We start from the raw sequence: 72089 nt of genomic DNA on the forward strand, positions 1-72089 counted from the left end.
TATAAATGGGAGCTAAATAATGTGTACATATGGATGTATAGTGTGGAATGATAGACAATTGATACATGCAAGAGTAAAGAAGTGGGATGGGGTGGTGGATGATGAGAAATTACTTAATAAGTACAATGTATGTTATTCGGGTGATGTATACCCTAAAAGCTCTGACTTTACTACTACACAATCTATAGATGTAACAAATGGTACTTGTACCCCATAAATTTATACAAGTAAAAAGGAGAAAATTATATATATATATATATTTAATGAATAAACCATGCCAAGTGTTAGCAGGGATATGGAGGGACTGGAACTCCCATATGCTGTTGGTAGAAATGTAAAATGGTACAACCACTTTGGAAAACAGTGTGGAAGTTTCTTAGAGAGTTAAAAATAAGCCTACCCTATAGCTGTCAAGTTATTTTATTTCTAGTTATTTACCAAGAAAAAGAAAGCATATGTCCACACAAAATCTTACATATGAATCCCCGTAGATGGTTTGTTTGTAACAGCTAGAAATTAGAAACCATAAAAATATTTATCAGCAGGGGGATGCATAAACACATTGTGACATGTCTACACAATGGAATACTACTTAACACAAAAGAATGAAATATTGATAACACATGATATGAGTGTTTCTCTATAATTGTGCTGAATTAAAGACACAGGTTAAAAATAGCATATAGCACATACTATATGACTCTATTTATAGAAACCTCTAGAAAACAAAAACTTATCTGTAATGACAAAATACAGATCAGTGGTGCGTGGTGGTGGGGCTGAAAGAGGTGAGAGGCAGAGGGTATAAAAGGACAAAAAAGGACAAAAGGACATTTTGAGGGATGATAGGGATACTTGTTATCTCCACTGTAGTGATGGTATCTTGGATGTCTGCCTATGTCAAAACTTATCCTATTCTATACTTTAAATGTGCTGTTTAGTATATGTTAATTATACTTCTAAAAGCTATTTTTAAAAACATCTTTAAAGCTGAATGTTTTAAATCTAATCCAGTGGCCCTGTCTTTTGAAGGGTGAAGTGGTAGAACACTAAGTGGTTTAAAAGGAGCTCATGTACTTGATTCTGAAGCTGCTGTCTAGTTTTCTTGGACTTTGCCTATCCAGCTTTTCCAAGTTCTTCAGGTCCCAACCCCATTCCCTACCTTTGTAAAGCTCTCTCTGCCTACTTTACATATACCTGCCTGATATTGTGCCACTTATGTAGTGTGAACTCAGATACTTGTGACAATTGCTTTGTAGGAACAGAGCTATCTTTGTCTTTATCATTTGGTTTCCATTTCCTTGTGGAATGTCTCATATACACTAGGTGGTTAATAAATGTTGCTTACTATGTTAATTATATCATAGTACACATACATAGACTCATGTAATACTCTCAAATGCAGACACATGCACACACACATAGATATGCCACGAGGTGCTTACAATGTACTTTCATATGTCTTTTATAATCTTTCATTGATTTCATTTGCCTGTTGATAATTATAGTCACTATATATTTAGATTATTAAAATAACTTTGAAATCAACAAAGGGAATCATCTATTTCAACTGCTTAATTTTAGCAACACTATTTTAAAATCAAATGAACAGATTTTCCACTTAGTGATTATCTGGCCATAGGCAAATTCATAAACCTCTCTTAACTTCAATTTCCCTGCATCCAAAATGAATTTATTAATGTCTACCTTATGGGGTTGTGGCAAGGTCTAAATGATCCCGTATGTGAAAAGCATATCCAAGTAACTTTATATATGACAAGACCTCACTGTATGAAGGCCATAAAATAATACCTATATCTGAAGAACATTTCACCTTCTCCCATATACTCCTCCCTAAGCTGATCTTGTATTACTGCAGTAGGTGGTTCTTCAGTGTCTACATAGCTCTCTGCAGTGAATGTTTCCCTATATTGATATGATAAATACTCCATTTGCTCTCTAAGTAGCCTTAATCAACCCTCTTCCTTAAGATGAGTCACTTTTTATAGCTTCCTCCTCTTAAATAGCTAGATACAAGGATGAATATATAGTTAGCATCTATCACATTCCAACCATTTGATGTCGCTTATTGTACTAATCTTCAAAATAAGTTTCAAGTAAGTAATATCTCTGTTTGTAAGTAAAGATGCCGAGACTCAACTCAGTAAGGTTAAGTAATTCATCAAAGATCACACAGCTTGTAAATGATGAAGGTGGATGTTGAGTTCAATTGTCTGAGTCTGAAATTCACATTTCTTTCTACTACATAGTGCTACTCAGTCATCCTACAAAGCCAACTTCTAAGAAAATCACCTTTTGCAAAACCAGCCCCTGTTTTTATTCAGTGCAGTATCTTGTGAGTTATAGTTTAATAGACAAAAGCCTATGCCACTGCCACTTTGCCTGAATCAAGTTTATTAAAGCCCTTAAGCTGAAGCTGCCTGGATGCCCTACCACTTTGTACCATCAGAGGTCAGGAGCATTTAGACATGAAGTAAACACAGGTGATAAGCAAAATTAACCAATTTGATATTTCCAAGCAGATACCTTTATAAGAGTAAATTACCTCTTATCCATCCATGAAGGTGACTCAGCTCCCCTCTAGGTTAGGAACTTGCATTCATAATTTCATAGCTTCTGTTCTTTCTTCTTCTTCTTCTTTTTAAAATTTATTTGTATCTTTGAAGAAATGCTCTCAGCATTTGCTTTTTAATCAAAAGATGTATAGAAAAATAAATAAGCTTTTACAAGTGGTTCAGAGAGTTGGCAACCTTGTTACTTTAGCAGAATTTAGAGAAAGCTTGCCTTATTTTTAAGTAATAAAAATAATAACAATAAATGATATAATGCTAAACACAAGGGGATAACAGAAATAAAAGGTTCCAAAAATATTTGGTGACACTATTAGAGAAATAAATATTCAAGGTGGTACATCTGACATATTGACACTATATAGTGAAATCAAGATACTAGCATAACAACATAGTCGTAAACACATTTGCAGCAATTTTGAATACTGCAGACCTAGGTCATGGAAAGGTAGAGGAGTTAATAACATATGTACACATTTTATGTGAAAGAAGCAGGGGTTATAATCAAAACTGTGAACAATCAGCATTATAGGCACACTGACCACTCAGAAATGCTCTTGGTCATAAACATCAGGATTTTGGTTGTTTATCAGAGGAATTTTCATGCATTAATTTAGGCATTAATCCAGCATTCAAAGGGCCCATATTATATATCAGACTGTACCAGTTTTAAGGAATGTAGTAATGCAAAGGACATTGTTGCTAAAATCGAAGAAGTCATAGTCTGGAGGAGAAGATGTGAATTGTACCAATTGGGATTTAAGTGCTACATTCAAGTTAGGCCTTAAAAAAATCAAGAAAGCCTTTACAGGGAGGGGAAAAAAAGACAATTAAGATGACTTTTGGATGATTAAGAGTTTACCAAGCAGGGCATTATGGAAGTAGGCCAATCATATGGTGAAAGAATATGGTACTAATATTACTCCAATGATAGAGCTCAGTTGTCCCTGAATGATCTGGACTGAAGCTAGAAATAGTCATTATTGGAGCCCTGGGAATTAACTCTGAGTATTTCTTCAACTGGGTCCTAACTTGGCTGAGACTTAACTCTTGTGTGACTTCTTAGAGACACAGGGGACAGGAAACTGAAGACCTAAAACATAAGGTAGTGGGTATTAGACTTATATAGCTCTTGCTTTACTTTCAGAGATTCTGATGATTTGTGCCTGGAGTGGGGTGGATGGCTCATTTGTAACAAGCTCATGAAGTCATAAGAACTTTATCAACAGACCAAACTTTGCAAAAGTCTGTAGTAAACACCATGGGTTAAGAGCTAGTAAATTATTTCGAAGAGTTTTTAAAGCACCAACGCCCACATCTGGCCCCCAAGCAGCCACACTAAATAAATAAGAATACAGTACTTCAACTTCAGTTGTTTCTTATACCACTTACCCTGTGTGTTTAGAAAGCTACTTTTTATTTCTATGGTTTTTGTTGTTGTTGTTTTACTGTAAATTTACTCTCCTTGGGACAAAGATTATGATTTATTCATCTCTGCTTCCCCTACAGTCCTTAAGGCTTAACACATCATCAGTGATCAATAAACATTTAGTAAAGGAAAGTTATGTTTTACATCTGGCCTGATGATTCATCAAAAGAACGTGAGGCAATGGGCTAAGCTGGCAACACTTGAACCAATCAACATGGCCTGCACAAGGGGCTAGCTATCCCCCATTGGCTGTGCTATACATCAGTCAAGTGTGCTCAGCTGTGCTGAGCCTTGAATGCAAGCCAAGAATGGGTATGGGGAGGGAGGAGGAGCAAAGGAGGCAGGTTATTAAAGTAAGTGTTAGCATTTGCTTCTGGTTTGTCAGGACCAAAGGTTGCAGATTATCAGACAGTACCTAGGATCAGGAGAATGGAAAAGCTATTAGAAACAATAGGTTTAAATGATAGCTAAGGGCAGAAGGGTATCAGGTTTGCAGTGGGCAAATACTTAGGAGGGCAGATAGTCTCCAAAAAGGAGCAGAAATGACCATCTGGGTGAAGGACACACTTGTAACTTTGACTCAAACTGTACAAAAGCAAATTATGTAGCCATAATGTATGTATTTCTGTAATATTGTGAAATTATAAAAAAGAACAAACCAAGTGAAATATGGAAAAATGCAGTAGAATACTCACGCCTTTGGCAACATGCCCAAAAATGCTTTCTTGATTTTCAACCACTTATTGCTGTGAATCTACATTCTCCTACCTAACCCAAACAAGATGGCCTTAGGGTCACAAATGACTGACGCCCATCTAGACGATCAGCTGAAACTGTGAACCCCATGCTGCAAATGCTTTCCAACAAAAAGCAAAAACAACGAAGTCATTAAAATATTAACTTTAAAATTAATAAATAGTATTCATTTTTCAAAAGTATTAAATACATAGTAGATTTTTACAAAAAATGTATAGCTTTAGGCATATATAACTGAAATTTCTAGAGTGCAGTCTTATTTGATTACAGCTAAATTAATTCGCCCTCCAATGTGAAAGGGTTCCTGTGCTATAGGGAACCCTGTGCTATAAGTTTCAAGCACCAGGGATAGAACAACAGAGGTAGTATAATTTAGCTAAGTAAAGTAGCTTCTCTGGCCTGCTAAGATGAAACTCCTTCTTCTACTACTTGTGTCATTCTCTATATCTATAAAATGAGGATCAGAGTAGCCCTACTCCGTTATGGATTTGTAGAGGGAATTAAATGAGATAATGAATGCTGGTGCTTGGAGCTGGGTTAAGTGCTTTGCAGTTATTCTGTCATTTAATCATCAACTATCTGATATAGGAACTGCTGTTATTCCCATTTTAAAGATGTGAAAGCCGAGGCTCAAAGTGCTTTTGCAAGTTTCCCAGTCACACATATCTAATAACCAGCAGGATTCAAACCAAAGTCTGCCTTATTCCAAATAAGCCCTGTGTTTATAACAATGACCTTGGGTTGCCTCCAGATGCTAGGGCAGATGGGGCCTTGGGGGAAAGTCAGCTGTTTTAGTTCCCTCTTGTTACCTATCTGGAAACAGGATCATACTGACACATGGTCAGGCAGTAAATTGAGGAGCTGCCACCTCACAGCAGGCCAAGCACTAGATCTAGGTCTGCTTGCCCAATAATCTGCATAAGGTGAATGATAATACTTTCTTCAGTAGTGGCCATTTCAAGAGAAGTTCAGGATTTCCTGTCCTTAGAAACACAGCTCGCCATGGCATCCCGAATCACTTGCATGACAGGTGCTCCAGGCCACTCATTCCATGAGTGCCTATTAGAACTGTGTATTTTTTAAACACTTGATTCAAGTGTCAATATCTGAAAATAGGTGCTGTAAAAGGATAGGAGCTCGTTTTTGTAACTGTCAACACTAGAGGGCTATTGCTCGATCCAACTACAAGTAGAGAGTCTTTAAGGAACAGAGAAGGAATTTTTTACATGCACAGGGGTTGTGTAATCCTGTTTGATGTCCCTAACATGTTAGCCACACAGGAACCCAGAGGCTCTCCCTTGCTCTATCATATTTGGGGCCTGGTTATTCAGTAAGGCTTGATGGTTAATAATGTGAGATTTAGAGCAAGATTTTTAGATTTAAATCTCAGATTCCTTACTTAAGAGCTTGTGTCAATATGAGCAAGATGTTTAACCTTTCTGTGACTTAATATCCTCATCTAAAAAATCAGCTAGTTACTGGTACCAATATCATACTACTATGTTAAGAACACAGTAGTTAATATACACAAAGTGCACACCAGAGTGCCTGGCATGTAGCAAATACTGAATAAACATTGACTATGATTAGTAAGTTTGTGCAATCCTAGAATATATTAATTTTATGTATTTGCTGATATACAAACATTAAAATATAAATATTAAAATACATACACTATGCAAACATTTTATATTTAGACACCAGGCATGTTGAAAAACAGAGGTGGCTTTCCAATGATTTACATTTGAACAGGAAAGACAGATAAATAAATAAATATGTATCACAACATACTTCCCCTGAGAGATTCAACAGAATGTTCTTGGGGGTGAAGGAGAAACAGCAAACTCTTTGAGGGTGTTAAGAAAGTACTCCTGGAGGTTGTACCAGATGAGCTAAGTGTGCCAGAAAAGAGAAACAAACAGAAAGGCAATCTAAGAAAAACAAAGGCAAAAAGACATGACAAATCTGGCAATTTCAGTGAATGTACATTTGATATGATTAGAGGATTGGGATGTGGGGTTGGGTATAGTAAATATGGGTGACAGAAGTTGTCTGGGGCCTGAGTGAGATCTAGGCCTCACCATAAATGTATATCATCTCTCAAGATGTTTGTTTGAGGTGCAGAGGAAGAGCTCTTAGTGGCAGTACCCTGGTGTCTCTCTATAGAGCTAGGTAAACTTGTTCTTGAACCCTTGCTCTGCCACTTCCCAGGTACGGGTACATTTCATACTCTTTTGGTCTCAACACTCTCATCTGTAAAATGGGGATGATGGTAATGTACCTAAAGTAAAAGATTTTGTGAGAATTAATGACAAAATAATTTTTGTAAATCCTGGGACCTTGTATTCTTGCCTGTCAGTGATTTTGAATTCCAGTATTACCAGTGACAAAACCAATGACACATAACTGTCAAGTAAAGTCAGATTAGAGCCAAGAGCCAATGTCTAAGTTTATGGAATTTGTTTTTTGGGTTTTTTTTTGGCATAAGCTGTACTTTTTATAAAATATGTGCTTTGTGGATTTTATTTACTTATTTTTCCCCCAAATGAATGGACATTAACCTTTCTTCAGAGCCTGGCAGGGAATCTGATTATTTTTCCTCCAGAGCAATTTCTAGTGCTATCCTGATCCATTCAGTGAATAGCATTTGCCCACTTCAGAAGCATTTTCCCACTTCCATGTAAATGGTATGATTAGATGTGAAAGGTAATCTTGAGTGCTGCCATGTTATGACATTAAAATAGTAATTCAATTGTTAGCAGCCCTTCACAAATAACTATTCAATCCACTTGTGTTTAATACCTCCGCGTCCTTGCATGCCTTTCCTTTTTGAAACACAAAGCAGTATTGATTTCTCTTCATAACCAACTAAAAAGTGCTTTGAGCACTTTTATCATTTTATTATCCAGCAGTAAATAAGAAAAATAATCGGAAAAGGGGGAAAACAAGTCGATGGGTCCCTTTTGTCCTTCTCCCTGCAAAACTCCAATATAGACAAGAGTGACTTTTTGATAGGTTCAAATGTCTTTATGTTTGAAGACATCTTGGCAATCATCTTGAATCATCTTGAAAGGTGGCTTGTTTTAGTGAAAACCTCCCAGAGTAGAAACGGAAGCCTCATTGTGTAAGTCTGCTTGGGTTGCCGTAACAGAATACCACAGACTGGGTGGCTTAAACAATAGAAATTTATTTTCTCAGTTCTGGAGGCTGAAGTCCACAATCAAGGTGTCCACAGGATGGGTTTCTGGTGAGGCTTCTCTCCTTTCCTTGCAGACTACTGCCTTCTCACTGTGTCCTCACAGAGTCTTTCCTCTGTAGTTCCATTGAATGTAGAGGAGCTTCAACACATGGATTTGGGGAGACACAATTCAGTTCATAACACCGAGTTTGAGAACGAGCTATGCCACTTGCTGGCCATGCAATCTTTAGAAAAATATTGGCCTCTTTCTTTGGAAATCTTATTTTTCAACTCTAAAGAAAGGAGGCAGACTACAGCTGTGATCTGCAGACTTTTTGAAAGCCCCATATATGAATCTTGGGAAGAAATGTAGTGTATGTATAAGTGTATGTATTTATGTGTATAAAACAGAGGAGCATTTCCTACTGAAGTGAATTCTAAGGAGTTCTGAAACATGGCTCTTACCCTCCTTTCCCCTCCAGGGAACCAGTCATTCTGTGAAACAGAGTAGGCAACCTCTGGGTGTGATCTGAGAAGCTTCTGTAATTGTTGCCTTCAAGGATTCTATGAGGACGTTCTTTATTAGTCCATTATGACGTGGATGAAAAACTCACATTTTGACTTCATCTTAGCCTCTTGGCCATGACTTAAGTTGTATCTTCTAACTGAAATGCCCTCATATAACTGATTTTCATTAATTATCTGATTCTCAACACAGATTTCCCTCTCATACACTTTCTAGAGATCTCCACTAAGAACCCTTCTGTCTTTTCTCTGTGCTGTTGTGCTTTTTGTTGCTTGATTTGTGATAAAGACATGTAAATAGGTCATTTTATGCATTAGATTTAAGCCAGTAGAGGGCAAATAGAGTCCACATTCAGCTTTGAATCCAAATTGCAGACCTCAGTGTGTTAACACACAGTGTCCCAAGAGTGTGAGTTGAGGTGGGCTGGTGAGAACATATTAAAAGGGACAGTGACCACCAAGAAACCATTTATTTTTCCTGTTGTGAGAGAAAGAAGTAGTATCAAATGTTACTAGCTCTTTTTAAAGAAATATCCCTCAATAGTGGGACAAGATCCTTGACTGTGCTTTTAAGACCACAGGAAATATTTTTGCATGCTGCTCCTGTGATTTCTCCCTACTTACAAACTAACTAGTGAACCTGCCACTGTTTCGTGGAGCCTAGCAGAAGACACATGATTCCTGGGTCAGGGTCAAAGACCCTTATTATCCATAGCACAGCAGGCTATATCAGCTTCATGTTCGTGTTAGTTCCCCTTGTCCCACATGTCCCATGCAGGTGATATGAGTGGTCCCAGTAGATGTTGCTCACACAGTGGGCTTGTGTCATACCCTAGAAAACTCAAGCTTTAGAAACCCCCAATCTTGTAAGGGGACTGATCATTAACCTGTCCACATTTTGGCCTAGAGAAAGACACTATTTTTATTTTCCTGATCAGGAAAAAAATTTGCCTTCTGCCCTGGTGTCTTCCAAGGTTGTTTGCTATCCAAATCTCCTTGAAAAGTTAGCCCAAGACAAAAAATGTCACAAGATGTGACAATTTACACTGTGACAGAAACATAATATAGATCATCCCTGACCCTCCACCCATGTCTTAGGGAATTCCTCCAGATTTGCTTCTTGCTCAGTTCTTGAGACAAACCCCATACAACTATTCCCTTCTGATGTCTTACTGGTCTCCCTTTGTTTCTGCACAGTGATGACCAGTTGGCATGAACTGCATGGCTCTTTCTTTACTTTCTTCTTTGTTTTTAAATGCTTTCTATCTCCCTGTAGGAATCTTCTCAGATTGTTTCCCTGTGCTGCTCAGACTTAGGTTCTGGAGATGTTTCTCCAGCCAGAGTTGTTCTAAGAAGGTACTTTTTCTAGAAGAGTGGAAATCAAACAGATTAATAAATATTTGCCAGAATCCACTGTGAAAGGGAGAAAGGTCTTTGATATAACCCAATCAATCAGATTAACTTATTGAAAGAGATAGATGTGATAGTTATGAAAAGAACATACAAATGACTAATCAGCATACAGGAAATGCAGGAGGATTGATGACGCATATTCTACTACTTATATAGAATAGGATTTAGAAGGCACATTATCCCTGCAAATTCTTTAAGCCTCCACTTCCTGAACATGGAGCATTAAGCTATTTTTTATTTCCTTACCTACTGCTAGATTGTTGTGGCTATGAAAATGAACAGATGTTAATGAAAAACTCCCTTGAAATGTAAATCTTGGTACTAGCTAAGCACCCCATGTAGACTAAGCATTTAATTATATCCTTGTCCAATATCTGTGTCTGCATCCTAGGGTAATTGCCTGTATTATTGACTTAAATTTTTGTGAGAATTAAAAGGGGAATCATACATGCCATTTCCAGGGGCCAAATTTGAAAGCCAAAAGAGACCAAGCAGAACATATAAACAAATAAGTGTGCTGGGAATAATAGAGAGTGGACAACTTCACAAAGTAAGCCTCACTGAAAGTTGTACAACATAATCATCTCCAACTGAACACGGTTACATAAGAATATTAGCTTGATGTTGGAAGATCTTCTGAACTTTTGAGAAACTGGATTCTGGGAATTTTAAGTGAAATGCAAATTTGAGTTTGGCACCTAATTCAGTATTTGAAAATTTTGGGAGAACCAAGGAACATGTCTATCTTAGTTAGTATGCCTTCATAACAAACTGACCTTAAATTTAGTGTTTTTCAACAGTAAGGTTTATTTTGTTTATGAAACAGTCATTCAGGTAAAGATCAGTGGGGTCAGCTTCTTGCTGTTCTATTCAGGTTCACTGGGGTAATCAGGAAACTTGGGGCTACATTTATGTCTAGTGCTTGGGCTGGAAGACTCAAACAGCTGAAGACTCTTACAACATGGACTCTTCAAGGCCTCTGTCTATTTCTGTGTGGTCTGCCGACATGGTTTCACAGGCAAGGTGGCTCCTGGGCAGCCACCCTGCTCATATATCAGCTTGGGGATGTTTAGTGTACGTGTCTCAAGAAGGACTAGCAAGCTGTAACCTTTTATGAACTAGCCTCAGAAGTCACTTGGCATCACTTCTGCTATTTTCCATTGGCAGAGGCAGATACAAAGATCTACCAAATTCAAGGAAGAAAAAATATAGTCCCGATCTCTCAATAAAGGAGTTGTTCAAGAAATCTTGGTGTGTTCTGAGAAGTTTTGGTGTATTTGAGGGAGTAGTGCTAAGCCTCCTCCAGTGGTATCTAAAAATTTCCTTTTCCTCCTACAACCTGATTTTGCTGAAAAGCGTGGCCAACCTAGGTATGTTCAACCATATGCCTCCTTCCTGGAAGAAAATATGGACAGTCCTAGTAGGGCCCCAAAAGTCTAGGTGGATGCTGTAATTAGTCTTGGGTACTGTGCTGGAGCAGATCAGGGAGTTGTTTTAGACAGTTAGAGGTATTATAGAAGGATAACTAGGACAGTTACTGAAATATTTCTCAAAGTGAAGTAGGTCAAACTGGAAAATATAATTATCTTCTTAGGTCCAAGTGAATGAGGCAGGTTCTAGGCCAGGAGCGGGAGGTAAAAGCAAAATATCAAGAGACAAGGTGGCAATGACAACAAATACCCGATGGGATACTTAATGTGACTGGCATTGTGAAGAAGCAAAGACAGTAAGAAGTTAAGATAAGGCCTCTTTGTGGGAGCTTTAAAAGAAAGTTGAGAATTCTTTTTGTAATCAACACCAGGGTATCTGACTCTGCATCTTACTGTGTAGCCCAGCTGCATGCTGTGAGCGAATGACATTATAGGTATTCTTGCTCATGAAAGCAGACAGCAATCAGGTGGATTTTCGGAGGTTCCTGAAATACAAAAGTTTCAAATCAGAGTCAAATGTTAATGGAGCTCATGTGCCCACATTATAGAAGAATTACAATGGGTTCCTGATGCAATTTATGAACCCTGCAGAAATGAAATTCCTATTCTGAATATCTATTGCTCTCCCTGTGCATTATAGGTACATAGATATACATAGATATTATTTCTTCATAAATATTTATCTAGTTCTCAAAGGCAATGCAACTAATCACTACACTTTCCTTTAAATTAAAATAAAAATATATATCAAGGCTTACCAGAGAGAAATCATTTATGAATCTCAGGAGGAAAATCTTTAAGAAATATTCATGCAAATTGCCTTATCTTATTGCTGTGTTGATATTTTTTTTCAGTGGGTATGTTTGCTGTTAACATTTTTATTCCCGATTCACTTCTTTGTTGTGCTTTGCTGTGGAAGAAGAGACTGTTTTATTATATCATGCTCTTTTTTTGGGAGAAATCCACCATATTGTGTTAGTAAAAATTATATAACAGAAGAGATTCATTTTAAAACTGGTTCTTATTGAAAACACAGAAATGATGCTTACTTTTATACCCAGCCTTTGTCTATGGGATGGTGAAACCTACTTCAAATTTTCTTTCTTAATTGCCTCTACCTTTGTCGATGAGTGTATTAATATGGCATAGAAGTAAACAATAATCCAAAAATCAGAAATCTTTGGTTCAGTGCACTTTATGTGATGCTTATTAGCAGAGTTTTATTATTTTTAGCCTCAGTTTCCCAAATTTCAAAGTGAAACAGATGGGTCGTAATTGTCTCCAAAATCTGTTATTTCTAACAAGCCTTTTTATATATCATTAAATCAGAAGGTTCCAGGATTTCTTGCCATCATAAAAATAATCAACTTCATGGACATCCTCCTTTAATACCTCAAATTTAGTTTTCATAAAAGGTCAAGAAAGAAAAGCAAACATTTGCTATGGCAAAAGGGAAAAAGAAGACCAAAAATGATACTAAAAGGTGCCAAGATGCATTAATGCCATTAATTACAAAGAGGGACACTCAAACCCTGATCTTTCCATTTATGATGGAGCTGTCTCCCCAGAGTTGGACCATGCTATGGTCTGAATGTTTGTGTCTCCCTAAAAATAATATGTTGAAACCTAGTCACCAATGCAATAATATCAAGAGGTGGAGTCTTTAGGAAGTGATTAGGTCATGAGGGTAGAGCCCTCTTATAAGGAGGCTTGAGAGAGTTAGTTCAACCCTTCTACCATTTGAGGATGCATAGAAGACATTATCTATGAGAAATAGGTCCTAACTAGGCACCAGATGTGCTGTCAGCTTGATCTTGGACTTCCCTACCTCCAGAACTATGAGCACTAAATTTCTACTGTTTAAAAATTACCCAGTCTAAAGTTTTGTTAAAGTAGCCTGAACGGACTAAAATAGGCCACTTCTATGTGTTTCACTCCAGAAAACTATCTCAGGAGAGCTACAGTGCTAAAGAATATTTCTGCAGAGTTCCCTCAAGATTTGTGACAAATCTATTTTCTGCAGTAAAATGCAAAGGTTAATTATGACCTTCTGAATCACAGTGGCATCACAGTGGTGATTTCTCATATTCTGCCCACTTTTCTGACAAAATTCAATGCAGATTGATAATCTGTGACTATGTACACTCACATGATTATACAGATATATAAAATGCTATGCTTGCTCCCTTCTAAATGTTAGATTCTTTGGAAAATAAAATGGTGCTGGATTCAAAATATCATAGATGGGTTGAGGAAGCAGAGTTAAAATAAACTGTTTCTTACTTAAACTCTTCATAGCATAAGCTCAACAATCATTAGGCCATTTACTTAAAGTTTGACTGGAAATCTTTAGATACATTCAACCAAGCAGAAAGGACGGAGAGGAAATGCAACTGAGGTTATGATGTGGGAGGGAAATAGAAGGTAGAATTAATGGTTGTTCTTGTATGATTTCATCCCTAGGCCAGCATTTCTCTTACCAAACTGATTTTTTAACTGGTGAAATTTAAATTGTTTATCCATATCTCTGGAAAATAAATAAGGGCATTTAAGAGACATTGTACTGAGAGACCCACAGGTTTCTGACGTACATGTGCATGTTTGTGTATGTAAGTTTTTTGCATTGATACATAAAACATTCAGTAGTATCAAAAGGCAGTTTTTAGGATAGCAAACACAGAATTTCTACATTACATTAATTTTGAGCCTACACATTGAAGAAATGGCAGAATGAAAATATGCCAACTAAAAATATGTAAGGAACAGAGAGTCTTACCAGAAAATGGGCGATGGAGGGAGAGGGAGCAGGCAGTCAGGAATGATATTTTCTGATATTGAGATTACTAGTAAGAGGAACATAGAGAAATAATTTAAAAGAGAAAAGCTTTGCAATATATTAAAATACAATATCTCTGAGAATATTGGTAGTGTTTGAAACAGTTGACTAGGCTAGACATGTTCAAGAGGTGATGGGACCCATTTTAAGACACTCAGAGTTTCTCTTTAAAACAAAAACAAAATAACAACAACAAAAACAAAAACAAAAAAGAATTTAGCAGAACCAAAGTAAATGTGATTTCACTAAGGAAAAAAAAAAGGTAGAAGCAAAGAAAGGAAAGGGAGGAGGCCTTTACCCTAATACTGACCTGTTTCTCCCAATTGTCACTCTCCAAACTAATTTCAAAAGTGAATGACTTTTTTTCCTTTATATATTCTGTATATTTAAGACATCTCTGTATTAGAGTTACAGCATGCATTATACTCTTTCTATTAACTGTTCCAAATAAAACATTCCTAAATTCCTAAATTAAGCCTGTATTTTATCCAACAGTGGCTGTCAATATATTAGCATCTAGTATCTCAGAGATGCCAAGAATACGGAAGGTAAGGAAACATTTGCAAATTAATCTAAAGGGCTTAATTGCATTATGGATGTCTCAGTGGACAATTAGGATCAGAACATGGAGTAAACAACCAAAACACATTACCAAAGATCTGACATTGAAATCCAAATCTTTATATAACAAGACTGAGCAATGCACCAAATTTGGACATATCCCAAAAAGGTCATTAGGAGAATAAGGGTTTTTATTTATTTGTATTTTCATTTGCACAATTTACTCCTGAGGAAGTTTTTATTTCCTAAGGATAGCCACAGGATTCAGGCATCATTTTGCTACTTCTTATTCATGACATTGAACAAAATCCATGATGCTTTAACCATATGATTCTTAGTACCTAAAGATATTTTAGGAATAACCTGTAAAGAACCATTTTTTTAGGAGATGGGCTTGTTCAAGGGGACGCTCTGTGGTTACATAGCTGTGGCATTGAGATATATTAAAAAGCTTCCAGTGGAAAAAGCAATATATCTACTTCTCTGCCTTAGCAGGAGAGCAGTGATCAATACTTAGAAATACAAGAAAAAAAGATTCTCAGGGCAGGCGCTGACCACCTTCAGAGCTGGAGGATTAAAAGCAAATGACGAATTAAAAATTGGGCAGCTTTAACAGTTTAATAATTTGTTTATGGGAGGCCAGAGAAAGGAAGCTTTGATATCCCAGGTGGAAGCTGAAATTCTGTAGGCTGGAGCCACAAACAAACTTGTCTGTCCACCCAGAAACGCTACACGTGGCATGTCTTTTCTTTTGCCTTCCAATCCTGTCAGTACTTTCCATTGCCCAAACCCATCCAAAAGCCAGCTGACCTGCGAATTGGGAAAACTCAGCCATCAAAATTACACTTCCCCATGGCACAGACCGGGCAACAAAAAGACAAGGTGTGCTTTCCATAGCAAACATGTCAAGGATTGGCACAATGACCCAGGGATTTATGTTTTTATTTAGTTTGAGTTCCATTCCTGAAACTTAGAAGCGACATTTGAGCTGAGATATTAAAGATAACAAAAAACTGGACTTGTGAAGGCCTTTCAAAGTGCATTTCAGGTTGAGAAAACAGCAAATGCAAATGTCTGGTGGCAGAAAAAGGCTAAATGCATGTGAGAAACAGAAAAGCCTCCAGTATGACTAGAACACAGTTTGTAAGGAGAGGGTATTGAGCACAGTGTTGAGGAAGAGGCTGTAATTGTAGGCTGGAACCAGATTATTGTGACAATGATGGGATGTTCAGACTTGTTCTAAGAGTAACAGGTTTTCATTGAAAAAAAAATTACCAAGAAACTACAAATTCTCATTATTGGTTTGAAAATATCACTCCAGATTCACAGAAAAAATGATTAAACACATACAAAATAGAAATAATTGTAGGTCACATATGTGGTTTTCTATTACTATTATATTTATTAACATACTCCATAGCAAATTAATGTATTCAAATATATAATTGATATAATAATATAGATTTTTTCTTAGTTAAAATGTGAATTAGAACATATTTACCTTATTTGGAAATATTTTATAATTTTTATGTAACACATTTCCTTTTCCCTCCATAGTTAATAAATTGGGGCATAATGCAACTTTTATTATGGTTTATTTCAAAATCAGGTTATATTTTGTAAATGTTATAAGGTGACCTAAGTCCATGATTTCAACAGATCAGTAGAATATATTTGATCCCTAGATTAAATAGAACATCAATGTATTTTAAGAATAATATTTGACAATACATACAATCCTTTTTAGTTTTTGTTATTACAGAAAAGACCAAAAAAAGTTTATTTAAATGCTTGATGGTAACTTCTTAATTTTTGAGTTTGAATTTCCACATTTTTCTTTACAGCATTTTTATGGTAGAAAACTCATTTGACCATGTTAAAAAGGTGTGTAGAGTTGGACATAGGAAAGTGCAGGGATCTGTGGGTAGGGTTTTGGATTTAATTTCAAATTAGAATTTTAAGGTGACAATGGCAGAGAATGTCACGTTTTTCTTAAAGGGGATTGTCAGCACATATTTAATAAAAGGAAGCAGACATCAAAGTCTTCTTATCTTTCTGCTCAACTCTAAATAAGTATTTACTAGGATCCTGTTAGATCTTCTTAGTCATTCTTATGCAGGTGCATAAGTTTAAGTCCTATCTTAAATACAGCAATCATGGAAAGAGCTTATCTCCCTACTTACTTTCTGTTATTATGGGGAGGGCATACTAAAGTAGGCAAGGTATATAACTTTTCTTTAACTCTGGATGTATCTGCTATCCCTGTGGCTTAGGTCAATGCACTGTGCTAAGAATCTCAGTTTCTCCATCTGGAGACTGATGAGGTATCTTGAATTATATCTCACAATCTGTATTAAAAACTAACAAAAATGATACATAGAGTATTTGATAAACTGTAAAGTGTAATCCATATGTAATATCTCCCTCCCCTTATGGTGTGGAATTCTTATTTTGCAAATCTTATCTTCACTTTCTAGCTTAATGTGTTTTGATGGCTTTCTCTTGACCTAAGATAAAGTAAAACCCCTTTAATATGGTCTCATGCCAGATTAATTCTCAATCTATTTCTTGTGATGTTTCTGTCTCTCCTGTATCCAGCCAAAGTAGCCTACATTTATCCCTCAAATGCTTCATTTCTATTTCATTCAGTAGAGTTTTTGAGTTCATATTATCATTTGGGTTCTCTGTTGGGGACACAGTGATGCAATGATTACTCAAGGTCTGGAGTAATCATGGTACTTACATACTAAGACAATGATTACTAATGCAATTGCCCAGACAGAAAGTGAGTAAAATGATGCACAATGGGGTGTGCAGACTATGGCATTAGGGAGAGAGAATAACCCATCTAGAGGAGACTGGTCCTATTCAGCTAATCTGTGCCCTATAGAGATGTAGCTGCCATATTTCTCCATCTTATTTTCCAACTGAAGGCAGATACAAAGAGTTTTCTGTGTTGTCTTTTAGCATTTAAATATTGGATAACAGCTAATAAGAAAAAGAAAAGCAACAAAAGACTGTGTTGTAAAAACAAAATATGTTTGTCTTCTGGATGTGGTCTTCAGTCTGTGGCTTGTTACCCCTTTTCTAGTGGCAACCTGTCTTTGTTTCAGGACCTCTTCCCATGCTGTTCCTCTCACACAGTACATTATTTCTGCTATTAGCAGCATCCTCCTGTTCATACATGGAATTCCTATTCATCATTCATATCTCAGGGAAGCTTTGTCTGACTTTGTAGACCAGTTATTGTTACAATGCCATACATTCTTTATTTTTCCTGTATAGGATCATATGTACTTGTTATAAGTTATTGTCAGTCTGTGTGCCTAGTTCTACAAGCTTCCTCAGACTGAACATGTGTCTGTCCTGATCACTAACCCTAATGTCTTCTCAGCAAGACTTTTCAATAAAAATTTGGAAGCTTGACATTATGAACTATTCACTAAGGAGAAAGCACTCACCTTTCTAGAATTTATCATCAAATGAGCCCGTGAATAAGTTAAGAATATATTTTTTTCTTTTCAAATTAGGACACTGATGGGGCAGGCGTCATTACTGTGTGACTCAAAACATAAGTTGAGTAAAAAAAAAAATTATTGCTTTGCTGTGATGACAATCCTCAGTGAAAAATTCAGTCTACATGTAACATTAAGACTTGGGTAATAGAACATTCATTCAGGGCCATCAAAATCCCAGTTGCCTTTATTGGTCTATGGAAAGTCTCCACATATTTGTGACATCCAGGCATATCCAGCCTGCAATCCAACATCCAGGCAAAAATTTGTAACATCTCAAACCTTGTTCAAAAGAATAAGGGCTATATTTGCATAAGGACAGTGTGATCTAATTTTCAAACTGCATTACAGCACCCCAGTAGAAATATATTATTGTCTAGCAGGAGTATGAAAGCCACAAGGGGACACTGGAAGCTTGTCTTGCCTTCTTGGAGACTCAATTTAAGGCTATTATATCAGAAGAATATATTTTTATATTGATTAGAAGGGAAATCTATTGTTGCAAAGTACAGAAATTTATTAGGTTAAGTGAGAAGTATATAAAATGTATTTGGTTAAAGGATTTCCAGAGGAAAATATATAATCATGCAGTTCTGTGTGTTTGAAAATAAATACTTGGTGTTATATTAGTACAAGTGAAATATACTAAATCAGTAGAATTAGGTGAACATGACTCACTCAGCAAGCTGTGCGCATCTCAGTCAGCAAGAAATTTGAAAATATAACCATGAAAGAGGAAGATATGCTTTTGAATTTCTTGGTACCGTGTGAAAGATAGAGGAACTAGGCTAGATTTCAGCAGGAGCAGGTATTGAGAACATATCTAAGGTTTAATAAGAAAGAGTTTGGGGGGAACATCTAACAGGATAAACTAGGTTGTGACCATAGAAATTTCTTAAGTGCCATTTCTTTCTATTACTTACTATATCTTATGCACCCTGCTGGGCTGGCATTGGTATTTGGAGAAAGTTTTAGATCAGTCAACTGTAAGCTTGATTCCCTTTGGTGGCTTTTATAAATTGACTGAATTAACAAAGAATTGTGACAATGCATCTACCTGCTTTCTATATACCTATCTATTGCTATATCAGTCTCTCTGTATCATTGGTCAATATCCATCTGTCTATCAAAACAAGAGCATTTATTAACAGTCAAATAGTACTTAAGGGCTTAAAACAAAAAGCAAAGTTTATTTACCTTATTTCTCATCTTCAGTGGATAAACCATTTTAAGCATCTATTGGATTGAACTCATATTTACAAATGTGTCTTAATTTGGGTTCCTCCAGAAGCAAATTATGAGACAAGAAGGGAAATGCAAGTAGTTTATTTGAAAGATAAGAGAACACAAAGAAGAGACCCAGGGAAGGAAAAGGTAGTTAATAAAAGAAATATTGTTAACTCAGTCACCTTAATAAGTGAGTAGAGGTTAATCTTGTAGGAAAAGTGTAAAATGGGCATCTCAGAAATTTCCCACTTTCTGGTGGAAAGAGCTTGATATTTATACATCTTTTTCCATTGGACCGAAGTTGAGGTTGGCTCCTGGTAGTTGTTAATTCCCTTGCATTTTTAACCTACCCCAGCAATGAGAAGAGTGGCTTTCTGGAAAAGTTCTGAGGCCCAAAGATACAGATGTCAGTTACCCGGAGCACAGATAAATTGTAAAGTACAAAGGGAAGTAGGCAGGGTACTGATACTGTTCACCATAATTATACTTCTACTAGATGTCTTGATGTTCAATATTTTTCATAATTGATTGATTTTCTGCTCCTAAAGTAAGGATTGAACTCATGCCATAGCCTCCAATTGGTTTCTTGCTTCCCAAATATTCATTATAATTTTTATTCCTGAGTTGCTTAGCCTTGTATCTTTTAAATATTAATAATACACATCCCAAGTTGTCCTCTATAAACAGTATGTCTTGATGTCTCTCTTTACAAGTTAAAGAGATGGACCTTCCTAGCATCTCTCTTAGTTCTGTTTCTTTCATATTCCAGCTCTCGTCTTTCTATGTCTAATTTTGTAATTTAATTTGCCTTCCTACGTGTAACATTACATGTTATATTTGTATACTCTTTTGTAACATAATTAAGTCCAAATCAGTTTGCTTATAGGTTGAATCTGTAAGTGGAAAATTAATAATATCCTCAAATTTGTGAAATCTTATTCTGAATACTATTCAATATAAGATTGGTCTTGAGTCTCTACCATCTTTGTTTTACTGTAGCTTAATAAGTCTCGGTGTCTGCCCTGAAGTCTTTGAGAGTTTCTTTGAATACTTTCTATAATTGCTTTTTTGGAACTATTATTTCCTGAATCCTATATATTCTTTCTCTCTTCTTTATTTAACTAGAATATATTCTCAAATTTCTTCATAAATAATGGCGCATTAGTAGAGATGTCTCAATGTGTAAGTTTTTATGTATACAAAAATGTATTTTTTAACTCAAACTATGATAGTTTGAATGGATATACAATTCTAAGGTGAACATTATTTATCTTTAAAATATGGAAGTCCCTTTAATGCTCTGATCTAGCATTCTGGTTTATTTATAAGTGGCTTATTACCACTCCACCCACACTGACCTCTACCTCAGAATAACTTAGAATAGTCATTGTATTGCTATGAGTCTGAAATTATGAATCAATGTCTGAGCCGTAAACATTTTAATTCCTTGGCTTGTCTTAATTTTGATGGCTGATGTTCTTTGACTGTGGGAAAATCCCTTCTTTTTTATTAAATCCATTTTTTTCTTTGTTCTCTCTTTTTGGTATGACTTAGCAAGATATGGTATATCTTGAATATTTCTTTTTTCTTTTCTAAAAATTTTAATTCTTCATGAAGAAATCAGAAAATTGTATTGTCTTTGTCTTGCAACTCTAATTAATTAATTATTTTTATTTAACTTTTAGCAATTGTTTTATAATATTCAAGATGCCCTTCTTGTTTTGTTACTTTTCATAGAATTTTGTTCTTGTTTTATGGATGCATTATAGTAGAGACACTCTCAGAGTGACCGACACAGGGAGAAAAGCATTTTGAGGATATGACACAGTGATTCATTTGTCTATATGAATCTTGACTTTATAAAATATATATTTCTGGTCTTCCTTTGAAAGTCTGGAAGGCCCTGGAGGTCTTTCATGTTTATGGGTGAGGACAGGGCGCAATAGAAAGCTATTTCATTAAGTTAAGGGGTCCAATATGTCTTTGGAGCCCACCACCTAACCTCGTTCTTTTCATTTTGAGTATTAAACCTGAAAAACTATTTTTCTCATTACTTTATTGGAGTTTCATTTATGTGGGGGAGTAGTTGAGTCAGACCTGCGAGGAGATTAGCTACTTCTCCCCACTGAGCCAAGTCCCTAAGATAGGGGTCTACACAGAGGATAAGGAAACTGATAGGAAATAGAGAAAATAAAAGAATACACAGACACTAAGTTATAGTTTATAATTTTATATAAAAATATCAGATATAACACAGTGGGGTAGTCAGGAGACTGGTGTATCCCCATGAATGCCAGCAATATGGATAGATTCACACAGTTTTTTTATAATCACAGATATCAATAACCAGTTGTCAGGGTAACACATTTACATATCAGGGAATGCAGTTGCTAGGGGATACAGGTAGTGGGTCGAGGTCAAAAGTCCTCTCAAGGGGCTTCTAATCTATCTAGGTGAACAAACAGATACAAAGTCTTTCAGGGGCTAACTTCTAAGTTATAAGAGGTAGTTGTCAATTAACAAAGGTATAACAAAAGAGGTATAGTGACTCTATATTTCCTTGATCTAGTTATTGTGGACTTAAAGGTAGACAGACAGGAGAGAGCAGGAAATCCATCTCTAATAAACAGGTTGTTTATAACCACTGGGGCACATCTCTTGGCAAAGTGCACTCGTTGTCTCCGGCTCCCATCCTGTGGGCCATATTTGTCTTTCAAGACACAGGAAAGCTCACAGATTTTGAGATACCAGGAGGCCTTCCTGGAAAACATCCCTACTGGAGATTTGAGAGCGCTCCCATGATAGCTGCCTCTGATAAGTGAACCATTGAGTCAACACATTCCTTCATGGCAAAACCTGCAAACTCCTGTTTCTGTCTTTAATATAGTAATATAGAGCGATACAATGAAAATAATGATCTTATGAGCCACATTTCATTAATTCCTCAATCATATTTTCCCAACATACTTAAATTAAATGTGGGCTTTCAATTAGCTTTTTGATCCAGGAGCTTTACATATTTAATGGAGAATTTTCAATTTTCTACCTGAGCAGAACATTTCAGGCTTCCCGCTCCATAACTTCCAGAGCATCTAGGAATGTGTGTGTCTTACTTCTCTCTGGTAAGTGTACTTCAGTGGGAATCAACCTTGAGAAACACTATGGGAGAAAGCAGGCTGGAGTGGATGGGTATGTCTTCAACTCTTTCCAAGATTTGCTCAATTTACAACTTTTTCTGAGGTTCAGTTTCTTAATTTGACAAATGAAAATAATAATGCTTGCCTATGTTCTAAGGATTTTCTTTAAATATCACATTTTTTGAAGTACATGAAATTATTTGGAAAACTTTCAATATTGTGCCTTCTATTCGGGATATAAAGTTAAATAAGATATAGTCCCTATGAGAGAGCATGTCATAGCCAATCTTAGAAGACTATCAATAATATTGAAAGAGAGAACTATAAATGCTAATAGGAAGAAATATTTCAAGCAATTATCACTTGTAGAAGTTTTCAAGTCATTCATTATAGAGCAAATAATCTACTTTTTAATGGTTTTTCTTTGGACAAATTTCCCATTTTACATATAAGTAAGTAAACATAGGGTCAAAGAATTAAAATATTTCCTCACAACTAAACACAAAATAAGTGGTATCACTGGTACTTAAAAATAATTATTCTAAGTCCCTCCAAAAAGAGCCCTTGTTCCTCAAAGAAGATTTAAAAAAGAATATTCATTTTAAAAGAAAAATTGTAATTTACAAAATGTGTTATAGAACCAACAGGAAAGGACAATCTTTAAAGAGCAATTGCTTGTCCAAAAATGAAATTATCAGTAAAACATAAAAAATAGCAGTTGATTAGCAGGCTTATTTAATATAATGTCAAACAGAGCTGTCAGGTAAATTTCCTCAAGGATGATTGTAATTTTTTCAGTTAGGAAAATAAAATTTGAAATGCAACTAGGATGTGATTATTCAAACTAAAAGAGAAATAGTAAGCATAGCATTAGCTAAAAGCAGAAAGTTGCTGCCCCTCCAGTTCTTAAATATGAATCCGATCATTGGAAACAAGATAGGATCATGTGCATGGATATCAAAATGGGAATAATTTACCAAGGCAGGTGCATTTTCATGAAAATTCAACTTCTGCATTCTCCAAGAGCTGTATCCAAGAAATCATCATGAGCAAAAGCTCCAGAAAATAAAAATTATAGTAATTCAGGCTTGACAAATCAGAAGCATTTTACCTGCATAGTGAAAGCCTTTGTGCTGGTCTGTACCCACAGCCTAAACAGGTTTATTTTAGAATAGAAAGTATAAAATAATAGTAGTTTTAACCAGTACAAATAATCTCTGTGAAGATTAAAAATCAAGTATTTACTAGAATTTGCTCACTAATGTTTTGTTGTTCACACTAAAAGTGGGCAATTATATAAACAATAGTTTAGATTACTAGATTCTGATTGCTAATAGGAAATAACTCATTATTTGATAGTTTAATGTCAGTGACCTCTCAAATAACTGGCACATTACAGCATGGTTTGTGATAGATGGAGTTTCTAATTACTAGAATGTAAATGTATAAGCTGTACTAAAATAGTCCCCCAAAACGAAGAGTGATCAGGTATTTTGGAGTTGCATTTAGCACTCCAGAGTGAGAAGGTGTGACTTTCTCCACTTTACCACCCTTTGAATGGCTTGATGTTGATAATCAAGTACTTTGTACAGTAGAGCAAAGAGAATATGAATTGGATTTAAAAGAAATCTAAATTTTAATGTCAACCTTGTTCTTTACTTAGGTAGTTATTCTGGTCTGATCCTATTAGGTCTGTTTCCTCATTTATAGGATGACAGGATTGAACTACGTGTCCTCTAAGGTCCCTTTAAGCTACAGCATTTCATGGCTACCTCTATTAATCTAAATGTTGATAACATTTGTTATAGATTCTTTGAACAATAACCCTCAATACATCATGACTTCGGGTACCCATAAGCTTGTATATTCTCTTCTCACATTTACTTTTGGTCATGTTATTTCTTTTGGCCAATGGGACATCAGCAAACATATGTAAACAGAGTTTTGAAAGATCCTTGTGCCTTGTGCCTTCCCTTTTTCAATCACTGACCTGAAGCTTCCACATACGAAATCCTGTCCAACCCACTGGGGACTTGCATGGAAGTCCCTAAGGCATTGTAGCTGAGAACCAAGAGCAATCATCAGACATGTGACTAAGGCCATATTGGACCTTCCTTCCATGTGATGGCAGCTAAACAAGCATCAGGAGCCACTGAACCTACTGAGAATATCATTAAAAAAAATCTCTCATTGTTTTGTGACAGTAAGATAGGATAGTTTATCATAGGCCAATATATAACTGACATCCTATTTCCCTATTTGGAAAGATCTTCACATAAATAGAATGCTGAGTGATTTCTAAAATTAGATAATGCAACAATTTATATTTGACGATTCAAATGTGAGCACTAGAAGAAAAGGGATCTTACTTGTCTTGCTTGTCACTGTACTGCTAGCACTTGATACAATGTCAGCATCATGTTATATATTACCACATAATAAACTACACCAAAATTTGGTGGATAATACGACACAAATATATTACCACACAGTTGTTTCGGTTTAGGAATCCTGCAGATAACTTTTCTGGGTCCTCTCTTTAAGAGTCTCACGAGACAGTGATCAATGTGTTAGAGAGTATTATGATTTTGTCTGAAAGCTCCAGTGGGAAAGATCCAAATCCAAGACCACTCACCTGGTTGTTGGCAGGATTCTGTTTTTTGAAGGCTGTTGGACACATGGATAACATTTCCTTGTCACATGGGTCACTCCAGTATGGCAGCTTGCTTCATAGATGCCAGACATAAAGAGAGACTGCCAACAAGATGGAAGTCAGTCTTTTGTAATCCAATAAAGGAAGAGAAATCCCATCACTTTTGCTGTACTCTATTTGTTAGTGTCTAGGTGCAGCCCACACTCAAGGGCAGGGAATAACACAAAGACATAAATACTAGGAGACAGGGACCATTGTAGGTCATCTTAGGAATTTCACTATCATACACTCATAGTAAATGATGAACATATTTTTGAATAGATGTATGAATGAATGAATAAGCAAGCATGTATTGATCGAAAATATATTTGAGTCATTGTGCTATATGCTGGGGATACTCAACTGTTAGTGAATAGCCCTTGCTTTCTAGAGAACATAGTAAAGTAAGTGATACAGCAATGTAAAAATTAAAGATGAACAATAAAAGTGCTAAACTGTAGTTCTTGTGCAATACATAAAGATACAGATGAAATTCAAGTAGAACATGTTTAATCTTGTTGGGTTATTCAGGATACAAGTTCTTGTAAGTATAGTAACTACGCTAGGATGTGTGTGTATCTGTATGTGTAAACCAGACAATGAGGGACAGACAGATAAGTGGATTGTCAGAAATTTTTTCCTGTTGATTCATCATAAACAAGTATTTGCTGTCCTGTAAAGTTTGTTGAAGGACCGACCATCTGTCACAGAACTTTTAGATGACCCAGTGAAGGTCTTTGAGGGAAGGAAAATAGCCTAGTAGGTGGAAAGATAGGATACAGATGCAAAGAGGAGCCCAGGTGTAATTGATCTCAAAATGGCCTCTATTTCCTGAATTGTTCAGGTTAATTGCACATTGGAGAAAATTGACTAAGTTACTAGTTTGGGACAAAACTATTCTAAAACTAATCCTTTCAGATGGGAAAGAGGAGGTCCTTTGACACCAGGGCATTTCTGAGGATGCATTGTAGAGGAGAATTTAATGATCTGTAAACTTTCACATCTGTTGACAGTTGCTCTCTGCTGTTATCATAGAGAGCAAAAAGGGAGGACAGTGTGATTTTTAAAAATGAGTGTACTAAAGAATTCATTAAAATGATGAGCAGAAGTGAAATGCATGAAACTACAGAAATGTCACTGGGAAGGACTCTATTGCCTGTTTTACATTGGATAAGTTATTTTGATAAAAGTGTATTTAGAATATTCAAGAGCATGATTGGATTCATAACTAAATTTAAATCCTGGTTCCATCACTTACTTGCTATGGGACCAAGAGTAAGTCCCTCAACATTGTATGCTTAAGCATTCTCATCTATAAAATTGGGCTATGTATAACTAACCCACTAGTTGGTGTTGAGAAATCAATGGGAATTTTTGTAAAAATGCCTTAACTTAATAGGAATTTGAGTTTCTTTCATTGTTTGCTTTATGTCCCAAGGTTTGGGAAACCCATGTTATAATGCATCTTACCTTGGTCTCTGCTACCCTCCTCTTCATATACTTTGTAACTGCCATTTAACCAAAAATTCATTATCACAAATGTTCCCCAAAAGCTAGGTTTGGCTCCAAGCCAAGTCAACAAAGGTGATTATTTCCAAAGATCTCCAGCACAAATTATGTCCTGAGCCATATCATTTGGAGGGTGAGGCAAGGGAGATGACCTACCTATCCCAAAGAGAGAGCCCTCGAGCACCCACACAGCAGGATGCTTATGTGAAAATATTATCTATTCATTCTCTGACTCCCAGAATTGTACTGAATGCCACCCTAAGTAGCATATATTCTCACTAAAAGAGCAAAAGTTAGTGTGAACAGAATGAAATTGCCTAGGTTCGGGATTTAGAGTAGAGCAAGGGTGGAGTTGGACATGTTACATCCACCTGAAAGTTTTTGAGGGGAACCTGTTATTATAGGTAGAACATGATTTCCAAGGGCAAAGACAAGAGCAAAGGCAAAGCCAAGGCAAAACAAGGCAAAGACAACAGCAAGCAGTAAGAAATTAAATCAATTAAATTAATTTCTAGAAATTTTATATGCAGAATGGCAATAGTTAATAATGAATGAATGAGATGTGCAAATGAGTAGCAAATGAGAGGGAAGAAGGAATTGTCTAATCTCTCCAAATAATTGGTAAGATTCAAACAATATTTTTGAGAAAGACAAATATTTGTAATTTTTAAAAAACAAAGAAAATCCATATATTTTAATGGATAATTCTTACTGACAAATTTTTTCGTAGATAGAAACTGCCGTCAAGCAATATGAGCCCATCAGTTTTGGTAATCTGCCTTTCTCTGTCTTTCACATGCCTTCTCCATCAACACCATCCCTACCACCGTATCCATAAGTGTCTGTCACTCAGACTTCTTCCCTCAAATCCCCTTAATCACCAAACAGGATGGCTTCAAGATGTTTCCTCATTCTGTTCCTCCACTACCTGTCTTTTGTTCAGGTGCAGGCAAGGCATGAGGCTTCCCGACTTTGCTACTTCTAGACACAGTTTCCTTAACTTTTCTAATCCTCAGTTGCATATGAATAGACTATATAGAAAATGCCTACCTTGGATCTGAAAGTTGCTAGAGGATATGATATGAAAGCTTGAGTAGGAAGAAACTATAGAGTGTCTAGAATACATCAAGTATGCAATGTTTGCTGGTTATTAACGTTATTGCTGATATTAGTAGTAATATTATTATCATTTCTGTTACCATGACTGCTTCCCTTTCTAGACTGAAAGCTTCTTGATGTTGGAGCTTTGGTTTTCTTTATATGTGTCCTTACTTAATACCTAATTTAGGTTTTTAATGTATAAGGTGACCAAAATGTTTGGCAAATTATAGTTGTTTTTTTTTTTTTTTAAGTCTAAATATGTTAGCAATAGGGTAGTAAAGAAAGCTTAAAAGAAACCTTAAATTCATATGGAAACACATTTGCATTTATCCAAGAAAAGCTCGAGAGAGCAATTAAGAAGGATAAACTCCCAATTCTCATCACAAAACCCATCATTTCATTTTAATGCACATAGCATCAAGTAAAAGTGGAGTTCATGGATTGAGAGACTGAAGTAAATGATTTCATGCTGGCACACTCTGAGTTGTGTGGAATCATAGTTTGAATATTTTGGATAGGCTGTCAACCCTATTTTCATATGCCCTGAACATCTATGCAGGCTTCTCTTTTCTTTGGAAGGAAAGCTCTGGCTGGAGTGAATGACGCAGACAAAGTCAGGCTTTACCTATAAAGCAGCTGAAGCGAACACTATGAACACTAAAAGAATGCGTTACAATTCACAGTAACACAGAGGTCCCCAAGGCTGTTTAGGCAGAGGCAGAAAGAAACCACACATAAGCAACTCTCCAAGCCAGCAACGTGGTAGTTCTTTTTATTGATAATTATCTTTTACATATCTGAATAAGCTTAGGCTCCTGAAGGTGTAAAAAATGCCCTGGAGGTATAGCTAGCAAAAATTAACACTCCACTGCACATCCTAATTAGGATTTAATTAGGAAATTAAAAAAAAAATGCCAAGCACATGTTTTTAGCAAGTGCATAATCACTGACTTATTGCTTGTAGGTTTTCTACATATTTTTCATTGTAAATATCCAATTATAATTGTCATTTAGGTCAGACTTTAGGAATTCAAAGTCTTACTCAAAATAATGAGAATTTGTTTCCTTAAGCATAATGTCCTTTAGTATAGTTTTTACACCTTTTAATTTACAATGTGGTCTATATAGTTCCCTCTCCTAGTATTGAATCAAATGTTTTCCTCATGATGGGATGCATTACTTTTCAACAAAGCTCCATGCCTTGTATTTACAACCAGTGTGTAAAGGAAAAAAAAAAAAAAAAAAAAGTGACAAGCGCACCTGTGTTCTTGTTCCTGAGAGATTTGTAACAAACCATGACCATAAAACTGCAGTCTCCTTTTCATAGCAAATGCTGTGTGTGTGCCTTCAACTCTGACCAAACTTTTGGAGTGATTTATAGCAGATCTGTTTTGATCTGCCCCTGATAATATTCAAATTAAAGTCACAGTTTGAAAAGAAAATGGTATGCACCATGTGTGAGTTCTACTAAAGGTATGGAAACTGTTCCAAGTTTGATTTGTGACCACTGCCACCAGCTTTTAAAAGCCACAGTTGATGGAAGATAATGTCTGATGTTGATTTCTTAATCACATAACCATTATGGAAATAATAGGTTGCTATAGTAATAAGCATTATTTCTTTTCTGATGGTATTTTGGTGCTTTTTAGAGCCACTTCTAATGACCATTGAACTGTTTGGTTTAATGACTGAGAAGATTCCAACATCTTTATTCAAAAGTCACTAATGATAATTGCCACCTGTCACCCCATTCTCCAGAGACCAGGACATATATCCACCAGATTCCATTATCCTCATCACTGCAGGTTTGCATCCCGATCTTACTAGACTCCAGTAATTAGGCCTAATATATATCTGATCCAGTGATGGCTGCAGTAATTACTCTCAGATTCATGTTTTCTATTGTGTTTGAATATCATTCAACTCTAGAAAATTATTTAAAGCTTTTTTAAAAAGTCATGAATATGATTAGTGACCACTGTAATGTCAGTAAATCAGTGAAAATTTCATAACTACATTTCTTTATTATTATATGGAATAATGACAAAAAGCAAGGAATTCAAAGTGCAGTAGACCTAGATTGAAGTTTTTCTTTCCTCTCTCAAAGCTACTGTAACCCCAGCTAACTTAACCTCTCAGAGGCTCAGTGTTCAGTATCGAAAATGGGAATAAGAACAGTGTTTGCCTCATGTGGTGTTAGCAAAACCAAAAATGGTAGCTATTGTTATATTATTATCATCACTGCTGTTATTAGCATTATTGTTCTCACCTCACATTATTATGCTTTTTACTAAGAATAAAGAAACCCACACAATTCTCAGAACAAGTACATGGCTGAGACTCCTTTGATGTGACACCAATAATTCAGCCGTGAATGTAGAATGGGTCATTGCTACCAGTTTATCTCTGAGCAGCAACTGAATCTTTAAGCTTCTATATGAAACATACCTGACATGAGTTAGAAGAGCTAGCAAATGGTTGAAATACAGAATAAAAGAAGCAAAAGAGGGGTGCAGCCAATATATAGGATGCACTCAAGGAGTGAGACACTAAAAATTTTCAGTCTCTCTTAGTTACCGTCTCAAAACAATCACATGAAGAACATAATATTTTTATTTAATATATAAATAAACTAAAGCTTATAAAGTAAGTCTATTTCAAACAGCTGATAAATGGTAAAAATGATGTGGCTCGTTCCAACATTGAAAGATACATAAACTGTATTACCTTTGGAGGAATGTATGAAGTATAATCTAGTTAAGACAGATACTTAAGGAGTAAATAAAAAAAAAATGTATAGAGAGAAGCAACAATGCCAGGTGCAACATAAAATTTGCAGGTCCTGGAAGATATCGAAAGCCAGAATGTTTTCTTACATACATTTAAATCTGTAAATACAACAATATGAAAGTAGCATACAAAGATAGGAAAACAATCTTTCGAGTATATTTGATATTAATCAGACTCAAACTAAAAGTTTGCCTATTTTTTCTCATATACATAACATAAAAAGATAAAAGGTGAATATTTGAAAACACAATGATGTGATAGAGGCTGCATGATATTAGAGATTATTGTGAAAAAACTCTAAAAATGAAACAGTGTGTTAAATTTTCATGATAGAAGATTATTATAAATGGACACAGATTTATCCCTGATATTCTGAAGTTAGAAGCACAGACACATTTTTAAATCACATTTATAATCAAGTTGATCTTTATTGTAACTGAATTCTCTCTCATTGATAATATTGAGACATGGTTAGCAAATGATATTGGTTTCACCTCCAATCTGGGAGTAATTCCACATTAATATTGTTATTTTCACTTTATAGTTATAGACAATTGCAAAATGAATGTTCACAATATTTCAACTCTTCCTATCAAGAGACAGAACCTTTTTTCTCACACCTTAAATTTGGGCTGACCTTGTACTATACTGATCATGTAAGAATTCTTAGCCTAAGCCTCAAGAGAACTCGTAGCTTCCGTTCTTGTTGTTCTTGGACTCCTTTCACTGCCATATAAACACGCCAAGGCTAATGTGACAAATCTTAGGATTTGTTCAATGAAGTTTGGATTCCATCAAGGGCTGCACTCAGGGATCCAGAAGGCCACATGTGACCTGAAGGCTGCAGATTCCCTTTTGTTTTAGATGCCACACAAAAGACTGGAACTTGGGAAATGATGAGGCTTAGAGTTTCAGGATTAAGTTCATAAATAGAATTTTAGTGCTAAATATTTTAAGGGCATGCCACATGTAATTATTTTTACAGTTTTATGAAAATGTATTTTACATATATCAAAATTCACCCATCATAAGTATATCATTTGATCACTTCTGGTGAGTGTAGCCATGCAACCACCAACAAAATCAAGATGTAGAACACTTCCACATGCCACTTTTTAATAGATCCCTGGTTCAAGACAACCAAATTTGTCTTCTGGGTTTTAATTTTATCTTTGTAGAATTTTCATATAAATAGAATCAAATAGTCTTTTGCATCTGGCTTCTTTCACTTATCGTATTTTTTATGTTTACCCACATTTTTGCACTTATTAGGAATTTGTACATTTTTATTACAGAGTAGTTTTCTGTTTTATGGGCAGACCACATTTATTTATCAATTGTCCAGTTGATGAGCATTGTTTGGTTTATGTTTTTGGACTACTATGAATAATGTTGCTGTAGACATTTGCATACAAGTCTATGTGTGAAGATGTTTGTGTGATATTTTTTTTTCAGTGGGTGTGTAGGCCTGGCATTGTTGGTTTTCAAGGTAGGACGGACTTTTTAAGATTCAGTGCCAAACTGAGTTTGTAAGTGGCTATACTATTTTAAATGCTCAAAAGCATTATAAGAAAGGCATCAGTTCTTTTATATCCTAACCAAGACTTGGTATTGTCAGGTTTTTAGATTTATTTATTCTGGGGGTTTTATGTTAATATCATATTTTTAATTTAATTTGTATTTCCTTCATGACCAATAATGTTGAATATTGTTTCATGTGAGGGTTGGCTTTATTCAGTTGTGACCTGCTTGTTAAAATATTTTATCTTTTCTCATGCTTAAATTGGATTGTTTTCTTATTGAGTTGCGAAAGTTCGTTATATATCCTAAATTCAAGTCCTCTGTCAGATATATTTTATCTAAATTTGTGGCTTACCTTTGCATTTCTTTTTAAATTGTATCTTTCCATCAGTAAAAATTTTAATTTTGATAAAGTCTGAATTATGGTTTTTTCAATTATTTCAAAATATTACAAGGGCACAAATGTTTTTGGTTACATGGACAGCTTTTGTTATGTTTGAGTCAGGGTTACAAGTGTTCCCATCACCCAGATAGTGTTCATTATACCTGTTAGGTAAGTTTTTGCCCACTCCCTCCTCCCACTTCCCCATTGTCTGATTTCCACTGAGTTTTCCTTTCCTCTGTGCACATTTGCTCATCAGTTAGTTCCAATTTAATAGCGAAAGTATGTGGTTTTTGTTTCTCCATTCTTTAGATATTTCACTTAGGATAATGGGTCTCCAGTGCCATCCAAATTGTTCCAAAGGCCTTAATTCATCCTTCTTCATGGCAGAGTAGTATTCCATATTATGCATATGACACATTTTGTTAATCCAGTCATGTATTGATGGGTATTTGGGTTGATTCCACATCTTTGCAATTGTGAATTGTGCTGCAATAAACATTTTAGTGCAGGTGTCTTTTTCATAAAATGACTTCTTTTCCTTTGGGTATATAACAGTAGCAGGAATGCTGGATCAAATAGTAGGTACACTAGTAGTTTCTTGAGAAATCTACATACTGTTTTCCCTAGGGGCTGTACTATTAATAATTTGCAGTCCCACCAACAGTGTATAAGTGGTCCTTTCTCTCTGTATCCATGCCAGCCAGCATCTATAGTTTTTGGACTTTTTAATAAAAGCCATCTAACTGGGATAAGGTGACATCTCACTATGGATTTAATTTGCATTTCCCTGATGATTAGTGATGTCGAACATTTTTTTCATATGTTTATTGGCCATTTATCTATCTTCTTTTGAAAGGCTTCTGTTCATGTCTTTTGCATACTTTTTATTTTATTTCACAGTATTACAGGGGTACAAACATTTTGGTTACATAAATTGCTTTTATAAAGTTTGAATCAAAGATTTTTTTCTTTTTCATCTAAAACTTTTCTTTCTTTCTGAGATAATCTGGCAGCTTGCGTCTCTAGTCAACCATCTTGTCCAAAACCCATATATACTTTAGCTTAGTATGTAGAACACTTAATGCCATCTCCTCTCCTGTAACAAAACCCCATAATATTTGGAAGTGTGATTATTCATGCTTTTACAACAGGTTTTGGAATATAGAATATGACTATTAAATATCTGCTGCACAAAGGATAAATTGAAAGCTTCATAAGACAGAAAATCTACCTTTACTTGACTAAGTTACTGCTCATTTAGGGGAAGTTTGTATTTACAAAGTCATAAACAAAGAGTTAAAATATGGGCAATTAGTTCTGTTTTTGGTGGTATTTTCCAAAAGTCCATTGATTATAATGATTGTAGAATTATCCCTTCTGGCCTTATGGCCTTCTAGGTCCTATCTTATGGCCTTCTAGGTCCAGGGTTCGGTGATACTGCTACTTACAGAGAAATTCTTTGAAAAGTGAAACTGTGTGAAACACACTCTACTGAGCAAGTAGCCTGATTTGTAGATCTCAAAGTCCTATAATCATTTTAGATCATATGGAAGTTCAGAGTTGAAAAGTGAATAAATGTTTTCCCAAAGGCCAGGAAGTCTTCATAATCAGAATCTTCTACAATTTAAATCTCAGATGCCTGGAAAAAAATAAGTAAATAAATAAATAGAGGCTCATTTTAATTAGGTGGCAGTATTCCTAATCCACAGATGTCCATGGCAATAATTAAACACTTAGCTATAGGTTTGTCTTTCAGCTTTGAACTTTCAATGATTTGACCAGGTTTAATTTGAACCAAACTGAAACTTTCTGAAGGGCCTTTTTAATCTCCATAATTTCAAATCTCAGTACTACAAAATGTATAACACAAAGAAGTTACATTTTTTTGAACTTTAAATGATATTTTGTACCAATCTGACATGTACAAATTCCCTTAATAGTCCTTGCAAGTTTGGAACTAGATAACCATCACCTTTTCTGGCAAACCTACTTTTATCTGGTAGGTTATTTTGATGTCAGTAGGTTCTGTGATCTTAACAGCATTTGGTGCTTTTACTGTCTTCTTTAGACTAAAGCTCTTAATTGTTCCATAAAGTCAGCTATTTTTTTTTAATGGTTCAAAATTGTTTGCTAATATGTGAACCAGTGAACATGTAGTTAAACAGAGAGAGTACAGATTTATATCCTGATTTCATATTGATTTAAGTCAAATTCTTTCCCATTTGGTAGTACTTCCTAGTCAGGGCTAGCCTGAGGCAAAATTGTGAAGTAGGTTAAGCTGCTTTTAGCTTCATCCAGCTTTCTCTAAGGGTCTATGTAGGAGGATGGCTTTTTCAAACTGGGGATGATTTTTTTTCCTAAAAATAAGGCTCCTTCCTTATTCACCTTGATGAAATATGAGGGAAATGACCACCAAGTCAGATGCATTCTATTATATTTTTTAATAATACTGATAAGGGTTCTTTACTGAGAAATGTTTGGATATAAAAATGTTAGCAAAATCAAACTCCTGCTGTATATTATACAATTTTTCTTCTTTTTTTTTTTTTTTTTGGTAATTTCCTCACTGATGAGATAGTACTAGTGCAGGGAATTCAAAGTCAATGGAAACTGGTCACTGCCTAACAAGAGATGACAATCTAGCATACCAGGTAAATCCAAAAGATTGTAAATGCCCTGACAATGCAAAAATGCAATTATAATGGTAGGATCAGAATGCTGTGGGAGCACAGAACACTAAGTGCCTCTCTACACCCAAGTGAAGATGCCGGAGATAAGTTTTGAAAGAATCCTTGCTGTTTCTGGGAAAGGCAGGGAGAAGGGACTGAATTTCCTTTGGACAGAAGTGATGGCAATAAATCCTGAAGGCTCCTGGCAGGTACAAAGCTTAGTTAATATGTCCATGTGACAGGTGAAGTATTCACGGAAGGTGAAGTTGAAAGTCCAAATGCAGAGCCAGATTGTAAGTGATGAATGTTTTACACTAACCATAATTAGGACTCACTTCATAGGGAACAACAAATTAAAACAAATTCTAAGCAGAGCAGCGACGATGAAAGATCTGTTTTTCTGAAGTTAACCCAGGAGAGCTGTGAGAGCCTATGCTGAGGCATGGATAGAGGATGCGGAGGGCACATGAGGCTTTTAAGAGTTAACTCTGAGACAGAATTCTTTGGCCCTGATGGAGAGGAGAGAGAGAGAGAGAGAGAGAGAGAGAGAGAGAGAGAGAGAGAGAGAGAGAGAGAGAGAGAGAATGAGAGAATGAGAATGAATATGTATAGGGGAGATGGTAATGAAAAGTGAGCCTTCAAATTTAGTTTGGATTGCCCAAGAGGCAAACTCAGACACAAAAAACAAATGTAAGTAGTATATTAGTGAGGCTATTCGAAGAAATACTGAAAAAGGCAAGGGAAAGTGACAAAGAGAAGTAAAGGCAACCAGCAGAAGGATTACTATCAAGCTAACCAACAGTGTGGGTTACTGGAACTTAATCCTGTAGGAAAACTCCAGGTAACAGTATTAAATACACAAGTCAGAGTTACCTTAACTGTGAGTTAAGGGGCATGCGATATTTATATACTAACTCACTTCTGTTATAGTTTACCACTAAGACATGCTAACTACGCTGCATATTTGCACTTTGGCCTGCTGTGATTTGGACAGTCTTCTGGCAAAGGGAGGCTGATATTGACAGTTGGAAAGGGGCTGGAGGACACTTTAGTGGTGAGGTTCCAGATAAATAGTCAGGGAAACAGCAGTATCTACCAACCCTAGTTGGTTAAACACAGTGTTTGCCAGTTTACATGAATCTCTTTTTTTTTAACCTTGCCCCTAATTCAACAGCATCATCAATATAGATTTCCATTGCAAGCTATTCCTTTGTGCTCTTATATCTGTTGCTTTTTTACAGCAGAGTTGATTTTTTTTCATTCAAGAGAAATCACAATACCTTTTCAATTGATGCCATTTAAACTAGTCTTCTTTAATTATATTCCTGTAGCTCTGACTCTATGTAGATTTCACTTTCTGTGGCAATTCTGATTGGTTTCGGCTTCCTTGAACACCATGATTATTAGATGAATTCGGATGCAGACTTGGACAAAGGAGAGCCACAGGCAGGGATGGAGTGGGGTGAAATACATGCAAGTATATTGTTGTGTTCCATTAGCAATTTATGTTTCCTTATACTGTTTTTAAGCATGATAAAATTTTTACTTATTGGCCCTTGCTTGAGATAAAGGATAAAATCTTACTAATCTCTATGTACACAATGGCTAGGACTTAGCAAGCAACTAACATATAACTGACCAGAGTTAGTCTCTTTTAATAATACATTCTGGAAAAATAAGTATCCTGTATCCTGTCCATTAGATTTGCATATTACTACAAATTTTCATAGATATACCAAGGTATGAGGAATATTTGGCCTTGCATTACATTAAAAACAAAAACAAAACACAGCTCAATTTCTCTGGATCTCTTAAATTTTTTTATGTTCACATTCAAAATCAAAACAGTTTCCCCATTCCTGTCCTCAAACACACAATGCACATATAGTACTTCAGCAGAATTGATGAGGTTAGAATTAAATTGTGCACAGGTACTAAAATTTTTTCTAACATAATAATAAAATCTAAAGATTAACTAAGGATAGGAACAGCAGCATGTAAAAAGTAATTAGGAAAATAATGGACCAGAAGCCAGGCACGATGAAAGGTTGGAGGTTAGGAAAGAAGGGCAGTTTAGAAACATCAGCATGCTCTGGTGCCTCCTGTCACATCCTGTTACACGTGGTCCTGGAGTACACATAGAACCCCATCCGAGCCATGATGACAATTTTCCACCCAAGGTTGTCTCACCACTTTGTTTTGCTTTTGCCCTTAATTTTACTTGACAAGAAAATGTTCCCAATATAAAAGAGTCATTTAAAAACATAGACTTTGAGTCAGGAATACATGAAGTCAAATCTCTACTCTATGCCTTATTGATTGCTTTAGGGTAGGCAAGTTTTAATTTTTCTGACCACTCCCATTTCCCCATTTCTTCAACTGACAAATGGGGCAATATAAACCTCTTGGGATTTGTTTGTTTTTGTTTATTGGTTTTGATAAAGATCAAATGAAGGAGAAGTTTTAAGAGCTTAGCAAAAATTATGGAAGAGACTTTTGTCTGCTTATAATGAAAACTGTGTGTGTGTGTGTGTGTGTGTGTGTGTGTGTGTGTGTGTGTGTATGTGTTTGGAGGGGAGAGAGGGAGAGAGAGGAGAGAATACACTGTGAATGCCAAAAAATAGTGATGTCATGCATAAATATCAGACAGCTAATAATTATTGTTCATAATGTCAGCTCTAGTACCAATTATCACAAAAGACTTTACATAGTATAGCAGAACTAACTTTCATATTAAGTCCAGACATGCAGCCATGCAACCCAAAGAGTCATACTTTAATGGAAAATTGGCATGGGGGAATGGGAAAAAAAAATAAGATGACAGTGGTGCTTTTATGAAACTACATCCCCATCACAGGGCTTGATTGCCTATTTGAGTAACATACTGAGAGCTGTAAAGAATACTACTTAGTAGGTTATATGAGCTACATAGGTGCCCCACAAATGGTGCATGGCATTCTTATGAAATTCTTGGAATGTTTATTGTGTGTTCAATGTGTGAGGCATGCTTATATAGCAGAATATAGAACAAATGTTCTTTTCTGTTAGAAAATTATAATTATGTAATCCATTAAGTTCTCTTTTTTGCCTGGATACAAAGATCTTGACAGCTAAACTTAATTCTCAGTCACAGTAAGTTGTCTCTGAATATTAATGTTCTTGCTTTCTTTTCCTTTTGAGAACTTAGACTTTTAAATTTCATTTATTCATTCAATCATCAGTATTAAGTATATATCCTGTTTCTATTATTAAGATTATAAACTCTGTGATTAAAATTGTTTGTGGAGGTAGGTAGCATATAAAGAGCAGATAAAATGTGCAGAGAAAGGGAATAACCAACCAGAGAAACATCATTTTGTATTTTAAAAAAATTATAGCAATTCACATGTGCACATGAACACACACACACACACACACACACACACTCAGAAAGATTTCATCCTTGGTTTCTTTCTTAATTAATTAGAATTTTTTACTCATTTTTAAATGTTTACGAAATAGTCATATTTTGTCCCCAAGTGAAAACAGTGTGGGAAGAGTACAGTGTCATGGAAATAGCTGTGTAATGAAGGATATTTCCCTAAATTGATTGACCCAGAGAAATTCCTTACTGATCAGAGCCTGTTACTCTTCATTTATTTTCACTTTTGCTTCTTGCTCTCCCCGTGTACAGTGCACTTCTGCTACTTTATGCAATTGTGTAGACCTTGTTCTTCTGCAAAATATCCTTATAACAGGTAGAAAAAGACTATTGCCATTTTTTGTGTTGTGTGTATCTCTCTCTCTCTCTCTCATGCAGACACAAATGCACATATGTATTAATATGTATATAAATCACATCCAACATTTTGCCTTTAAAAGAAATGGTTAGAAGAAGCAGGGTCAGTTCCCTTCCTCCTCTCATATTAATTTGTTATATTATGTTAAGACCATTTGTAACCATTATTTAATCTTCACAACACCAGTAGAAATATTGGTTCGAATCATGGTCTCACAGCATCATCCTTTGATTTTTTCACTTGATTTTTATCAATCTGGCAGGTAAATGGGACTTCTTTCTTCATAACCAGCTTTGTAGCACATGGCATCAGTCTTATTTTATACTGATGACAACTAAGGTACAGAAAAGTAGGTAACTCATCTAATATTACTCAAATTTATTGGGCTCTTAAGATGTGCCATTCATTGTTTGGGGCTATGAGAATGCAGCAATGAAATAGAAAAAGCAGACAAAAATCCAGTTTTAATGAAGCTTATCTTGTGGTGGTATGGGGGAGATAGACAATGAAAATTAAATAAACTATAATATACCATATAGTTAAAGGTGTTATGGAGAAATCTAGAGTAAAGAAGGAGAATTGAAACCACCATGTTCACATTAAAGAAGAAAATATGTAATTAAAGATGTAAAAAGTGTGAGAGAATGAAAAAATCCAAAGACCATCTGCTACCCAGAATAATGAACAAATACTGTGCATTTTTATCATCAAATTTCTGCTCTTTGAACTTACTATCCAAACTTGGACCAGTTGCACCTTTTCCTGGTTTTCAGTTTTGTCATCTAGTAGATGAACCTATGTCTCAAATTACCTCTTATATTCATCTCATGTCATGACTCATTTTAACCTTTGCCTTTAACCTGGATTATTCTCTCTCTCTCTCCTTCCCATATCTCTTTCTTAGTTTTACTTTCTTCCTACTACTTATCCTCTTTGCTAATTTCCCTCAAATAGAAATTCTTTCTACCATGCACAAACATGTGACTATAATCAGTTCACTTAAGTCACACATTCAAATTGTGATGAAAGCTTAGCAAAAATAAAGCAAAGAGGGCAAGCGTTTTGAAAATTGTTTGTTTTATAAGGCTGATGCCTGATTAACTTTCTAACTTTCTAACTGGCCTTATTTCTTTTAGATACTGAAAATATGCTAATTAGCATGGCAGATATATTGTGTATGTTTGCAAAAAAGTAGCAGTATGCTCAGCTGAGATGGGAGGAAATATTTTGATAGATACCAGCTTTCTCAACCTAATTACACAGACATAACTAATTTTATCCATCAGCCATACATAAGTTCATTGCTATTTCTATCACTTTCCCAAACTTATGCTGAAAGTATTTTTGACACACATCCCTTCCCCAAATCATGCATTAATATTTGCCCTGTTAAAAATAGGAAATGGAAAGGCTTTTTCAACTAGCTGTTCTAACATTCTATAGGCCATTATTATAGCTTCCATTATTATAGCTACACCCGCTATGTGCCGAGAACTACTATAGACATTTCTTATGTCTTATCTCATGCCTTTTTTTTCTTACAAACTTTAAAACCTTATATTGACCATCTCAAATTGAGAGAAGAAAATGAATTGCTTTGTGTTATAACACTTACCTGGCTTGTTCAAGACCATTTAATTTACATATACTCACTTGGGATTTGCAGCAAAACAAAGAGATTTGGCCTACAAAGGGCCAGCCAACAAATTTACCAGAACCATTCTTTTAAGAAATGGCTGTTTATGGAATTATTTTAATTAAACATTTTATTTTATGATTAAATGTGGGAACAGAGTGACAATGAAACTCAGGGCTATACAGAATTTTAGATTTATAATGGTTCTAACTACAGTACAGGTAAAAATGAGTAGAAAATATTTGAGAACAGCGATACACAGGAAGGGGTTAGTGTGATTTAAGTATATCAACCTCTGGAGCATTTCTTATACATTAAATTCTGAAGATAACAATTATTAAACAGGAGATGAGTAGCTGCTCTAACAAGTAATAGTAATAATAATATAAGCAAGTGTTGTGGACTCAAACAGGTCTGATAAATGCTGTGTTTGATATTTCTGACTCTCTTTTGCAGATTCATAATAGATATTAGCTTTCCAGTGACTTCAATATATCTTTCAATAAAGAAACCTGTCTATGATGTTTATTTATTTTTCCTAAGATTTTCAAAATATATTTGAGTATAGAACATGTTTTCCCCCATGAAACAAATAAACATCTTGTCTTATAAAATATGAGCATTCAATAGAGTGACATGACATGAGAATTATGTGAGGGCAAATTCTTTAGCCTTACATAGAAGCTCCTCACAATTTGGCTTTCTGGATATTTTCTATATTTCATAAAATAATTTGAAATGTAATTTTGACTGTGTTTAATAGAGTTTAATAAGTTTAACTTACTCAAGTGCAATTATTACCTCTTAATCAAGGAAATAAAGTCTTCCAGAAGCCATATAGCATAAAGATTAGGCATTGAGATATAAACATGTAAGTCTAGTTCTCTTTCTGAAACCTATGTTTGCATGACTGCACTGATCAATCTCCTTGGATTACCAAAGACATATTTTAATAGTCAGTATAGAGTGTAGGGCATATAACCTAGAACAGAGTAGGGCATATAACCACTGCTGTTTATTAAGGGGTAGGTTTAATGCCATCACATCTTTAAAATTGAGATTTTCTATATAAAAAACGAAAACCTTGAATGAAACAAGGTTATTCCAAAAAATAATTGAAATTGAGGGTATAGTTAATGTTCTCAGGATGAAAATATTAAAATGTCACAAAGCCACGTCTTGCTGACATGAAGGCAATTGCTACACTGTTGCAGATGGGATACCAACAGTCTATAGTTTAATCTCATTGTCTTCTACTTTTTCTTTGACCTGTAACATTTAAGGCCATTGAATGACTTTTCACTAATTCAGATCTCATATGAATTTGGGAAACACATTTTATGATTCAGTGTCTAGCTTTAAGTTGCTTTGCCTCACATATATGTGTGAATTTAAATAATGCTTATGAGAACAAACTCTCTGAGCAACGTTAAGTGTAATAAAACCACTAACTATAGGCAGCCACTTGGTAGAATCATTACCAACTCTTTATGCATTAAACCTGGTCCATTAAAAACTATTTCTCTGTGAGGAACAGGGTGATATGTGTGTGTGAACATACATACTTGTGTACATATGTGTACAGAAACATATATATTCTAGGTACATTTTCTCTATTTTATTTAAAATAGTCATTTTAGAGTTTTTTGAAACTTTTGGAAATATATAAAAGTGGACCAAGAAGAAAATGTAAAGATGATTATACCACTAAGGCACCTCATTATTCACATAGTGTCTTCTTTACAATCCTTTTGTAAATGATATTTTATATTATATCTAAATTTTTAAAAAAGTTTTTAGCTAGTTTAAAGTTAAATTAAATTTTAATATGAGCAAGCTCCATGTCATTAAATTGCTCCTAAATATTATTTTAAAATTTTATATACTGTTGCATATATCAGGTGAGCCATAACAAACATAGCTCTTAATTCATTACAGAAACGTTATTTTTGAGTTTCCACTATTATAAGTAATGTTGAGGTTGATATCATCTATGAAGTTTGTTCCCTCTAGTAGTAGACTCCCTGAAATTGAATAATGGTTCAAAAGTTGTGTATCTTTGTTAATATTCTCAACACATCAAATAAGACTTTATTAACTTAAATTTATCAAAATTATTTGATACCACTACTGCTAGTCTATTAATAGTTGATAATATGTACTTCTGATTTATATAAGAACTTTGTATTCTAAAACACAGAAATAAGTTCTTAGTCACCATTTTAAGTTTCAAGTCACCTTGCAAATTGTTTTGCATGCATTTGGTGCTTTATGCATAGTCGTTGAATTTATGAGCCTTTATGGCATATTCTTGTTACTGCATAGAATTTACTCCATATTCCATCAATCAAGGCAAAACAATGCCGAGTAACATTACTGCTGTAGATTGGGTGTGGTCTGGGGCTCTCCATCCAGTAATTGTTAAGGCGTGTGATAACAGTATAGACTAAGAATTTTGATATTTCCACTCTGGTTCCATTATGATATCAAGGTCCTTGTGTGGCTTTACAAGAAGCGTGGCACCAGCATCTGTTTCTGGGGATGGCTTCAGGCTGCTTCTACTCATGGCAACTGAAATTACAAGGCAAGAGAGAAAGCCAGAAGCAGGGTGGGGGTGGGAGTGGGGGAGTAGTGCCAGGTTGTTTTAATAACCAGCTCTTGCTAGAACTAATACAGTGAGAACTCATTGACCCCACACCCAGGGAGGACATTAATCTATTCATGAGGGATCTTCCCCCATGACTCAAACAATTCCCATTAGGCCCCCACCTCTACCACTGGGATCATATTTTTAACATCAAGTTTAGGGGGACAAACACCCAAACTATACCGATGTTGTTTCCCTATCAGGAGTTAGCATCTTCAAATTAATTTTAACAATTAAATTTTAACTGTATAATGTAAAATCTTTCAATAATTTGTGTATAATTACCAATAAATTGTCATTTATGTCATCTAAACATATATTTTATGCTATATAAAATTAATAAATCTTACGGAAAAATATCACTCACCATTGGTTCCACTAAAGTTTTGAGCAATTTGAGCTCAAATAAATCAAATTAAATTCCGTCGTGAATTACTAACCTCCAGAAAATAATTTCTTTCTCTGTTGCCAGGTCTGTGCTGTTCTTTTAATGATGGAATATGGCAGCATGCTTCTAAAGCTCCAAATGTACCATTTTCAAGGTTTTTCACAGTAGGTTGCAGCATCAGATGTCTATTTCTAGAACTTCTCTTCTTCAGCTGGCCTCCCACATACTTTGGGTTGTGGAGATTATTAAAAAATGTAAGCAATAGGAAAAAGCATTCATATCTAAAACGAACACAATATCTGAAAAAACTATCTCTCCCCCCTTTCCCCCCCAAAAGACTGCTTTAAACAATAGGTCCTCAGAATGGATAGATTCTTAAGTTATCTAGTCACTCTTCCTAGATACAAATTTTCTCTAATAGGTAATTGACCCACCTTCTTGAATATATTCAGTGTCTGAAATCTCTAGAAGCTGCCTTCTCTTTGCTGGGTAGCTAAACTAGAAAATGTTTGCTTGGTTTGAACAGGAATATCTCCATTTAGACCCATTTGCACTGATCTCAGCTCCCTGAAATTTCACAAAGCATACTGTAGTCTTCTATTCCATAGAAAATATACATTTCTGCAAAACTAAACATTTCATTTAATGAAGGGTAACGCCTAATTTTCTTTTTTGGGTAAAGGACAGGCTTTGCCCTTGTACATCTCTCTTCTTCCCTTGTGCCTTTTGCCCAGGCTGAAATATCTTCTTATATTTTACCATTCCTATTCCCTAAACTCATTTCAAATGCATATTCATCCTTCAGGAATTTGCTGAAAGGTTCCACTTCTCTGACACTTTTCTTAATTTACTCGTGAAAGTTTCCTGCTTTATCACCCTTTTCCTGGAACACAGAAAACTATCTTATTTGCCTTTGAATACATGCACCTGTTTTGTGACAAAATGGATGCTCCTTAATCATCTGTTTGGGTGAGTAAAACTTAAAATTTCCATATATCACTGTGGAGGTCTGAATTAAAATCTGACAGGTATACCTTTGAATTTAAACCATCTCATGCTATCACTTTCAAACCTAGGCTTGCAATTCCTATTTTTAAGTTGTAGTTCAATCTAGGAAAGTAACAAAAACAACATGATTGATTTCAGAATATTTAAGATTTAGATATAAAAATGTTGTGACTTAAAATTGGTAGAAGATTTTTAAAAATTGTGAGATGAAACTGGTGTGATAAGTACCATTGAGTCAAATATTAGAACATATTCCTGCTTTGCTTTATGTGATCACCAATGCCCTGATTGGCTAATATTAAATTGTGTACTAAAGCATGTAGCTTAGTGCCTGACACATAAAGGCATATAAATGTAGTAATTTTTTAGGATTTTTAAAGAGGGATAACTCAGAGAGCAAATCTACCTTCTGTGTATCATAAAGGGACTTTGTCCTCTTTTGGGGGTGAGGGGAAGAGAAAGCTAACTGCCTATTAATAATTCTTGAGACCTCTCTATTATGTTAACATAGTACGCTCCTACTCTTCAAATCACACAATATTGAAAGAGAGCAGAGGACACCCTTTTAAAGGCCCATTCGGCCTATCTCAGCACTATATTCTTCAGGACTATATTCCCACTTCCCAGAATTGTATTTTGCACTCTAGCATTTGTTACATGAGATGTACAGATGAATGAAAAAAAACCTTTGCCTCAGCTTCCTGAGGACATGTATTGACTCAAAATACTGCAATTAATAATTTTTAATTAAACGTTTTTTCAATACAGAGTCAAATTCATAGACACTCGGATTTGAACATAAAGAAAAAAAGAAAGAAAAGAAAAATAAAACTTTAAAATTGGTATTAGTGTTAAAAATACTAATGTTTTTCAAGGCTTTCCATGAGTGGTCTGAAATTCCCTTCCCTCTCGCTCTCAAGTCTTCACATCACACTGCTTTTCACTTTTTTCTCTTACATTATTATTTTCATGGATTTTTAAATGTTTCAGCTCAAGACTCCTTACTCAAGCCTTTTGCTTCTGCTTGGAATTGTTTCTCTCTTATCTCTCTTTATCGTCTTTCCTCCATTGCTTAATTAAGTCCTACTTATTTATTATTCATGTCTGCTTAAATGTCAGTTCTTTGGGGAAAATTTTCAGGGTTCTTTATTTTTTATTGGATTTCATTGATAGCACTTCTTAAAATGCATAATTTTCCATTCAAAACGCTATTCTCATTTTGTAATTCTTCTTGTAATTACTTTATATCATGATTTGTTTAACAATTGAAAAATATATATATTTTTCTATCTAGATCCTAAATTGCAGGAGAGTAAGATATATGTCTCTACCACAACCATGATAACTCCATTGCCTAGACTGATTGATAAGATGGGCTTAGTAACGAAATATGAAACAATGAGAGAAAAAAAAAAAAACACATAAAGAAACAAACAAATCTTCCAGCTACTTACTGGGGTGGCTAAATATGAGATTTCTGAGAAGACTGTCTAGTTTATAAACCTCTCTTTCCCAAGCTTACACTCCTTTGTTAGAGGAACTGTACTTCAGTGAGCAGTGCATAATAAAGTAACATATTTAAATATATTAGCAATGAAAATATATGGCTGATTATTTATCAATTTGTTTAAGAAAATTTGTGATAAGCATTTAATTCAAATTTCAAATATCATACTTTATAAAAATGTAAATATTTTTTGTTTTTCATTTATTTACCTGCTTAGCCTATTTTGGCAGTTAATAGCCATAGCCTTTATCATTATGAGATAGTCTCAAATTCTCTCTTAGAAGAAAAGAAAATGTCCATTTCTTCCAAAGGTACTGCACAGTGTTCCTGTAAAGCCTTCATTCAGCTGTTCCTAATATCATTTCACAAATTTTAGCAAGCATCCTCTTAAACACTAATGTCATTTTGGAACAGAAAAGTTGCAGTTGGCTTGATATGGAGAATAGTTCCTATGGAGGAGTATCATGAAGCTCCAAACTTCTTACAGCCTTAACCCAATACTGGTGTTCATAGACAAAGCCCTTCCCGTGAAGCAGGCAACAAGAGCCAGTCTCAGCTATCTCAGGTGTGTGCTGTTAAAGTCCTGCAGAAAAGGGAAATCAAGACCAGACTTTGCAACAAGGTTTTGTACACAAAAAGCCACTCTGATCTGGGAGAAAAAAGCCTTATTGGCTCTCGTTGTCTTACATGTTTGTGAAAACATAAGCAATGACCCAAATCCTGAGATTCAAGGTAAATACTTTGGGGAGAGAACTGACTCACTTCTGAAGCACACAAACATGCTGTATGTGCATTTAATATTATACATTATATACATAAGTATATGTATCATGTCATATACACATGTATTAATATATATGTGTATACATGCACACTACTTTCAGAACAAATCTATTGTTCATTATTGTAGCCACTAATCACATGTGACTATTGATCACTTCAAATATAGCCCAAATTGAGATGGGATATAAGTGTAAAATACACATTGAATTTCAAAGATTTAGTACAAAAAAGATAAATATATAATACCTTCTTCATGTTTATATTGATTACATGTAGAAATGTTATTATTTCAGATATAGTAAGTTATATGAAATATTAAAATTAATCTTAGCTCTCTTTGTTTACCTTTTTAATATGGATTATAGAAAATTTAAAATTGCTTATGTAGTTCACATTGTATTTATATTGGACAGGCAAGCTTATTTGCCATAAAGTAACAGAAAAAAACAAAAACCCAAAGCATCGACTTTAAGATGAAAGGCTTTCTAAGAGGCAATAGAGCGCAATGGTTAATACCATGAGGTTTGGCATCAGATTATTTGAATTCAAATTCTACCTCATCTACTTGCTAACTATTTGGACTTGGAAAATATATGTAAACTTTCTAAACTGGGCTTCCACTTCTATAAAAAGAGGATGCTAATCAAAACTAGCAGAGATGGTTGCATGAGACAATGGATGTAAACTCATACTGTAGTTACTTTGTCATATAGTAAGAGTAGCCCTGTGACTTAGCGAGTACCTCTTGAGCAGTGGTTAAGTGCCAGTATATATATAAGAGTAACAAAAATATCTGACCACATTCATTCTCCAACTTCAAGGAGACAGAATTTATCTATATCAGGTGTCCTCAAACTACAGCCCACAGGCCACATGCAGGCGTTTTTACTCATTCATTTTTTTTTTACTTCGAAATATGATATGTACAGTGTGCACACAAATTTGTTCATAGTTTTTTAAAACTATTTTCTGGCCCTCCAATGGTCTGAGGGACAGTGAATTGGCCCTGGCCCCTGTTTAAAAAGTTTGAGGGCCTCTGATCTACATTATTAGCTGTATGGACTTAAATTTCAGCCTGTTTCTTCATTTGTAAAACATGTACACTTTATTCAGATTTTTGAAGATTAAATGTGATTAAGACTATGTAAGGTAGCAGTTATATGAATTGAAAGGTGATATCCTTGCTTATGTTTTTATTCATTTTCTCCACATTCAGATGTAGCTTGCTTTAAATGTCTTGGATCATGGCCCTCTCATTCTTCCCCTGATTTTCTGATTATCCATTTTGCTGAGGAAAAATAATAATATAGAGAATTTTAGGTCTCTCAAAACTCTCTGTTATGAAGACCATTGGCATGCAAGGAGTTGATTTTTTTAGTCCATTTTGACCTCTGGAGTCTAAAATTCTATAAGACCTTCTTGGAAGAGGTATTGTATCAATTGCACTTTTTGTGATTCTAACAAAAGACTACTCCCAGCAGAATACTGGTTATTATTATTATTATTATTATTATTATTTTGCCTTTATCTTTTAAAAAAAATAGCTCAATTACATCAAAACATTTGCATGATTCACATAGGACTATGCAGGAAATTTTGCATATTTTATGTTATTATTTTAAATAAAAAATATTTAATAAAAATAAAAGAAGAAGCTTGTGTTCATGTCTTTTGCCCACCTTTTACTGAGGTTGTTTGATTTTTTTCTTGCCGATTTGCTTGAGTTCTTTGTAGATTCTGGTTATTAATTCTTTATTGAATTATAGCTTGCAAACAAAAACAAACAAAAGAAGATACTAAGATTTACAAGATCCCATGTGAAAAGACTTTTATGAAATTTGTTTTTGCTCAATAGTCCCTCTCTATTTCCCTATTGTAGTAATTCTACTGAATCTTAGCTCATGCTACAGGAAGCAGATCAGGTTAATATATGCATATCACATGATTTCCATCCTTCTCTGTATAGTTGGCTGCCTAATTACAGGAGTCAGTTCCAAGTAGGCAGTGGATCTCTGATATGTCTTTTTGGCACCAGAGTTCATATTGGACTGTCTGAACGCAAAAGCCTGGGAAAGTAAAGTGAAACTAAGACCAAAAGGAGGAAGAATTAGAGGCAAGCATCAGTGAGAAAGAAGAGAGCATGGAAGACTCCTATGAAATAATCAGGCTGATTTTAGGGCAATTAGTTCTCAACCTCAGTCTCCAGAGTTCTAACCACCTTAAATGTGTATGTCTGAGAGAAAGAAATAACTACCTCCATCACTTAACTGGAAAAAGCTGAAAACACTCAAGCTATCCCAGTAAACATTTTTGACTAAAACACTTCTGTAATCCAAGTAGTATGTGTTTGTAGTATGTCTACTTAGTACAAAATTTTAAAAGTGAAAATTGTACAATGAAAGTCAGAGGAAAAAATATTTCCATACAACTAAAAATTGTTCCAAAACAAAACACAAAACAAAAAAAGAAGTCTTTTAGGTTTGGCCCTAAATCGATTCACTAAACATATCCATTGACTTTTATCTTTAGGAGTATTTAACAATTGAACAGTGACTCCCTGAATGAGTCTAGCAGATCCTATCTTGTATTAAACTACATTTATATGGTAAACAGTTTCATAAGCAGTTATGGCTATATGACAGATACTCAGATTTGGGGCATTTCTTCATGTGAAACATCATCAATGACAAATAATATTGCATCTCTCTTTTTATTAAGAGTTATAGAATGTGCAAGAAGGGAACTGCAGGGGAGTGGAGCTGTTTTATTTTATTTTTTCTGTGAATCTTTTAATCTTCTTCGAAAATATCTAGCAAGCCCCCATGCTGTATCTTTTTTCTGTCATCAATATACTAACATAGATCTTTACAAGTGTTAGAAGCAATATCTAACATTTCAAAGAGGTCGGTGAACATATTTATTCTTTCTAAATAAATGATGGTAAAGATTTTGTCGATGAAAAAAAAAATGATAGGTGAGGTGGGGTCACCAGAAAGGTGAAATTCACAAATGACTCCAAATAGATCAAAAGATCTTGCTTGCTCCACGATGGCATTCCCTCAGTATGCTTAGAGTGCAATGAACAGTCATTTGAACATAATTTGATGGAACCAAGTGAGATAGAATTTTACAAAGAGATCTCGATAAATATCAGACTTGGCTCCAAAGAAAGGTGAAAAATGGGGGGTAGTATGAGGACAAGTTTAGGGCACCCGGACTTAATTAGCGAGATAAAGTGTGACCAAATCACCTAACCTCTCAACCTTTGAAAAGAAAGGGCAAACTTAGAAATTATACACATTTTGACCTTGGAAAATTAAACACTTTTTATCTCTTTAGGTTTTAGTTCCCACAGAGTAGTGAATAACATTCCAGGATTTGGGGCAACTTTCAACACGGGGATGGTTTCTATCATAGCTGTCTTGTCATTGTGCTGAACTATATCCTATGTGGTGTTTTTCACAGACATAAAATAGTGGAAGGGTTGGCCGGGCGCTGTGGCTCACGCCTGTAATCCTAGCTCTTGGGAGGCCGAGGCGGGCGGATTGCTCAAGGTCAGGAGTTCAAAACCAGCCTGAGCAAGAGCGAGACCCCGTCTCTACTATAAATAGAAAGAAATTAATTGGCCAACTGATATATATATATATAAAATTAGCCGAGCATGGTGGCGCATGCCTGTAGTCCCAGCTACTCGGGAGGCTGAGGCAGGAGGATCGCTTGAGCCCAGGAGTTTGAGGTTGCTGTGAGCTAGGCTAACGCCACCGCGCACTCACTCTAGCCTGGGCAACAAAGTGAGACTCTGTCTCAAAAAAAAAAAAAAAAATAGTGGAAGGGTAGCTTAAAAACAGTAAAATCAGCATCATGGACACTGATCCCTTTTTTTTTTTTTTTTTTTGCCTCGTTGTTGGGAAGAAACTGAGGGTTATGAGGGAAAAAATAAGAGGTGTTCTTAGAGTTTAAAAACTTGGTAGACTAAAAATATTATCCAAAACCTACTGGATGTTAAAGTGGCAAATTGTCAATGATGTCGTTCTGAGATACTTTGGTCACAGTACCTCTCATGCTTATGAACAGAAATGTAACAATACGCATGGGTATTATGGAGAAATTGTGAGCATATGAAAGTGAATGGGATGAAAAGACTGTCAGTGTTGAAAGAACTGAATCCAACCCTTGAATTAAAGATGTAGAAGACTCTAAGTCTGAGAAATAAAAAGGAAGGAACCTATAAGCAAAATCAAGAAAAGTATAAAAAGGAAAGGTGAGGAGAGAGAGAGAGAGAGAGAGAGAGAGAGAGAGAGAGAGAGAGAGAGAGAGAGAGAGAGAGAGAGAGAGAGAAAAGAAGGAAGGAAGGAAGGGAGAAAGGTAGGTAGGAAGTGTCTCTTCTGGTAAAATTGGTGAAATTTTAATTATCTTGGAGTAATTAAGGAATAAACAAAGTGGGCACATTCTCATTTGACTCATTCCACTAAAAGGTTAAGCTTAGAAATTTAGAGGAATTATATATAAAACACTACAAAGGTCATGACAGGTGACTGGCTCAAAGGATTCTACTTTTAACTGATTCCCCACATACAGAGACTCTCTCAGCTGGGTCTACCATATGCAATAGAAATCATTTAGTGCTGTGAGGCAAATGCTGTGAAGAGTTTACTAGATTGACCAAACATTAATTTAGCAGTTTGGTATGTAGTAAAGTTTTTGTCATTGCTATAATAAAACATGTATTCCGTTTCAGTAATTTTCAGTGTATAATTCCCAAGGAAAGGATATACAAGTGTGTGAGTATGACTAGATGCAGGGTTCTCAGTAAAAATAGGAAAATATAAAATTCAGGAATCTATCTGCAGAGACATGGGTGTCCAGTAACGACCAGTGTTGACAACAGCCATTGTACGGTGGAAGCCACATGACACTTATTTTTTTCTAGTGAAGCACAGGGTTCCCTTCTAGTTTTCATACAGCTAATGAGTAGCTGACACAGGATTTGAATGGTTCTTCTGCTGGCTTCTGTTCCTACTATAACATCTCCAAGTTGTATAGTGGTTACTAACATGGGTTCTGCAATCAGAAACCTAATTATATATCTTTCCAGTAATTTAATGGATATGTGGCCTTGGGTGAGCATTATTATTGAACCACAATCTCTCACCCTCTCTCTCTCTCTTAAATGAAATAAGAAGAATGTGTTATTCCAGGTCTTCCAAGAAACATAAATCAAGGCAGGATTAAATGGGCCAGGATTATATTGTAGAAAATGCCTATTTGAGGAAAAATAGAGAAGAAGGCATAAAAAGATTGAGAAATCATCAGATGCGATGGAAACATGGAAAAATGAAGGAAGGCAGTAAGATTGGGGAGAAGTATCATAGATTTCCATGCAGTCGTAGGAAAGTTCAGCAAAGCCATGAGAGAGTCCTCAAGCTGAAGTTGGCCATCAGAGGAGTCTCATGTTTCCAGAAAAAAAGTATGCCTTACTATTCCTGATGTACTAGTCTCAGGGTTGATTTATGAGGGGTCTTTTCTTGGTTCTTTGGCTCTTTGCTTGGAAAAATCGCCAGGAGGGCCTGTACGACAGCATGATGATGGACACTTAAGCACTTTCCCGCAAGCAAGCAGCTCTTATTGTAGGCTTTCAGTATACAAAGCAAAACTAAGTTTTCTTCCTGTCTCATGAAGATAGACAGAATGGGTCTGTCTTCGTGAGTGTAGAAGGCCCTGGGGTTTTACCACACTGCTACTTTTATTTCTACACTTTATGATATGCTAAATGGTAAGCAGAATAGTGATTATTTTCCTGGGAAAAGAGTGGAGAGTTCTTAGACTGAAGGGCCCTCCCCGACTTTATCCTTATAGGGTAACTTCCAGGGTATTTTCACGACATTTGTAAACTGTCATGGTGCTGGTGGGTGTGATTTTTACTCTGCTAATGTATGTTAATGGAGAAAAGATAATGTTTGGACATTAGCTTCTAGTTTCTGTACATGTTCCCGGGCTGGAAAAGTCCCTAACCTCAAGTTCCTGCTGTTGCTGGTTTTGTTCTAGATGCACATTGAAATCCTCATTTTTGCCCCCCTCCTCTTTTCCTGTGGTTAGCGCTGCCAACTTGCACCTGTCCTTAAAACTAGATCATTGACAGGGAACAGCTAATGGGGGTGTGGCCCTGGTACAAAGGTGGCGATGGATTTCAAAGTGCAGCAGCTGGAGCTCTCTGCAGTTGAGACACATTTTCATGGCCACAACTGTTCCTCTCATAGGCAAAGCATTAAATAAGTGAATGCAAGTAAAATAGTATAAACACTTAACAAATATTCACTATCAATACAACCATTATTACTACTACTATTACCACTATGATTACTGTTTATTTCAAACCTATGTGTCCCATCTATTAGTCATATGTAAGTTTGACACTATTGCTCTTAAATAATATTGACTTTTTTAAGGGTGGGATTTAATTTTTTGTCCCTCTTGGGAGTACCTAGCAAAAGTTACTTTTATATTCTTTCTCTTGGTACCTTGAGAGTTATAGAACACACAAACAGAAAGGCTGCTTATATATTGTTGGAAAATGGACACAAAGAAACAAGACCTTCATAACTGGAATAGGAATGCTCTTAGATCAAGCTTGCCATTGGTGGAAACACTCCCTGAAATGGCCTTCTCTGAAGCTCGCCTTCTAGAGGAAGGGAATCAGTATTCCACAAAGGGATTGTGAACCTTAAATACGACATAGGACAAATTGTCAAACATTATTCAATATTTTAATCTTCGTTAAGAAAGTTAAATGGCTCTCTTCAACTTGTTGCACATATCCATTCTTGTTTTATTTTTTTATTTCACTACAAAAGGAAAAATACACTTTGCCAGACTCTATATCCTTGGACTAAAATTTTCTAAACACTAGTAAGAATTATTGAAATTTTGATATACCAAATGGAAAAAGAAGATTTTTGTATCTCCACAAAACAATCATCTTATTTCTTTCTCTAAGGAGATAAGTGAGTGAGGCAGAGAAACAGTGAATGGAGCCATGAAGACATGCCTGCTCTGAATTGCTGACCCTGAAGCCAAATACTGAACTTTTGCATTGAACTTGGGGAGCTTTCAGTAACTTTAAAAATGAATTTGATTCTGATTTTTGACACTATCTCTGCAATACTGAGACTAGAACAGCCAAGTTATTACATGGCGGTCACCTTAGAAGTTCAGGTCCTGCCCCCTTCCAGAGTACTTTGATCATTTTCCAAAGAGACATATGCATTGATTCCACTTGGTTCACCTGCCTCTGCCCAGGTACTGCACTCTAAGTATTTTGGATACAGCGTATCATAGAAGGGAATGCTCAAAGGCTATGGAATCTATGGAAGCTGGGCTAGAAATCTGTCTTCATCAAGCTGTGTGGTCTGAAGCCAGTTATTCTACCTCTCTGTGCCTCAGTCTCTTTATTTGAAAAATCAGAAAATGGCTTGCAACCAAAGGATGGTGAAATAGAGTAATGGCATATACAGAAGGTTTAGTGTACATGATTACTATCCACATTTATCCAGAAATGAACACATTATCTTTCTTTTGCAACATTTGCAACTTAAAACCAACCCTATCACTCACCCAAAGAAATCAATGTATATACTAAGTTGTCCTTATGTAACAAATCTTTATTAGTGATGAAGACTACAGGCATTTATTTCTTTATTTGATCATTAATGTTTTCATTCATTCATTCATTTTCTCATATGTAAAAGCAGTATAATGTGCTAAGAACACACTTTTCCTATTTTACATGTCAGCCCTGCCACATAGCAGCTATATAACCTGGGCAAGAATCACTTAATCTCTTTGTGTTTTAGTTCTTTCAGCTATAGAATCAGTATAATAATAGTGTCTATTCAATGCCTGTCCCAGAATAAGTGCTCAATAAACTGTCACTATCGACTTAACATTACTGAGCACATACAATGGGAAAATATTGTGTCAGTCATGGTTGATTGTTATTTTGTGTGTATATTTAAGGATACCTTCTCAACAAAATGGCTCTTGGGGGTCTTTCTCAGTGTATTTCTAAGATTATTTATATAAACAGTTTTGTCAAAGCAAAAGTAATCACAGTGGTGTTTGCCTTTTTGTTCATCTTTTTCTGTCTTTCCACTCTTTCCTACTCCCCTGACATTCTTTCATCTCTTGAAAAGTGACCTATATAAGCTACTTCTAAACCTCTACACTTTTACAAGCATGTTTACCCTGACTGTCAATTATAGTGTCTAGAAGCACTGGGGAAAAGAAGATCCACACATTTATTACCAAGTACTGTAATAGCAAACTTCCCAGATTCATTCACCATATTATTCTATAATCGTATTCCATTATGGTGAGTGGTAGCCCCAGGCAGCCACTCTCGGGGAAGGGGAATAGAATGCATCATAAATGCTTTTCTTGTTAGAGTGACGCTCCTTGTTTATAATAAACATTATCTCTGTTATAGGAATAAGATATTCCTATATTTTATTTTTCCTTAGGTATTTGGGTTCATTCCTCCATCCTATGTTTAAAAACAAATAGAATAAAATTGGAGGAAAAATCCATTCAGATTCCAGAATCTCTAACTAGAGCATATGTTTGGGATTCATATGACAGGTTTTGGACAGGCTGCTGCTCATTCATTTACATTAACTTCAAATACTGTGATATTGCTTAAAGTTATCCAAGAGTGTGGCATTAGTATCATTAACATCCCTATTTGGTAATATTCTTAATTGAAACAATAATGATCACTTATTTTTTTTTTTCATTTCAATAGATTTAGGGAGCACACGTGGTTTTTTTGTTACATAGATGAATTGCATAGTAGCGATGAGGTCAGGGCTTTTAGTGTACCCATCACCAGAATAGTGTGCATTGTACCCAACAGGTAGTTTTTGAACCCTCACCCTCTTCCAGCCTCTCCACTCTGAGTCTCCCCAGTCTATTATACCACTTTGTATGACCAGTGTATATCCAATGTTTGGCTTATATTAGAATCCCTAGAAGCTGGAATCTAGTGTAACCTCCTCATGATTTGAACTTACTGTAATATTAACCTGGGTTCTATATTTGTTAAAGAATACAGTAATATTTTCCTACTTTAATACATTTATGATTTAATTCCCACCCTTTCTACCTTTCCACCAATATGAAGAAGCCAAATATGACTGATAAATACAATGGGAATTATTAGAATTGTGTCTTTTAGAGGCAGAGAAAAGTACCTTTTTAGAATTTATTTGATAGCCTCACTGGATAAAAAAATAACCTATATTGCCTATACTCTAAAAATCGCTATTTTGAAAAACTGTTATCAAGGTAGTGTCCCACTCAATGTGTTCACTTATTTTAACTGCCTTAATATACATTTTTTAAAAGGTACAAATGCATTTTCATAATTGCATTTAATGTTTAACATATTCCAATTAACATTTTAAAATTTCCTTCTTAACATATTCAATGAACTGGTTATAGATTTGAATTTGAATCTATTAGTAATTACAGTTAAATGTAACATCACTTAAAGGAGCAAAAGCATTTTTTTTCCTTATTATTACCTTAAGCTAGCATTAGGTTTAAAAATTCATTTAGTTTTAAAGTAACAGGTTTAATATGTTTATTTCTGGCAAAATACAGTTTCAACTATAATTAATTAGAATTATTGTGCTCATTATTCTCCATTTGTCCCTTCAGAGCCAATCTCCATCCTTTCCACAATGTACTCTCTTGGCACCTTCCTTCTTGTTGGGTTTAGCCAAAGCAGACACTACCTGGAGATGGAAGAGAGGAAACAAAGATTGATCAAATATTTATTTCTCTAGCTGCCTCCTTTTGGTGTACACTTGGGTCTGCTGTTTCCCCAAATTAAGTTTATGGTTGCAGTCATACAGTCCTGTCTAATCAGCTGTCTCATTCTCTGTTGTGGGATAGCTCCCTCCTCTAGCCCTGTAGCCCTTCAAGCCTGACAGTGGTAATGGACCCTCTGTCCTTCCTAATCCCTGTAGCTCCCTAGCACTATCCCTTTGATTCCCCTACAACCTGCCCACAGCTTTGCAATATACCCTTTATTAAATTATTTTAAAATTACCAAAATTGAAATGTGCCTTCTGTTTCCTTCCTGGGTGCTAATTGATCAAGTATCAAGTCACAGAAGCTCTTTATCTCAACTGAAAATTGAACATATTAATATTAGATGTTTATTTGGAAAATCAAAAATGTTCATTCTTATCTGTATCACATTAGAAAAGTCATTAAAGTTTCCAAGTAACTTACCTCTTAAATTACAACATTATGTCTAGAATTTGTAAGTTTTCTTCAGATTGGCTTAAGAGTCAAACTTTTGACCCAGTTTTATATATATGACATAGGGAACTAAGCTGTATCCATCATTTACATTTAATAAAGTCTTCTGTGTGTGTGTGTGTATGTGTGCATGTGTCTGTAAATATAAGAAATAAATGTCTTATGTGGAATCACTTTTCCTCCTAGCATTGTGATTTTTCTTTTCGAATCCCAAAAATGTGAAGAATCAGAGTAGACTTGCCCAAGGAGTGTGTGAGCATGGAGCAAAAGGAGAACAAAGTATTGTTAAAGGGTCAAGAATTAAGGAGACCTTAAAATAAATTGGGTCAGAAAGAAAGGTCAATGTGGATCTTGATACTAAGAGTCCGTGACAGGGGATGCTGAGGAAGAAAAGCAGACTGGAAAGAAGAAGGATACTAATAATGTCATATTTTATACCTATATTAAGTGCTCACTATTTGCAAGCCACATTAGCAGGACTGTTTTTATTCTCATTTTGCATATGAGGAAATTGCAATGAAGAAAATTCTCTAGTAAAGCATAGAACTTTAAACCCAGTCTTCTCTGATACCATGACTAAGCATAACAGCAAATTCATGGTATTCTGGTTTCTAGATTAAAAAAATGCAATAGTACAGAGAGAGAAGATAACTTCTGTGTGTAAAGCATCAAATATGTGGTCAATCTCCTTTTCACAGGGTATTGAGACCATAAGGCAAAACAGTGGGTTCTGTTCAAATGTTAAAATGGCCACCATGGCCATGACACAAGCATATTACACTGGGTGGCCCCAAGAAGTAGAGCTAAGCTCTACTTAAGAACGAGTTGGAGAATCTTTAATTCCTAGAGGATTTTGTGGATAGTCTTAAAGCCTCTTTCATGTGTGGGTTGAAGGGAGAGGATTTAACCATCAAACTTATGATTAGACTAAAAAGTCCTTCAGATTCTCTTCCTGCTTGCATCAGCATTTACTCTTGGCTATGGGGTTGTTATTTTTTCCATAAGAAATTCATTTTGATTGAGCAAATACAAGTGATTTTTTTTGGCTTAATAGAAATATGTCTGAAACTCTCTTAGCATCTGATATTTGCTAAGTTGTAGGTATACTATAAACCAGCTGCTGGGAAAACTGCATGAATACAATTCTGTGGTTAGATATTTTTCTTCACATTGTACTTCTGACTATAAACTTACTCTACAAAGCCTGAAATTAAGCCTGGGTGGTCATAAAGAAAAGAAAGAAAAATAACAACCACCACCACTCAGGATTAGTGAGTATGTGTGTTATGTTATTTAAGTATTTATTTTTCAACAAAAAATATATTTCAAGAGAGAGTGTGAGTGAATACTTAAAAGGACTTTGGGAAAAACAACTTACAAAAGTTAATTTGCTTGAAAACGATGGTTGTCAAGGTTGATCAAAGATTGCAATAATTACTGCAGATATTAATTGAATACTGTTCACTTTAACAGGATAAAATTACTTATCATTTCAAGACACGTGCCCCTTTTGTTACCTGTGTCTCAAAATTTGTCTATTTATTCTTTGAGCCAGTAACTGAAAAGAGCCAAGATATACACTTGATCTGTCCTGGTTGGTTGATCCAAAAATAACTTTCTTTCTTTCCATTCCTTCCTTCCTAATTTCTTTGATGTTATTTCATTGGGTATCTTATCTTTTCATGAAGTCTAATCTTTGAGTGAACAGTCCTATGACTTTAGGTCTCCAGAAGTTTTAGGCCATAGAGGTGCTGGTCTAACTTTTAGTGATTAAGTGTTGTTCGGAAAAGACGTCTGAAATATTACACGGGGGCAATGTGAGAATGGTGAATATAATCACAATTCTCAACTTCTTTCATGTGGTCACCCTAAGGAAATATACTCATCTCTCTCTCTTTTTTCCAACTTTCTTGAATACTGAGTTTAGCATTAATATTTTAACACTGCTATTTACTGTTTGTTTGATTTTTGAGGAGTTTATACATTCTAAACTAATGCCAAAGGGGAAATTTCTACCTCTTAAATAACCCTGACTTGAAACTTAATAAAATGGGTTTCACAAAAACAAAATAATCTTTGTGTGCCCTTTTCTAATTATATATAATTATCCATACACATGTATACATATATATATACACACACATATATGCATACATATAAATAAACACATATGTCCATAAACAGTGACACTGAGTATCTTTTGAAATAATTTGGGATAAGGAAACTGATGCATTAAAAGAGTATACATTTGGAAAGGAAATATTTTACTGGCAGGGAATATCTGAGTATATTTTAGGACTTATTTCTTTCAGGATGTTCACAATCATCATTCCCTATAATTTTAGGAAGTGGAACTACCTTTTCAAAGCAAAGGTCACCTATTTGGACAGACATCAATAAACCTAACATTCAGGATAGTGAATGTTTTGTTCTCCCTGTTGACAGGCTTGAGGCATATTACATATTATTAATATGGCTGACTAATTCCTAATTAGGAACTCATTAGCAGCTCTACCACTGTAGAGTTTGATGGATTTGCAGCCAATCTTGAAAAAGGTCACAATAAATGACCTCTGGCCCAAGACTTTCCCATCTGTCTATCATTTAATACTATTGTTTTGTGCTAGAAAATGTAATCATTTTGCTTTCCCTTGAGAAGATAAACAATGCCTATTTCTTTTACAAGGTTATTATATTTAATTAGATATTGATATTACTAAATGCATATTTTGCTTTTGATTTTCTGATAGAAAATGCCAATCTTCTATATCTCCTATTTGAATTAGTCATTTTTCCTCTTAGAATGTATGGATGTGTCAATATGTGAGCATTAAGATAAACAAAAATAAAATGCCATTTTTGTGATCCCCATAGCAACCGTAGAATTGTACAACAGCATCTTCACCATTCTAAAGAGAACATTTTTATATTAACAAAAACTATATTATTAAAACAATGTTTTAATTATTGTAATTTTTAAAATTAAGAGAGGAAATAAAACAATTTTAATGTGAATATGGAGAATTATAAAAAATAATTTATCTTAAATGAAAATCATGCACTGTTCCACTTAACCTTTTAAACCTTGTTAAACTCATTCATATTAAAAATATAAAATGTATTATTCTCTTTCTTCTTTCTTTTTTGTATTCTATTTCTGTTAGAGTTCATATTTATATAATAGAAAGAGAGCATGAAGGTCAATAGAGAAATTTTGGAAAGCTTAGTTACCCCAAATTGTTGTTCTGAAAATTTTCTAATGAGTATAAGAAGATATTTGTTCTAGTTGGGGGAAATAATAGAAAATAAAAACAAACAATAGTTTTATTTTCATATTTTCAAGCCCTCTGCGGATAAGATCCAACAAGCCCCAATCAAAACAATAAAGGAAATGTATGTATGATTGCAAGAGCTGGAAAATTGTTTCACTCTTTTCCAATCTGTTAATTTTAAAAATTATGAAATTATGAAATTTTAGGTCCCAATTAGAAAATCATATTAATAAGATCTTTCATTTGTTTGCTTTTGTTTTTTATTTTTGCTCCTCAAATAGAAGGCCTGACTTCCAGGCCTTGTGGGTCCTTCCATGTAAACCACAATAACTTCCGATTCTTTTTTTTTTTTTTTTTTTTTTAGTTTTTATTCATTCATCAATGGTATATTGATTCCCTACTGTGTACTTGACTCTGATAGGACTGAACATAAAGAAATTAAAAGCAGATGTTATAAATGTACTATGGAGTTTGTCTGGCATGGAGGACAGACATTTAATGAGCAGTTGTAATAATGAATGATTAAGACTGAGATGGGAAATACTGGAGTACTATGAGGGAACATTAAGGAGAACACAAGCAAGTCTACAGGGTTCAGAAAAGCCATCACCAATGAAGTGACATTTAAGTCAGGGTTTGATGTACTCTGTTTATACTCATTTTATAGGTTAATTTTATATACCTGGCTGGGGAAGAAAAAGCATCCACAATCCTCCAGTCTGTAAAAAGAGGATACATTAGTATTAGACAGATTGCACACCTTTTCATTTGATAGCTTATTTGAAAACTTTTTTTTTTTTGTTTCATTTCTGTATACATCTATTCTTAGACCCTGAGACCCTGGAAGTAGGGATTTTTTTTAAGTGATGAATAGTCCAGGCACAAAGATTCAATGTATATTTTGGTTAGTAAATTGCCTGTGTTTTATGAGCAATATAAAATGAGGGGTAGGGTATAAAAGAGGATATATTTTTGTCAAAGTTTGATGTTAAATTGAAAATAAACAGAAAACAACTTTATGAAATCCACTACTGTATGATCTTATGGTAGCTGAGGCTCAAAGAAGTAAGATAGTTAAAGAAAAAAGAAAGAAAGAAAGAAAGAAAAAGAAAGAAAGAAAGAAAGAAAGAAAGAAAGAAAGAAAGAAAGAAAGAAAGAAAGAAAGAAAGATTTGAGTTGCCCAGCAATTGAATACACGACCTTGTAAGCAAATGGACAGCTGTTACTAGAGCAGTTTTACAGAAGGTTGAGTTCTTTAGAGATTACATAAAACTGAAAAGAAACAAGAAATCTTCCAGATGACAGGCTTCAATGAGGCTGAGTTTTCCCTTTAGGTTGCTGGGAGCCACTGACAGTAAATGAGCAAGAGAGGAGTACAGACCATGAGTCGATAGCATGAGATAAGGTAGAATGTCTGGACAAAAGGAAATACAGTTAATAAAATACATAAATTGACTAGTTGGTGTGTGAAAATATTCAGGCAATGAAATGTGGTATATTTGAGTGAAGGCTGACTATTCCTACACTATTTAAATCCTGGGTGCTTGTAATATAAGGTATTATTCTTATATTGTTTAATCTATGTTCATCACATCTCCACAGATAGTGGAAAAGTTCCTTAAGGACAAGGTCCACACCTCCACACCTCATAATTATTTAGCAGCTCCAGATTTATTTGAACAGTAATGATCTGAGAGCAGACATTCCAAAAATACTCTTTTACCAATCCAGTAGAATTCAGTTATTAAGATGCTGCACTCATTGCCCTGAATTGACTGACATTTCATATCTCTAACTTGAGATTATGTAGACACTGACTCTGATCAGCAGTCACACTGGATGTTCAGCCAGTAAAGACGTTGGCAGCATTTAAATGAAATGAATCATTCCAGAGCTATGGTCAAAATTATCTCACCTATTTTTTGAGGTTATTTAAAATGTCATTTTCTCTAGGAAGCTTTCTCACACCAGTTCATATCACCCTATTCTTTTATCATGTAGTCTTTTCAGAGTTTAAGTAAATATAACTATTAACCATTTAATTATTTGTTCAAAGTCCCCTATTCCTACCAAAAACAAGCACTATAAGTAGAAGAAACATGTCTGTCTAATTCATCATTCTTTTTTCCAGAGCCTGATCATAACATTTTGCTCATCATAGGTGTTCATTACATATTTCTGAAATAATTAAAAATAAGAAGTATGGCTTAGAGTTTGGGAAACTGGTTTCTTTTCCCACTATGCTATTATCTAGTAGTGGGACATTTTACTAGCCACGTAAACACTTTGGTACTCATTGTTTTCTCCCACAGAAGTCACTATGTTTGTTTTGATGTCCAAGTGAGAGAATGAGTGCTAACTTGAGATCTAATCACTACTCATCCACAAACTATTAATAGTTTGGGGAAGTTAGGTAACTTCTGTTGCCTTTGTTTTTTAATATGTGAAATGAAAATTTTGAGAAATTAGCAGTAGAGCATCAGACACTATGTGAGACGGATAGAGAGGCAGTGTAATTAATAGTTACCAACTGCAGCCAGACTACTGAAGTTCAACAGTAGTGGCTTCACCACTTGCTGGCATTTGATCTGGGCAACTTGATCTCTTCATGTTTCCTTTTCCTCATCTATGAAGCAGGTTATGTAACCATTTAAGAAATTTAAAACTATCAAGCATTTAGAACATTTTTCAGTATTAAATAATTGCTCGAACATAATATGATCAAATACTGGATCTAGAAATTCACTTTAGTTTCAATATGGTAGAAGTATTATAGGAGGACAAGATTTTGGCAGGAAGATGAGTTTGGAAACTAGTTTAATTGTCCAGGTGTTAAATTATGATGGTATGCATCAAAATATTGGCAGAAGAGGTGGAGAGAAATGGAAGTAGTCAGAAGATTTCCAGTGTATATAATCAACAGAGTATGGTAAACTCTTAAATATAGGAGATGATACTTGTTTCTCCTTGATCAAGTGAGTAGATACTGGCAACACTCTCTGGGATTAAAAGACAGCGGGGAAGGATGAGTTCCGTTTCAAATCGATTGAGTTAAGGTTGTCTGTGGGACATCTAAAGAGAGGTATCAAGTAGACAGTTTGATATATAGGTCTATAATCCAAGCAAAAGAGTTGGAATGAAGAATGAACTATAAATGAAAGATGAGAGAGAACAATGGTGGGAGGAAGTATGAGGTCAAGAGTGGTGAGTAGGTAATACTGAAAAGTCTTTAGTAGCTAAGATGCAGATGAGACAGCCAGAGTAAGTAATAAGTTGGAAGTAAAAGAGCAATCAGAGTTTCTAAGAAGGCAGCTGGAGATAAAATTCAAAGCACAGATCTAGGCAAAAGTAATGGCACATCTATCATTAACAGAAAGAGTTTCAAAGAAATGTATATATATTTGGACAGTTGGGGTAAGATGAACATATTTCTTTCAGATGGAATATTAGTTTTCTATTGTTGTGTAACAAATGATAACAAATAGGGTGGCTTAAAACAACAACCACTGATTATCTCACAGTTTTACAGGTCAGAGGTCTCAGGGTGCTAAAGTGAATATTCTACTCAGGGTCTCACAAGGCAGAAACCAAAGTGCCCACCAGACTGTGCTCTTACCTGTAATTCCAGAACAAGAATCTATTTCCAAACACATTCAAACTGTAGACAGAATCCAGTTACTTGTAGTTGTAGGTCGCATAGCCCTGTTTCTTGCAGGCTGCAAACCAGAGTCCGTGCTCTGCTTCTAAAGGTCACACACATTCCTTCGCACATAACTGTCCATCTTTGAGTGAGGAGCGGCAAGCCACACCCCCCTTACACTTCAGTTTCTCTGGCTACCTCCTCTCCCACATCTTCCTGATGCCTGCCTCTGCTTTTAAGGCTCCTATGATTATATTTAGCCTACCCAGATAATTTAGGATTATCCCTTTTTAATTTAAGGTCAATCATTATTAGTAATCCTAATTACATCTGCAGTGTCCCTTTACCAGGGAAGGTAACATATTCACCATTGTTCACCATGTTCACAATTGAAGATGCTAGGACATGAAATGTTCTCAGGGGCCATACATAGTTCTACCTACTTACCAGAAATGATACTTTCTTTCCATTTCTGGAGTAGGAGGAAAAGTCACCTGTCAACAAGAAAGGTGGAAAAGCTGAAATGACTGAAGATTATAGCTACAGAGATAAAATTATGTTTTTATAAGTGACATAAAATATGCATTTTATTTAGAAATTCATTTTTTAAAAATAAAATATTCATCTTATTATTTAATTTTATTTTATTAAAATGTTAATTAAAATATTTATTTTATTTAAAAAAGTGAAATGTCTTCTTTACTCTCCTAAACATACCCCCATATCACTCTTTTCCTAATACTTAATTAATCATTACCAATTTGGTATAGGAACTAAATAGATATATATTCAGAAAAATGTTGCATTTCTTTTTACATAAATGATATGATCAAGAATATTTTGTTTTGCAGTTTGCCTTTTTTCTTATTTTTATTGGATATTATTTCACATCAACAAATATTAGTCAATCTCATGTTTTATACTACTGTATATGAATGTCAATTAAAAGTAATATAAATATGAATAAATTTACTCCACTCCACTTAGGAATATCTAGGCTATTTCTAATTTTTTATTACTACAAACAATTCTTCCTTACTGTCTTAAATATGTTTTTTAATGTATCAATGTAAATATGACAATAATATATATGCCTATGAGAATTTCTGAATAAAATGGTACACACATTTGATACTATTCCCCAATTGCCCTCAAAAAAATCTGTACCCATTGACATTCCTACTAAGTGTATGAAACTATCCATTTTCTCCCAACCTTTTATATTATTGTCCCTTGTCAGATCTACTAGTCTGATGAGTGAGAAACAGTATCTTATTTTTCACTGAAACATTTTTATATGTATTTAAAATGTGGATCTTTTAAAGACCTTGACATTTTTTTTCTGATAAATTATCTGTTTCTTAAGAACTTACAGGAGATATTTAATAGTATTGATTTCAATCCTTTTTGTTGTCTAGTTTCAAATGTGTTTGTGTGTGTATCTGTAGCCATTGTCTTTTAATTTAATATTACTTTTCCTTTTGGTGTTCATGTTTTAGGTCCTGTTTAATAAGGCCTTGTTTATTACAAAGGGGTAGCCCGATTATACTGTGTTTCTTTTTTCTCTTTCTCTATGTATGTGTATGCATGCATATATCTATATATGTAAAATACAATATAATTAACTTTATACAATTACTTAATGTGATTCCATTTGTATCTTATATTTAGAGTTTTTGAATTATGGGTTATAAAAAGCTATCTTTATTATTTTATACAGATATAGTCGATTATTTCAACACCATTTATTTTTATACAATTTTCCCACACTCATTTAAAATGCCACATTAATTTACCCTCTGCTTCTAGTACACAATTTAGGTTCTAACATATTTTTATATTGCATTGATATACCTCCTACTACAATGTCACAATATTATAATTACTATAGCTATAAAATGTTTTAATATCTGGTAGAATATGTCCACCTTTTTGCAGGATTTTTATGTAATTATTTTACATTTTTGTAAACTAATATTTTCAATTTAATTATGAAACCACATAGAAATCTTTATAAAATTTTTATTGCGATTTCAGTGAATTTATTGATCAATTTGAATAAGCTTGGTATAAGTACTATGTTGAGATTTTTTAAATCAAAGAGTATAATATGTCACTTCAGTTACTCAAGATTTTTATTATGGACTTCAGAGTTTAATTATTATCTTTATTAAAGTCTTGCTCACTCTTGTGCTCATTCTCTCTCTCTCTTTGATATATATGTTGTGTGTGTGTATATATATATGTGTATATGTATATAAAATTTCTTGGCCTTCTATTGCTTTTGTGATAAAATCAAATTTGTCAGTATTTCCTCTGATACTTTACTGTATCTACTTGTGCAGGTGATTTGGGGTAAAATTTAGGACAAGGCTCATGAGAAAGTCTTGCCTGTGTGTTCAATAAGTGCAGAGCAAGGCAAATCATCCGAATTTAAGTATTTCTAAGAGCTGTCAGTTTGACCAACCTAGGCTTCATGATTAGCATTATTTCCAAAAGCAAACAGTCCTACCTCTAACACCTGGCCCATACGTGGGTCACAATGCTCTGCTGAAGCCACTTCCAAACATTGCCCCTTATCTAAGCATTGCAGTGTTTTGGTTTTTGGTTTGGATTGTTTATTTGTTTAAACTTCTGCTATATCCAGCCATGAACTATCACTTTGGTGGCATTCCCAGTATCAATAGCATTATTCTGTGAAATAATTTTAAGGCTGCTTCTGTCTTTTTTCCATTTGTAAGCTACTCCTTATGGTTTCCAGTTCCTCAAAGGTTCCCTATTTTTATTATCTTAAATGATTTGAATTTATGTATAGTTTCATGTGCCTTATGTCATTTTGCTGAATTTGTGGTAGGTGAGAGAGAATATGGTACTTAGTCTACACCTTGAAAAGGGAATTGGAATAATTTTGTGCTAATGTAAAACCAAGCTGTATTCCAGTGACTTCAGGCAATTAAATGACAAAGAAAAGTTTAAATATTTGTATTAACTTAGAAATATTTTTACTTTATTATCTGCAACATGATATGGAAATATAGTCTTATTACCTGTCAAGCATTTTAAATTATGTTTAATATTCTCTGTTCCTAATTAATTTTTTAAATGGTATTTGAAAACCATTAAACTATTTAAGCTGTTCCAACTTGCAAATAAGGATCAGTACTTTTTATTGCAACTATTCATAGAATGAGTTTGAACCACAGTGTCAGGCAATATGAAGTCAGAAAAGTGAATTTTAAACTAGTGACATTTTATTTAGAGCTTGAGTTACCAGAAGTTATTATAATAAACTTTAATTTTTGAAATTCAATTCATTAAAAAATATAAACTATGTAACAATTTTTAATCATATAAGCTCTATTAAACCCACATCATCATATTCATGTTGTGTCTGAATCCTAATTAATAATTTTTACCTTTGTATGTTTTCTTAGCACTATGAATTTTAAAAGTTGTCCAACCATTCTTTTTGTAAAGAAGAGGCTTCCCTTTACTTTCTACAAGAGCTAAAGAGCAACCAAAAACCAATTCCTTTTGATGAACTAAATATTTTTTAATATTCTTTATAATGTTCATTGAGGGTGCTAGATTTAGAATAAGAAAATGTAGCATTTTGACTCTGAGATTTTGGTTGATTTTTTAAATTTTTCTTCTTTTGATCATTACCATCTCAAGGGCAAAGATATGATATAGTTTAGAAATACACAAAAAATAATGTATCAAGGAAAATATTAAATTAAGAAATATTTTAAAATGCAACATTTTTCAAATGTCTGAAGTGTGGATGAACTTTGTCATAAATATGTACATTTAATTTCTATTTCCCTAAAATATTGTATTAAATAAATTATATATCTTATAGTTAATGCCATCATAGAATCAAAATTTTAAAAAATCATTTAAGCCAGACAATCAGGTTTTCTAAGTCATATATTTGTAAATTATAGATAGTTGCTACATTTTCTTTAGGGTTTCTAGGAACCAGAGTAAAAGAGGAGAAGTGATTATTGGGTAATTCTCATTATCAGACATATGGTTTCAAACTAGCTCTTTAAGTAAAGATTTCACTCTGAATTTTAAATGAGAATAAATAACATTCCCTATTGAGATTTTATTTGGGGGAAACAGTTATGAGGAGGGCCATATTTCAACATTCCTATATTAGCTACAGTAACAAATAGCTGCTCATTGCTGTGCCTGTCAACCAACCCAAGAAAGTTCTGAAAGGTAGCACAGTATAGAGGTTAAGAGCACCTACTGCTTGTATTAGAAATGTATCCCTGTCACGTATAACTCCGTGCCTTTGAGGAAGTTTTTAATCTCATCTACAAGATATGGATATGAAGTTCTTAACTTGTAGAATTCTTATGAAGATTGAATGAGTTATAGTATTTGAAAAGCACTAAACACATGCATGGCAAATAGAAAATGCAAAACAATGTTTGTTAAGTGAATAAATTTAATGTAATAATTTATAAAGTTAGAATAATATTGCCCAGGCCATCTGCAAGCCAAGAAAAGGGCTTACCAGAAACCAACCCTTATGGCATCTTGACCTTGAACTTCTAGCATCCAGAACTGTGAGAAAATAAATTTTAGTCAAATAATAATAATGATAACATTATTCAATAGCAAGTATTCACTTAAAGTGTGTGTCTTCAGTTTTCTTCCAAAAATGTTAGTGTGAAGGAAACAAAATTCAATGTGAAGGATGTTGGTAGAATTTCTAGGAGACACAACTACTTCTATTTAAGAACAAACCCTGATTGTTTACTTTGGGGATTTGTATTTTTGAAGATATTGAGTGGGTAGAGACAAATCCTAAAATACATCCAAACAATTATTACAAATTTTTCTCAAAAATGTGCAAGTCAGAAAGTTAGAGAGTAAGAAAAAAAACATACAATTAAGGTGCTAAAATTTACAGAAGGAAAACTTCTCATTAATTTATATTTTACTATCTTTGTCATTGCATTTATTGTCACTTAAAATATTATATGATTGTCTATTTTATTTTTCGTCACTAGAATATAACTTCCATTATAGTATAGACAACATGTATTCTATTCAACAAAGTATGTCAAGCTATAGCGTGGTACCTTGCACAGAGTGGGTATTTAATATGATTTTAGAATAATTAGGTAAGACTGGAGCTCACCTTTGGAGAAATATGCCCAGTGAGATTATTCCAATAGTGACTTGACTTGAGGTCAGAGTAGCTAAGACTTAATTTTGAATTGTTCATGTTAGTGAGTTGAGATATTAGTACAGGATTCTGAATGGGAAATGGGACAACATGTGTATGGTAAACACCATGAATTCAGAAGAAGCAGGGGCATATAGCAGGCAGTGTGGTTCATCAAGGAGTCCCCAGGATTCACTGAAAACTTGGGAGCTAGAACTTCTCACAGAGCATGAAGAGATTTGGGCCAATATGATTCCCACGAACAAGTGCAAAGTGAATCCAGTTATCATCTGTACATAAAAAGACATGAACATGTTGACAATACATACTTCTTAGTACTATTAAAAGAATAACACAGTATAATAGGATAAAATGTTGTCCTATCATAATTATTTAAATAAAATTATCACAGCTGGGTCTGTTATTCCTTGGGCTGTTGAGAGAAGGCAAAATATTTTCATTTCCAATGAGAAATTGAAAGTATAAAATGAATTCGATCAGTAAATATTTAATTCATCAAGAATAGTTATTTAGGCTCTATTCTAGGACTTAGACAAACTCCTCAGGGACCTCTGCCACAGTTTGGAGTAAATCCAATTTCCCAAAGTCCAAGTTAGAGTAGGTGAGAAATACACCCAGAACAACTAGTGGCTATGCCTTTACAGTGAGAATCCAATTCTTAGAGGACATGAGAAGTCAACAGTGCAGGATAACAGGCTACAAAGAAAGAAGGGGCTATGGCTAGAAATAGGTGTAGGAGTTTGCAGATGATAAAATAATAAATAGATAATGTGGCAGAGTGCACACACATCGGAGCAAGAGATTCCTAACAGAATTGGTAAATAATACAAGATTATGAGAAGCTGATATCTTTGCAGCACAGAATTCACCATCTTTACTATGCCAGGTCAGGAAAGACAAAAGGTCCCCAGAGGGATAAAGGATTGTACTGGTCCCTGAATACTGACTCTGTTACTGATGAACACAGAAAAGTGAAAAGAAGTAACAATTAAGTTTCAAAAAATAAAGACTAGTACCTCTTTGGATTTGTAGTCAAAACCAATTACTAGTAGCATATTGGAGTCCTACAAGATAATGGAAAATATACGCACATGAAGGTTTAATTTAAAAATTTAATTACTAGTCCTTCAGCAGTAAACATCGTGTCATAATTTTTTCAGGAACTAATAGCTTATGGTTTTTACATTCAATCCACAACATGGTAGAAATGTTACAATTTTTGATAAAATTACAAGTGAACTTTGACTCAAAATATAAATTTTCAGTTAGGTTTATGCATTCAGATTTCCCAGCTGTCTCTAAGGGAATCAACAGAACTTCCTTTTGTTCCTTGCAGTGTTTTTAAGGTATTTTTCTTTGATTTGTTTTGCCTGACATCGGTACTGTTCAAATCATTGAAATAAGAGATCCATATCTAGTGTTATAAATTTCTAAGATATTCAGGAAGTCAGACAATACTATATTAATTAAATCACAGATTTTGTATGTAGCTTTTGTTCTCTTCCTCATTGCATTAAGTAGAAGACTTTATTCCCGCTAGAGCCATAAATCAGAGAATCTTGGGCTATACATAGAAGCATTAAGAATATCTTGGCTGTCCTGAGCAGTAACTCAGTTCTATGAAATTATATCCACTGGGATCTATGGGGTGCTTGAGACAGCTTTATTTCTCAAATTTATTACATTCTTTCACAGCTTCTCTTACAGATTTCATAAACTCACAATGAAAAGTGGTCACTTAGAATCAGACTCCAAACATAGCAGAGGTAATCAGGCTTGCTTTTCTCTGTGCCCTACATAAATTGCATGAGCATTAACTAATAATACAGGCACCTGTTGACCATCAAGAGACAGCCCCAGGTAGATCTCTTTTGCCTTAAGATCATGCCTGGGGGATTTTTCTGGGTCACTTAGCAAACTACCTCTCTGTCGCAAGTGAGCTTAATTTTTATAGAAGGACAATTTTTGAATTTCAAAAAGAACTCACAGGGCATTTTCAAACTCTTTGCTGTTTGACCTATTTGCATGTTGCTAAAGAAAAATTTACCCTTGTTTTATTACAGAAGTAGTAGATATGATATTTTATTAAAAACAAGGACTCAAATTTTTATTCTTTTATGGTTTCCTGATTTGTTTGCTTTATGCCTTTGGGATCAAGATGACTTTTTGTTTGTTTGTATTGTTTTATTAACTTCATTCGATTTAATATGTCAGAATGAGCTGATGTCAAAAGTAAAAATGTGTGTGAGTATGCATGTGTGTATGGCTCAGTATTAATAGGGGAAAAATACACCTGGTGCTGTTGCAAACTAAAAGATGCAATTTGAGTTCAGTAGTTAATAATACATTAATATTTAAAATTAACATATATCTAACCTATCTGCTTGATAGATTTCAAAAGTGCATTTATGTCTTTATGGAAATATAAGGTAAATGTAGTAAAATGTTAATACTAGTGATTCTTGTAAGATTATATGGTCATCAACCTAAAATGATTTACTAAAGTACTTTGAGTACCACACAATATTTTAAATTTTCAAAGTAAACACAGCAAAATTTGAGATGTTTTGGATACTGTGTGCACCACTAATGTGAAATTCTTCTCTGCTTCAACATCAAATTAGATTACATTTCT

Source organism: Microcebus murinus, chromosome 20 (genome assembly GCF_040939455.1).
Source record: "Microcebus murinus isolate Inina chromosome 20, M.murinus_Inina_mat1.0, whole genome shotgun sequence".
NCBI lineage: Eukaryota > Metazoa > Chordata > Mammalia > Primates > Cheirogaleidae > Microcebus > Microcebus murinus.